The 72,089-nt window shown below is 41.6% G+C and overlaps 1 protein-coding gene and 1 pseudogene across 1 annotated transcript; one reads left to right on the top strand and one right to left on the bottom strand.

The window, feature by feature from the left end:
- Positions 1–16,500: 16,500 nt before the first annotated feature.
- Positions 16,501–18,184, bottom strand: Sox3 (SRY-box transcription factor 3). The gene has a single exon (XM_003464706.4). It carries the CDS (start codon positions 18,127–18,129, stop codon positions 16,645–16,647), a length of 1,485 nt encoding a protein of 494 aa, XP_003464754.2. The 5' UTR covers positions 18,130–18,184; the 3' UTR covers positions 16,501–16,644.
- Positions 18,185–23,752: 5,568 nt separating this feature from the next.
- LOC100714551 (Y-box-binding protein 1-like) lies at positions 23,753–58,130 on the top strand (annotated as a pseudogene).
- Positions 58,131–72,089: the final 13,959 nt, after the last annotated feature.

The raw sequence follows: 72,089 nt of genomic DNA on the forward strand, positions 1-72,089 counted from the left end.
TGTCCCTGGGGGCACTCAAGATGGCCATCCCTTTGGCTAGGGCATTGAAAAGGAGACTTAAATTTCACATGGATGAGATCCATAGTGCATGATACACCTAAACATATGGAAATAGTAGAATATTTCCTCCTCCTGGTTGAATAAAAAGATGGAAACTTTCTATGGTACACATCTTTTACTGGAAAGGTTATGGAGATGCACTGTGATATTTCCAGAGTCAAGGAAGCCAAGAAGGTAAAGTAATCTTTACTAAGGCAGACCCAATGTTCTTTGCTTTTTAGCAAATACAATCCCGTGCAATGCCTTCTTGGGGGTGGCTTACCTCCTAGTCTGCTGTGTTCTTTCATGGTCTAAGCCCTCCTACCTCCCAAATGAACTGTATATAAAGTGCTGACAAGCTTGAAGAAAGTGATCAAAAGTGGATTGAAACTCACTGTCGACAAGAATGTCCTTCTGCGTGGTTCAGTTAAGGAGCATCTGAGAGTTTAGACATCAGGAATTGCTCTGAGCAAACAAGCTATGGTCCCCTGGAAAACTGTCTTTCAATTTCACTTGTCTCTGAGAAATGTCCACCAAAAACTTGCTGCAATTCTATGACTTGTCCTGAAAACAAGTCACCCTTTAGACATGCTAATGCCAGCTTGTGCACCAGAGGAACCATTCTTTAGGTGAGAGTCATTCTTGCAGCTGATATATTATATCCTAATTTCTGAGGACTCCTTTTAAAATTTTTCTGTGTCTGTAAGACGTCTTTTCCTTGTTGTCTGATCTTATTTTTTTCCATACCAAAGGAATATGTTCTTCCATTGGGCATATATTTACAATAAAAATAAACCAAGGGAGAGGGAGAGGGAGAGGGAGAGGGAGAGAGAGAGAGAGAGAGAGAGAGAGAGAGAGAGAGAGAGAGAGACAGAGACAGAGAGAGAGACAGAGAGAGGGAGAGAGAGAGGGAGAGAGAGACAGAGAGAGACAGAGGGAGAGAGAGAGAGACAGACAGAGAAAGAGAGAGAGAGAGGGAGAGAGAGAGAGAGAGTCCCATAAAAATGGAAAATTGGGGTTCTTTGAGACAGAGGTGATGTGCAGCAGGCTGTTGCAAATTTGTGGGAAAATAGCCCCTCTACTGAGATTTAAGTTAGAGCTCTAAGACTTCTGCAGCCCTGTTTTTTGTTTACTTTTTTTCTCTCCCTTTTAAAATCCCTTTTAGTGATGAGTAGCTTGGTGTGGAACTGCATCTGGGACATGGTAGAAAGCAGGCTGAAAAGGAAAGCCAGTATTTCTTCATTCTGTAGCAATGCCACTTAATGAGCCAACCACTGTGGCTTTCAGACATTGTTAGACCTGCATGGCGTCTTACAGAACATCAATTTCTACCCTGTCATTTCACACCAAGGCCTAGAGGGGAGCTAAGCTAAGTTCACTAGGGCTAGTGAAGGGCAGACCTTAGGTTGCCTGGCGGCCCATTAAGTATTATTTCACTACACTGGGACTCCCTCCAGCAGAAGGAAATCAACAGATTTGCAGCGTGACAGCCCAATGGCTCCATCAAGACCTGGGGTCCGAATAATCACAGCCCCTGCTCATTGACTACTTCATGCATGTTATCTCATTTACTGGGTTACCACATGTAATAACAAGCCAGACGCCGGTTTTTAATTTTTAAATGAGAACAGCTTTTATGTCTCATCCCTCTCTTTTCATAGTGCCCAAATGTGTGTGGGTAGCTTAATAAGAATGCTCCAGGGCTCCTACCTTTTGTGGTGATAGAATTTAAACTACACCAGCCCCTGACTATGTATGAGAACTTACACCCTGGTCCCACCCCTTAAGCACTGTGTAGCTTCCACTCAGTCTCCTGCTCTTTCAAGTTGTTTTTGGACCAGCTTGGGAAGCATTCTCCACTCCCCACAGAAAAACAGCATTATTTAATAAGAAACATGTTTATACCATTTTGATGTGTGTTTGTCAGCATTACTCTTGACACTGAAGCCTAATTTGGGGTACACGCTATAACCGAACTCTGAGATAGGTGCTATGATAATCAGTATTTTAAAAGTGGGGAAACTGGTGAACAGAGAGGTCAAAGTAGTACACAGAAACTTACAAAAGGTTTACAAAATTTGGGAATAATAAACATAGTGCTAAGACTTCTATTTAAGCCGAAGAATATTAGATGAGTGTGGTGTACTATCAAAATATAAGCAAAGGATCTAAGATGAACCTCTGACTCCACGTTAAAATATTTGCCTAAAGTCACACTGCTGGTAAGTGGTGAAGCTGAGATTGACACCCAGGCACTGGGCCTCTGGATGTAGACTCTAAACAATTCAAATTGAGGCCTGACTGCCAAGCATGTGTTCTTTCCACTACAGTAGGAAAACGAGCTTGAATTAAATGAGGCTGCAGAAGTGGTACACACAGAATAACAGTAAGGGGCTGGGGATCTAGCTCAGGGGCACAGTGCTTGCCTGGCAAGTGTAAAGTCATGAGTTTGATCCCTGGGATCATTAAAAAAATAATAGCAGTACTATATGCCAGGTACTGTGCCATGTTTTTGTTCAAATTTTATTACAACTGTATACACTTAATACCATTATTATTCTTCTTTTGTGCATAAGGAAAATAGATGCACAGAGAAGTTAGGAACTATTTCAGTATCACACATCTAGTATAGAGGATATGGCTTGAGAAGTTCCACGGGTCGATGTGTTAAAGGTCATGGTCAAGAATTCATTTGGAATGTGAGTGCTTGAGGTTCTCCTAACTCTGTAATAATGAAGGCAGTGTTTTGTGTATATTGAGGGGTAACCACTTTACACATATCATCCCAGTTAAACTGAGAGGAATACTGTAAAGTCAGTGCCACCATGGTCCCCAATTAACAGAACAGGCACTTGAATCTCAGAAAGACTAATCAAATATGTTCAAGGAAAACCAACTAATATCTGGAGGAATCGCAGTTTGAAGTCTGTCACCGTATAGTGACTAAGCTCTAAACAGCTTACTTGCTGACTTTATTTGAACCCTAATCTTCTGCTCTCCGCTGATATGACACAGTATAGCAAGGGCAAGCCATATCTGTAGGGTTTAAAGCACAACCAGCTGCCCTGCCACAGCCCTCCCCCCATCAGCACCTCTTGAGCTATTGCAGCATACTCCTCCTCAGCACCTCCTGTCAGATTCCTCATTCTTGCTGATTTCAGAGACTGGACTGTCACTGCAATTGCCATTGCTGCTGTAGCTACTCAGGCAGCACATGCTGCAAGCCCGTTATCTCTGGGACAGCTCTTTTAGATATGTTAAGGATTTATTCAGCAGAAAAGAAAGAAGTAGGAAAGGAGAGCCTTCTACTTGCTCATACATTTTTCCTTGTGAATATCCTAGAGTTTGAAGATCTGCAAAAGGAAATCCACATACCCAGAAAGGAGAGTGCTAGATGAATGTATGGAAGGTGAAGAATAATACCAGAGGAAGCCAAAGACTGGTCTTCCAAGGCCATAAATTCCTGCAAACAAAATTCAGCGCTCCAACAAAAACTGAAAAGTAGATAATTTTTTTCAAATGTCTTTACCCAAGATTAGAATGCAACTTTCACCACCTCCTCATACAGGAAGTGCATGTTCACACCATCTGAAGACAGTGTTAGCACTCACATGAATCCAAAGAGAGGCAGAAAAGCATCAACTGCAGGTTTATTTCTGAACCTCCATTTTCCCAACCTTCGAAGAATCCTAGATCTCAGAGGACAACAGGGATCCTAGAAGCAGTGAAGGGAACTTCGTAACAATAGCAAGACCCCTGAATATGTGTGCAGACTTCTGGCTAGGCTATTGTTGTTCCTGCCCTATCACCAAATAGCAATGTGAGCTTGCTCACATGTTTTCCTTTATCTTCTCAGGCTCTTTGAGTTCTTCCTTATCTGAGCTTCAGTGGTCTATACCCTTCTTCCTATTTCCTTAGTACAGTTCTAATATTATTTAAACATATTAAGAAAACAACAAACCTGCATCAAGTTCTTCATAGTGTGTCCCTGGCACTGGGTGAGTTCCTCTAATACAGCTCTGTCTAAAGACCACAGGAAGCCTAAAGACATGGAGAGCCATGGCAGGTGTTTCAGAGCAGGTGTTGTGAAACTGGGCCTCAGAGCATGAGAAACAGAAAACACCAGGTAGTAAAAGGAGCTCACAGTCTTCACTTTCTCTGAATGTGTGGGAAAACGCTGGAGCAGGGGAAGATTGATGTTGTTGTAGGGGAGGTGTGTGTGCTAGTACGAAATGAAGCTAGGTGAACTGCAAAGCCAAGAGCAGATCATGGAGTGCCTTGAATGGCTTGTCAACAAATTTGGACTTTGTGTTATGGGAAGCAAATGTGGGCAAGAGAATTTTTAAGCAGTAAAGTCACATAATAAGATTTTTTTTTTTTTTTTTTTTTGGCAGAAACACTACTCAGTCTCAATATGGAGGATGACTGGAAGTGGGAAGACTCGATACCTGGAGGCCAGGTCACATGCTAGTGCATAGGTTACATTCCAGACAAAAGACAGACAAGGGCCCTCTGGTGGACAGACTCTAGGGCAGCCTCCAGGGAACTCCGATTCTTAATATTTATGCTCCCTTTGAGTGTGAGCTAAAAGCAAGTGTCTTACTTCTAATAGAACACACTAAAGGAACTAGTTTATCACTTCGAAGTTTACAGAAAGACTACAGCTTTTGAAGCCAGCTTCCATATAGTGAACTGCCTTATGGAGAAGCACAGATAACAAGTAACTCGTCTCTGGTGAAAAGCCAGCGTTGGTCCAGAGTCCTGCCCACCAGCCTCGTGCGATCGCTGGGGAGTAGATCTTCTGAGGCAGCCCAGCAACCTCATCAGTGACCATGGAAGTGGGTCCTATCCCAGCGGAGATGTGAGATGATTTTATACTTTGACTCTAGCCTCGTGAAAAGCCTTGAGGCACCTAAGCCAGATTCTGTGGAACCATATTCCTGATTGGTGAAATTGGAGGTAGTAAGGATCTGTTTTATGGTGCAAACATTTGAGGTATTCTATGCAGCAAGACTAGTAGATAAGTAGCACTGGGAATGAAGAATAGATGGATTCTAGAAATGTTAAGTTTGTTCAATGGTTGATGGATTGTGTTGGAAGTCTAGAAGCTTAACTAACTCTGCAGTTCTGCATCCTGGAGTGTTGAGGACATGCCCTTACCCTCTAGGATGTTGTTTATTGTGTCAATTTAAGAAGGTTAGAAATTTAACTAAAGTGACTCAGCTTGGGGCCTCAATTTGTAAACATTCTGAACCTATGCAAGTGGAAGATGGGGAGGGGATATGAGAGCTACACCCATCCTGGAGAGGGGGGAGCCTGCATACAGTATAAGGGAGGAGAACAGGCTTGCTTTCCCCTCTTTTGTCTTTCTGCTTTTGCTGTCACCTGCCATCTGGAATTATTGCCGCTTACCATGCCACACTGCCTTGGTGCCAGCTGATTATGGACTGAAACCTCCACAAATTGTTAGCTAAATCAACCTTTCCTTCCTTAATTTTGGGTGTCAGGTGTTTTATCTCAGCAATCAGAGAAAATAGCTGAGGCAGTTGAGTTGGGTAGTGTGTGTGTGAATGAGACTATGTGCAGGCCAACTTTAGTGTTATTTAACTGAAATGAAAAGGACAGTAAGAAGTGTTCCTTTAGGGAAGAATATGATGAGTTAATTTGTTGACTAAATGTTTCTGATCTGTGGTGACATCACAGTCAGTATATACTCAGGAGACAGTTTGAGGCTCAGGAGACACATATAGAACAGATATTTTGTAATACTAACATAGTCTATGGCCATACCACCCTGAACACGCCCAATCTCACCTGTAATACCAACATAAAGATGACTTACTTTGCAGGGACCAAGGTTTAAACCCCAGAAATCCTCAGGAGTTAAGAGACAATCTTGTTATTAAACAGATGTCATTCTGTGTGTGTGTGTGTGTGTGTGTGTGTGTGTGTGTGTGTGTGTGTGTTATGTATAAGTATCTTTTCCCAAGCAGCTATCTAGCACTGCAAAAATACTTTAGCTTTGCAGCCATATATGGGTTCCAGATTTACTCACTAAAGATTCCAAACGTTAGTGGGTCCCTTGTAGATTAACCTGAGCCCTCTCCAAATTACACAAGTTCTGTTGGAAGAATTCTGGGTAATTATGCTGTTGGTTTCCACTGCTTGTAATTACTGGCAATATCTGTAGATTTCACATGTTGTTTATACTCTGAGCCTAATTTATTCTTTTCAAAGAAATCATATACTGTGACATAGCAAGAGAGCTTGTTAGTGGGAGAAATATAGTAAGTACATGGAGAGTCTAGAAGATGTCAAGTTGACCCAGAGATCTTTTTCAGGGGTTGGTGGTGGTAAGCATGTTTCTAGCTAACCTGCAAAATGTAAACATAGCCTGCAGACAGACTGCAAGACAGCTCTATCAGCTTGCTGGAGGTGTTGACACCACTATCCAACCCAGGGTGTGAGCACAGAAGCTTGTTACCATTCCAATTTTGCTGAGCTGCTTGGGGCTTTTGACGTTACAGATACCCTATTCTGACACACAGAGACTTGTAGAGGAATCTTAAGTTAGAAGGCACCTTAGAAGTCTTTGCAGGACAAAGTGCACAGACTAAGTCTGAATATTTCAAGCTATGTACTTTCAAATAGAAGAATTTCAGTTGCACTGTTAATAAAGCAACAAATAGAATTACTTTCAGTTGAGCATAATAGTAGATGGAATTGGATTTTTATTGTTGTGGTTGTTGTTTTTGGTACTGAGAACCGAACTCACAACCTCGAGCTTGCCAGGCAGGCGCTGAGCTAAATCCCCATCCCGGAACTGGTTTTTATTAACCTATAAAATGCATTAAATTTGATGAAACAATAGTTTATTTGATGGAATAAACTAGGAGTCCGTAAAAAAAAGTTGTATATGTAAATGTGTTTATATACAGAACCATATACCGAACTAAAGTCCTCTATCCAAATTCACTGTTCTCACTTTGTGTGTTTCAGAAGCTGGTAGACTCTTTGTCTTATACAATGTATCTCTAGTATTGCCCTCTGCTCCCACAGTGACCGGCCGGGATGAAGAGACTCCTGCCTCCTGATGCATCCGCTTCTCATTCTGACCACCACTGCCTGCTGTCTCCAGTGTTGCTATCTTGCCTGATCTAAAATCAAACAGCCTTTTGGCTAATCTCTCTGCCTCTGGTCTTTCCCCTCTCTAATTTGTCCTTCACACTACAGTCAGCTTGATCCTTACAAAGCACTGATGAGAATCTTTTCATGCTTCTTACTGAGTACTGGATCAAGACAGCCCTTTAGCCCGATGTGCAACACAAATGAGTAGGACTTTTTTCTAACTTTCAGTCTCAGTATCCTGTGACATCTCTCCACGTAGCCATGTTATTTGACCACATTAAGTTCCTTCACTCTCAGATATATGATTATCTCTTTTGCATGCTCACCTATCAGGTTAGAATTTCTACCACCTGTCTTTTTATCCCTAGTACAGGTTTACATACACTCTAAGGCTCAACCTGAATAGTCTCATTTCTAGGAGGTCCCTTCTTTAGCTTGCTGGCAGCCCTGGCTCTCCTGTAGAAGGAGTCTTAGTCTGTGTTGTTTCAAAACAGAGATCCAAGAAGAAAACAAAAGAGCTCCTGCTGACCTTCTTTCTCCAAACTTACATTATAACCCTCTTGAATTCCTATTTTCCTCAGACCTTGCATATTTCCTGGACACATAGGTTGTTCTATAAATAAATCATAGGCCGGGGATAGAGCTCAGTGACACAGTGTCTGCCTGGCAAGTGCAAGGTCTTGAGTTCGATTTCCTGTACCAAAAGAAAAAAAAGATTTTCAACGTATGAATTTTGGGATTGGGGATTTACCTTAGCGTTTCAAGAGTTTGCCTGGTAAGCACAAGGTCGTGAGTTCGATCTCCAGTACCAAAATAAATAAATAAATAATAAATAAATACATCATGGACTTTAGCAAAGCTTTTTAATGTATTTCTAAAGTCCTTGGCCTGGGGATGCAGCTCAATAGTAGAGCACTTGCTTAGTGAATGTGAGGCCATTCTTGACTCAGTCCTCAGTATCTCTCTCTCTCTCTCTCTCTCTCTCTCTCTCTCTCTCACACACACACACACATCAGAATGTAGTACTGTCTTAAAATTTTTGACGATTTCATATTTAAATAAAGTTAAAGTGCATTAAATATTTTGCATAATGTTTACTAAGCATCATGGAATTTTTGTTTATTAGAGATTGCTAAGACCCACATGTAAAAACATATTTATTAGCAATTAGCAACATCTAAGAATAAAATATACGTGGCAATTTAAACTTCTGTTAAATTCTAGTGACATTTCCTTAGAGAGTAACCTATTTTAAAAAGAAATGAGCTTGTAACTACTTTTTTTTTTTTTTAAACAGGACCTTTTTTCTCTCGGTGATTTTTTTTAATGTAAATGTACTCATTTTTAGAATGAGTTTCGAGCTGAGCTGGCTGCCACAAAAACCCAATTGGAGATTTAATTCTAGGCTTTTAGTAACAAGAAAGATTATTCTGTTTTTCTTTGGGGAATGGCTTGCCCTTTTCCATGTATTCTCCAACTGAGAAGGAGTTCATGGTGAGGGAGGAAAAAAATTAAACTTTATTAAAGGCAGCTTGTGGGTAGTTGTTGAAAGCATTGAGCAGGCAGGCAAGATATCCAAGTTCTAGTTCATTGCCTCTGACATTAACAAGCTGCATGAGTTTACTTTGTCTGTGCCACTTTGGTCCTCAGTTTCCCTGTACACAATATAAGGGACATGGACTTGATGATTTCTGAGAAGAATGCTTTTGAGTTTAAAGTAGCAGCTGGTAAGTTAGCAGCCCCCAGCACGGGGCAGATTGCATCCTAAAACACCTCCTACTACAAGCCACCAGCGAACTAATACTTTTTTGATTGCTACTTTATTGAGATTTAATTCAGTGTCATAAAATTGCTCCCTGTAAAATATATACTTCAGTGGTATCTGGTATAGTCAGAGCCTTACAGCCATCTCCACAATCAATTAAAGAATATTTTTACCATTCCCAAAAGAACTCCTCTACATCTAAGTAATCACTCTCCATTTCCTTCAAGTCCTCTAGCTCTAGCTGCCGCTAGTCTATTTTCTGTCTCTGAAGATGTATCTCATCTAAATGGAAGCATGCAATATGTATTGTTTTTGGATTGACATTTTTCACTTAGCATATTTTCAGCTGTCTTCCATGTTGCAACGTGTATGCTTTTCTCATTATTTCTCCTTCTCCTCCTTCTTTCTCCTTACCTACTTGTATCAGTACAGACACATAGTATATATACATATACATACATATATATATATATATATATATATATAGTTATAATCCAATACTACTATAATGATTCTGTTGCTCAAATTGTTCTTTTATTTTATTTTGTAGTACAGGGGACTAAATCCCAGGGTGCATTATTTTACTACTAAACTAGACCTTCAGCCTTTTTTTATTTTGACACAGGGTCTTGCTAAGTTGCCCAGGCTGGTCTCAAACTTGCAATTCTCCTGCCTTCTCTGTTCACCTTCCTAGTAGCTGATATTATAGGTTTGCACCAACGTGTCCATTGCAATCACCTCAACTTCTTGCATCTTTGATCATTAGGAGCTAGCTGCTTTAATTTTCCCCCATGTTCCTCCCCATCTTTGTGGTATGACCTCTCTCTCTCTCTCTCTCTCTCTCTCTCTCTCTCTCTCTGTCTCTCTCTGTCTCTCTCTCTGTCTCTCTGTCTCTCTGTCTCTCTCTCATACACACACACACACACACACACACACACACACACACACTTTTTTTTTATATTCTTGGCCTCAGTCTGAGAACCAGCAGTTTTTTCCAAAGAGCCCTGGTTTCTTTTATTGAAGAATGATACCAGAAACTAAGATCTGGGTTGTGGGTATGTTCTTTGCTACTGAGATATCTTTGGTTCTGAGTCCTCTTAGTGGAAAAAGTAAGGGAATATATATGTGTGTATATTTAGCAATGTATACAATACTGCTTGTTATCTTTTTATTGCACAATAATAGTCCATTGCATGGATATTACCATATTTGTCTATTATTCAGTTAATACGCATTTAGATTGTTCTCCCTTTGGGGCTTTTATGAATAATGCTGCTAAATTGTTAGGGTACAAAAATTTTTGGGTGGACCTATATTTTCATTTTATGACTATGTGTGGGATTTTCAAGTCATATGTTAAGTGTATATTTAACGTTCAGAGGAACTACCAGACTGTTCTCTCCTCTCATCAGCCCTTCATAAGGATTCCATTTTCTCCACATCCTCACCAACGCTTGCTGTCTGTTTGTAAACTATTATTATAACCATCCTAGAATATGTGAAGTGGTATCCCAGCTTTGATCTGCTGTTCCTTAATGACTAATAGTGCTAAGCGTCTTTTCTTGTGGCTATTGTTCATTTGTATGTTTTTATGAGAAAAATACCTATTCAAGTCTTTTGCCTGTTTTTAATTGGGGTGTTTGGCTTTTTATTATTGAGTTTTAAGACTTTAGATTGGTCAGCTTTCCTGTTGCTAGGATACAATACCTGACAGGACTAACAGAAGAGGTTTAACTTAGCCCATGGCATCAAAGGATTCAGTGCATAGTCATCTGGCTCTAGAGCAGAAATCATGGTGAAAGAGTGTGGTGAATAAAAGCTGTTTAGTTTTCAGAGGCTGGGAAATACAGTAGGAGAACAGTCCGAGAGAGGGAAGAGCCAGGGACTCTGTGACCTACCCATTCATATCCCAAAGTGTGATTTACCGTTATAGGCAATCCTTAATTTAATCAAATTGACATATTATAATAAATGGTCACATAGTCTTTATATAGTCTAGACATAAACCTCTGATTGGATATATCATTTGTACATATTTTCTTCTGTTTTGTGGATTCTTATCATTTTCTTGATGGTGTCCTTTGAAACAAAAGCATCATGTACAATTGATCTATATTTCTTCTTTGTTTATGTTTTTGGTTCATGGTTTATTTGTGTGGGTGCATGTGTATGTGTGTGTGTGTGTGTGTGTGTGTGTATCTCATGGAGATCAAACCTAGTACCTCACTAGGCAAGGACTCTTCACATTAAACAACAGCCCCAGACTAGTTTATTCATTTTTAGTGGTCAAGTCTTATTTTGCCTTCCTTCTATGTCAAAAACTAGCCTCAGCAATAAGAAGCATCACTCATGACAGTCAGAAGTATGGAATCTGGCCAGCAAGTGCCAGTTCCTCTTTGAAATGTCAATGGAAGTTTTTGGGAAAGGTGACTGTTATAGCTCAGACAGAGCCTCCAAGGCATCATTTGATTGAATCCTGTCACCAAATTAGAGATACTATGGGGCCCACTTAACTTCTGACAGAATTACAGATTGGAGTAAGTTAAGTCCTCAAAGCCTCACAGATTGAGCTGAAATTGAAAATTCAGTCTTGATTTTCAAGGTCTTGCAAAGATCCCATCAAATTCAAGGCCCCAGAGCTCCTATTCCTTAGACATGCAGTTAGTATTACTCCACATATATTTTTTGAGAGCCTTCTCTGGAATAAGCACTGTGCTAAGTACTGGTGAATAAACTAGGTGCAAACTTGGCCCTTGTGGAACTTGCACTCTAGAAGACAGACAATAGGCAGACTCAGGCAAATGCATGTTAAGTGGTTGATAGGACCAGTACTTGGAAGAGGTACTCAGAGCTGTGAGAGTGTGTAACTAGGAGCTCTGTTCTATTCTGGAAAAAGGTATCCCGGGAGAAGTGATGCTTGAGCTGAGATATTCAGGTGGACACTGGACTATTTGGGGGAACAGCTTGAAAAAGAACTTCATAGGCAAAGGGAACAGCAAATTCAAAAGCCCTGAAACAGAAAAGAAAAACATATATGTTTGCAGATACGTTTTATTAGTTAGGAAATCTGAGTTTGTTGTATAGATTTAGGGAAAATACTGTTGATGCAAGAAATAAAATAGTAAACTACAAGGGTTTTAAAATTTGTTTAGATGCAAAATTATCACAAATTTATCACTGACTTATTTACTCACTGAAAATTTTTCAAAAGATCCGGGGTGGCTTTGGAGGAGCTGGGATACTTTTACCAAGAGTAGTCAATAGGAAAGTCCTAGAAAGTTATTTAAGAAAGGAAGAGGTAATGATGGGGTCTAGGTTTGAATATTCTAGGCAAAAAGGATGGGAAAATAGGGTGGGAGCATAGGGAAAGGTAAAGAGGCTGTAACAGTGAGCCAACAAGGCTTGACAGTGGCATGGAAGAGAGGGATGGCGTTGAGAAGACACACAGATACTGTGTATTATGATCCATTCAGCTCCCAGGTGCTCACCTAGTTTCTCCTCCTCTGGGATCCAATCCCTGGGTTTATTCTCTGCCCTCACCCAAGAGGGCAGCCTGGGTTGCTCAGGACCTTGCATTTCTATGCCTTGGGGTTCCTCAACAGCCTCTGCTCCCTGCAGCCCAAGCTGTTCAGCTTGGCTCCCAAGGAGGTCTTTTGCTCCAGTGAGTGGGTCTGAAGAATGACCGGCCTTCACTAATCTGCTCCTGCTCCTGCTTACTGAGGAGGGGACTTGGCAGGGGGTTGCTCTGGTGTGTTCCTCCTGCTTGTGTTAACCGCACAGGCCCCAGCAAGGAGAAAGGCTAAGGGATTACTGCTCCTGGGACTCCCTGCCCCCTCCTTACCCCAAAATAGCTGAAGGAAAAGCTGGATCTTTCTTCTTTCACAGGGAAATAAATTTCTGTATTCACGATCTAGAGAGAATAGCTTTTAAATTTGTCTTTTCTGGTGATAAAAGGAATACAATCCTAGTAGAGAAAACAGGAAGGTATGAGAAGGAAGCCTAGCCAGTTTTCATAATACTACTGTGCATTTTTTTGCACGTTTTCCCAGTCATGTATACTTACTTTTAAACAGTCAAGGTCGGCCACACTGAATATAGCTCTGAGTCTCTTTTCATTTTGTATTAAGCTTTTTGCAGTGTTGCTAAAACCTCTGCATAAACAATTTTAAATCTGAAAAGTAGTCCTTTTAAAAAGAAGCATATTTTACTTAACTTCTTGTTTGCTGGACTTTTGGGTTGGTGTAACTTTTAATCATCGTTAGAACAGCTCTGAGTAACATTTTTGTTTACAAATTTTCCCCTGTGCTTTGGAAGCTCGCCCCACCCATAGCTTTCTAGAAGGGAAATCAATGAGGGAAGTTGTAAAGAGGTCACAAAAGCAAATCTCTAGGAAGGATAATTTGCACCAAAAAGTAGCTGTGCTTCTGTTTGGGAAGATAAAAGATGAACTAGTCTTTCCCCCTTCATAAGGACCTAGTGGCCAAGTGGTGACGAGATGCCTGTATGTCAGGAGTTACTTCTTTTCTCTAGAAATCTTGCTGGATTAGAGGCTTGAGAGGCATCTGGGGCTGTGATTTCATTGGTCTGTCTTCCCTTTGTTGGTGGCAGTGCAGAGGGAATCCTCCCAAGCCTGGGAGCCTAGTTCTGCAGGGCTGCAGTCGAGCCAGCTAAGCAGCCTTGAGCACCTTCATTTCCCTTTCGGGGTCAGTTTTCTCATATGTAAAACAAGGAAGGGAGCAGGAGGAATTGGACTCTGACCAAATGTTGCTATTGTTGTTTAGGCCACAGGGCCCTTACTTCCAGTTAAACCTTTCCAGAAGCCCAAATCTGCAAAACAGGTTGAGGTGCATGGGCCCTGGGAGGGGGAGTGTTCCTGTTTGAACACTTTGGCCTATTGCAGGGAAGCTTCATTCCAGTTCAACTTACTTCTCTATCCCTGCTGCTGAAGTTAAAAAAACATTATCTCCCATCTGGATTTAAATCTTGCAAATGTGCTGATGGGATGAAATATTTTCTCTTCTCAAGGCAATTTGGAAATCAAAGTGCAGCACAAAACTATGGATGTTGAGAGAGGGAGTGCCTAGTTTGTGAGACACGCTGAAAGGGTGACCCTGGCACTTCTAAGAAGGCAGCAGCACAATGGCCTCTCTGAAGAAGCAGTGTCAGAGTTTATTCCCCCGTTGAAATTGTTTATCCTCCTTTGCCTGGAGTCAGTTCAGACCAAACTTAGTCCACAATTGTTAGCAATTGGAGCCCCTGAATCACTTAGGGACAGGTATTTTATTGAAGGTGAAACGCTGTAAAATACATGAATAGAGTGGTGGACGTGACAAGTGCCCTCCAGCTGCTGGGCTTTGCAGCGCTAGGGCCTGCAGAGCCCAGTGAGACTTCAGGACCAGGCCGCCTGCCCCTTTGCTCCAATCATGGTGGCAAGGGTTGAAGCCCAGACTGGCCAAGCCAGGAGGGGCTCGAGGTCTGCAGCGCTGAAATGAGGGGAGCACGGCAAGCTGCAGGCCCAGCCTGAGCACAGCAGGGCCAGGCCCCGGGAGGAGCCGTGGGTGGGGGGCAATGCGTCCACCTCAGTAAATCAACGCGGGCACCCTCCCATTCTGCGCTGGACAGTGGGGGATGGGGCGCAGGGGCTAGGGGGTGGCAGTACTAATATCTTCGGAGGAGGGGTGGTGCTGCCTTCTCTGGGAGACTCGACCTTTCTTGGAGAGGCGGGGTGGGTTTAGTCTCCAGGATCTGCAGTGATGTGTAAAAAGCGGGCACGACCCCCGAAGCCTCAGAAAGCCCCCGCCCCTCCCCCTCAGGCCCGCCCCAGCCTGCAGGTGAATGGCTAGCCTGCACAAAGGGAGCTGGCTGGAAATGTGGAATTTGGACCAATTTACGGGAGACCTTCTCCTAGGGACCCAACAGACCTTCAAGCAAAGAAACCTGTGGTCAGGAGTGGGTGAGCATAAAACAGTACACTAGGCCAGAGCTTATTGGAAAGGCCCAGTTTAGTTATTCTGGGATAGCGAGGTAACAGGATTAAAGGGATTAAGGAAATCACCTCAAACAGCTGAGGAGGGGGTAAAAAAACACTGGTTCTATTTGTTTTTTTCCTAGGCCCCAAATAGATACGCTGGGGCCGCGTGGTCGATCGGGCGCGAAAGGAAAGCCTCTTCGGGGGCACAGTGGAACTGCCAAGGGTCAGGGACCGCGGGAAAGCGGGGTGAACGGAGCAGAGAGCTGGCCAAGCCTCGGCAGCAGAGGGAACCTCTTGGAGAAAACAAGTGCACTTCGCTGACAAGTTAAAAACAAGAAGCCAAGGGAGGAGTCTCAGAACGCCCTCCAACCTAACCCGGACTTTTCCCAACCAAATCTTGCAACGCTGAGCGCTCATTGTGCCGCTTCTGCTGCGACCGTTGCACTGTATTCATTTCCTGCCGGGGACGCCCGTAGCCATTTATTTTAACAGGACCATTGAGACCTCCGAAGGGTTTTCGTTTTGTAAATATTTCAGGTGGGCTCAAGTGTCTTCCCGCCCCAGTGCACAAAGGTAAATGTGCTCGATTTCCGCGGCCCGCCGGGGTCGCATTGCCGCCTTTCGCGGCTGAACAGCCACCACTCCTTCCCGGGACGCGCACCGCGATCAACAAGTGCGTGACCGCGCACGGGCCGTGAGTCCCCGCCAGCGTGTGCCAGCTCTCAGGGGACGCTCTCCGAAGCCAGACCGTTTCACCGGTCCAGACCATTTCTCGCTGGACAGTTCTGGGAGCTGGCGTCTACCTCGGGTTGCCAGCAGTTTAAAACAGAAAACCATTTCATTTCAGATCACCCTCGCTTCCCCCACCCCCAAGCCCCACCTTTCTATCTTTCTCCGGATAGAGAAAGAACCTCGGTTATAAAACCGCGCGTTGTTCCCATCCCCAAACCACACCGAAAGTTTTGGACCCGCACAATTATCAGGACTCCATCTTGTTGGTTATAAAATTTATTGACCTCTCACTTTAAAGAGTAAAATCTTGAAAAACCTGAAACAAAACAACCCCTTCCCCACCACCCAAACGAAATCTGAACATATTAGCGTGACGAAATACCAAACAAATCACGGCAGAAAATCACCAACTCAACAGCCTAAGAAGCTGAACGGACAGAAGCTGTCCCGCGGCCAGGGGCGGCGAGGCGAGGCGGGAGACACGCGCACACCTGGCTATAAATTAACATTGGCTTTAGCTGCCGCGCCACTCGGCGCGGTCAGCCCCCCAAAACACCACGAGGAAAACAGATGCAACGCGACTGGGGGCGGGGGCGTCGCAGTTCTCAGGCCAGCGTCACCCGAGAGTCTATTTGTCCCATTCGCTTACTCCTCCATTAATAACAAACTAAGAGACAACATTTTCAAACGCAACCGGGGAACCGGGAGGAGGAGGAGGGAGCTGCTTTTTCTTTGCAAACGGCGCAGTGAGTCCAAGCCTACAAAGGGAGAGGGAGGGGCAGCGGCGAGGGGCAGGCAGTTCTAGAAAGTCCCATTTCCGCTGCTCCGGACTTCTTGGCTTTTTGTACAAAACCCGACAGTCACCGCAAAAGTTTTGTGTGTCCTCTCCATCTCCGGTCCAAGGCAACAACAGTCCCAGGCAAGCAAAAGCTAAACAACAAGGCGTCCCAACTTGGGGGTGCGGGGCGGGGTGGGGGCGGAGGCGGCGCGCGAGCGCGGGCCGCGGGGCTCAGATGTGGGTGAGCGGCACCGTTCCGTTGACCGCAGTCCCGGCGCCCTGGTAGTGCTGGTGCACGCCGTGCAGGCGGCTGCCGGGCAGCGGAGAGGCGGCGTCGGCCGCGTCGCCCCCGGGCGGCAGGTACATGCTGATCATGTCGCGCAGGTCGCCGAGGCACGCGCGCTGCGAGTGCGACGCGATGGCGGGTGGTGGCGAGCTGGGCTCCGACTTCACCACCGAGCCCATGGGGCCCAGGCTCATGGCGGCGGCCGCGGCCGCGGCTGCGGCGGCGGTGGCGGGCTGCTGCCCGTAGGCGGCGGCCGCGGCGGCGGCGGCGGAGGGCGCCATGCCCCCGTAGCCCGAGGCGGCGGCGGCGGCGGCCGCGGCGTTCATGTAGCTCTGAGCGCCGGGCGGCATCATGGGGCCGTACTGCAGGCCGGCCATGTCGTAGCGGTGCATCTGCGGCAGTGCGGGCGGCGGCGGCGGGCTGCTCATGCTCGGGGGCTGCGCGTAGCCCAGCTGCTCCTGCACCAGCGAGTACGCGCCGTTGGCCCAGCCGTTCACGTGCGTGTACGTGTCCAGGCGCTGGCCCACGCCCACTGGGCTGCTGGCGGCGGCGGCCGCGGCTGCTGCTGCGGCGGCGGCAGCTGCGCCGGGGGGTAGCAGGCCCCCGGGCAGCGAGTACTTGTCCTTCTTGAGCAGCGTCTTAGTCTTGCGGCGCGGCCGATACTTGTAGTCCGGGTACTCCTTCATGTGCACGGCGCGCAGCCGCTTGGCCTCGTCGATGAACGGCCGCTTCTCGGCGTCGGTCAGCAGTTTCCAGTCGGCGCCCAAACGTTTGCTGATCTCCGAGTTGTGCATCTTGGGGTTCTCCAAGGCCATCTTGCGCCGCTGCCCGCGGGACCAAACCATGAAGGCGTTCATGGGTCGCTTCACCCGGTCCTGATCGCTGCCCCCGCCGCCGCCGCCGCTGGTGCTGCTCGTGCCGCCGCCGCCGCCGCCGCCTGCGTTCGCGCCGCTGGCTGCGTTCGAGCCGCTCTTGCCTGAGGCGCCGGGGGCTGCCGGGCCCCCGGTGCCGGCTGCTGGGGTGGGCGGCCCCACCTGGTTCTTGAGCTCCGTCTCCAGCAAGCTGTACATCGCCGGGGCGGGAAGAAGGTGCGCCAGCGTGGCGGGAGGAGAAGGCGCTCCCGGGGCTGGAGCGGCCACGGTGAAAAGGCCCGGGGACTCCGTCGGAGGGGCGCTGGGGGGCCGGCAGGCCGGCTGGTCGGGCGAGAAGGGCAGGCTTGCCGGAGCGCTCTGCTCCGAGTCAGCGGGAACCCGCAGGCTGATCGCACCTGATGCGTTATCTCGAGCCGGTCGCATTCGCAGGCTGGCCGGGCGCTTGCCAGGCCCCTTTATATACCTGCTCGATCCCCGGGGGTTGGGGCTCGGTCCGCCCCTCGCCACCCGCAGGCCTCGTGATTGACAGGCTAGCAGTGATGAGTCCTGGCCAATCATCGCCGAGCCCCCGTTTGACCTAGCTGGAAAGAAAAAGTTCGGGGAGCCCTTTCGTTCATCCCCCTCACGCCCCTCTAGGCCCGAGTGACGCGATCAGAATTATCCAGAAGGCGGGAGTCCTGGAGACTCACTCAGACCACCAGTTAGGGTCTCAAAAAGTTAGAGAGAAGCAAACTCCAGGAGATGGGAGGGGGGAGCACGCCGGCAGCATTTGGGGGGAGGGGCAGTGGCCAAGAGGTTCAGAAAACTACTTCGCAACCCTGTCAAGGCCAACTGAAGCCCCATTCCTGGGCCCACGTGCAAAGTTACCACGGAGTCCCCCACGGAGTACTTCCCACTGCTTCTGCTGCCAGCGCTGGGAACATTGGGCACCTCCAACTACCCGAGCTGGCTGGGGGAACTCAAAGAGCAATGGAGGTGCCGCAGGCTGTGCCCCGGAGAATCCCTCCCTGGAACGTGCCGCGGGCTTCCCACATCCTCCGCCGCCGGGAGGATCACAGCGAGCTGGACAGAGCGGGAGTCACAGGGTGCTGCACGAGAGACGGGCTTCAGGACCGCGGAGCGGAACGGGCGGGCTGCGAGCCTCTCCCAGGGCTTGCAAGAGAGTGAGCAACCCGCTGCCCGCCGCCCGCCGCCCGAGCCTGGAGTCTGCGCCTGGCGGAAGCGCTCGCTTGCTCGCGGCGCGGTGCGCGGGGAGTAGGTGCGGGACCGAGGGAATGAACCGGCTTCCGCTCTCTCGCTCTCGGCCCCCGCTTAGCGGCCCCTTTTTGTCTCTGCTCTCTGGCCATTTCGGTTTTTCCAGTCCGATGCCCCTGAGGGGGAGGGTCGGGCCCCTTGGAAAATCCGTTTTCATGGCAACACGGAGCCTCTGTGAGTGAAAGAAAAGTTTCTTGGAGGGAGGACGGTGACCGGAGCCTAGCAGAGTCCCAGCCGTCCTGCGGCAGGACCGCCGCGCCCCCTGCGCGGGCCGCGCACCTGCCGGGACTGCCGGGTCCGCACGCAGCCGCGCCGCCTCCCCTGGGAGCGGCCGCTGCTAACGGATTCTGTGCTCCTTGTTTCTTGTGTCCCAGCCTTACTGGCTGGAGCTACGGAGACTTGGAGCAGAACATCGGGCCGCTTGTCGGGTTGTCTGTTGCAGATGAGAGACACCCAAATCCCGGCTTCGGGGCGGGGTGGGGTGGGGAGAGGGAACCCTGACAATCGCAGCCTCGGCCAGCTCAGATGTGTAGCACAGTATTTGAAACTCGCGGAGCCGCCCGAGGCTGCAAATGGGAATGAGATGTCTCCCGGACAGCCGTAGCAGAAACTGAAATAAGGTGTCACTCAGTTTGGGGACTCGCCTTCCCTCTTTACCCCGTGGAAACGTGGAGAACCAAAAGGAAACATGGATCCTACATGTCTGTGGGGGAGAGGGTGCGGGCTTCCAGCTTTTTAGCTTTACTGCAAGATCTAGCGATCTCCAGACGCCTGTACACCAGGCTCTTCCCTCTTTCTTTCTGGCACTAATTAAAAAATGAGCCGCCGAGGGCGCAGATCTGCCCAGTCCCCTCTCAGCAAGGCGGATGGCCCTCAGCTCGCATCACCTTCCAGAAGTTGGGTTCTGAAACCGACTCCCTAAGTTTGCTTTCTACGTGGGCTGACTTCTGCAGTCAAGGGTAGCGATCAGTTGAGTGGGTGTACGGAGTTAGGGTTTTAAAGTAAACAGTCTGCAAAGTTTCTGGTATGGGGAGGAACGTGAGTGTTGTGTTCCTACATGCACACAGGACGATCCTCACCTGCATCTGTGTTCTTGGCAACTTGGCTGACAAAGTGAATTTTGTTTTTCTGAGGCAAATCCACGGTCTCTTGAAGCCACCGTGCAATGGTTCCTGCCCTCCTGTCGCCTTCCCTCCGAGCCCTCTTTGCTTTTCTGGTCCCCCGAGGCTGTTGCTAAGAGCGTTTTTAGGAAACTACCCAACCGACGCGCGGCCTGGCGTCCAGTAGCCTGACAGATGTCAGGATTCTTTCCAAGTTTTAGGGCCCAAATAAGCCGTTGTTAGTGACGGCGCCTGCATCGCATCTTTTCCAAGGCGGAGCATGCTGGACTAGTAGTCCCTGCTCCTCCCCCAAATCGCTGATCCCGCCTGGCTGTCACTTGATTACACCCAGTCCAGGGCTTAGGCTTCCTTGAGCTCATTTTCACATTCATTCTCTTGCCCGATTCACAAAGGTCTTTTGACAGGACCGGGTACCCTCTCTGGCTCCTTCAGCTTCCCGTGGTGGCTGTCATTAAACCGATCTTCGCGACAGGTGACTCTGGGGGTAGTCTGCGCGACCCTAATTGCCAAGCTGAATTTCCTTCCACACTTCCGAAGAAACTTTTTGAGCCCCGGCTCCCCTTCAGTAGACGAGCAAGATTAGCCTGGTGGGCGTGGGGAGATGAAGAAGGATGGGAACAATCGGTTCTCTTGGCCCACCCAGCTGTGAAGAATCAGGCACTAGCTCAGCCCTGCGACTATCGCGGAACGTCTGGAAAAATGTCGCGGCAGGTCTTATAGTCCAAGTGGCCTTGGTTTTGGAGACGACTTCGGGGAGGGAGGCCGGACAGCTGGCGAGGCATGAACTGAAGTTGTCTTCGACGTGCACCCCGCACCCATCAAGGAAAGCAGAACGCTGAAAGACCCAGGACCGGTCTTTTGCAAACTCTTGGGGAGAAGAGGAAGCCCTCAGTACTACTCTCTCTCTCCGAGCTTGCAGGAACCCGTGGGCAGCACGCCGAACCCTGGATCTGAGCCTAGGAACACAGCCTATCGACCCCTCCCTATCCCTGTCTTCTGAGTTCCCAAGAGAGCTAAATCTCCCATCTGGGCCGGGTGTGGGGCTTCCAGGACGCAGGGCGCGACAATAGCGCCGTTTGTTGGCTTCAGTTGGAAACTTCACCCAGAGTCTCCCCCCTTTATCACCCTCGTGGGCTCCCAGGTCACCCCGACCCTAAAAGGAAAGCCAACCAGCTTGAATGCCAGGCAAAAGTGGTGCCTCGCTTTGACAGGCGAGTTATCCCCAAATTCCGGACATCTCGACGTTAAGGAGACTGGACCAGGTGACTGTGAATATACTGGGGACCAGTTCTGCCTTATGTTCACACTATAAAACTTGGCAGAAATCAATAGGCGTTCTAATGGCCTCATATCCGCAAAGTATGCTTTAGGCAGTTATGCCTTGGGACTACTGCCAGGGGCTTCCCTGTACTGTTTCTTTTTCAGGAGCAGCTACTGGGAGAATATTCTTTGGGTCCCCAACCGGGTTAGGACAATCTCCTAGCAGACAGTGCCTTCTGCATGCTGGGTGATTAGAGGCAGATTGTGTAGGTGCCCCCTGAGGGAGTGGAGAAAATGGGCAGTATTGGAGTTTGCCTAGGCCGGCTGAGATCAGCAAGGGTGGCCCCCCAGCAAGCTTAGAGTTCCCCTTTTATGTTTCTTAACTGCATTCTAGTCTAGTCGCTAGAGCCACCTTTCAGAAATCCAGAGTAATTATCTTGGAGATTCTCAGAGTCCCTCTGCTTTGAGGCAGACAAAACAAAGTTTCTGGTTCTAAAGGCAGTCATTCTTCTTTTTTCCTTGAGAGCATGCTTTGTCTATTTACTTGCTTACCCAAGACTGTGTATTTATTCCACATCCAGGGCCTTGAGCAACAAATCAGAGGCATGGGTCTATTGTAGAGCCATATTTTGGAAACTTGAAAAGTTCATTATTACTCCAACTGAGTGAAAGAGACAGAAACTTGCAGTGTGCTGCAGTATTGTTTAGAAACTCCATGCACTCTTCATCCAGTTAACCTGAAGCACCTTCCCCCAGTCAACCTGAAGCACCTTCCCCCAGATTCCAAAGGAAACCATTTTTCTTTCAGGTCTAAGGAGCTGAAGGCCCTCGGTTGGTCCTATAGGTCTATAAACAATAAAAAATAAATAAGTAAAAGAGCACTGTAGTAGGTTGAGGTAGGAAGATCATGAGTTCAAGCCCAGCCAGACAATTTTGAGACTTAGTCCTGTCTCAGACATTAAAAATTTAAAAGGGACTGGGGGGTGTAGGTTAGTGCAAAGTCCCTGCGTTCAGTCTTCAGTGAAGAAAGGGCGGTGGTGGGGAAAGGGACAGGGACGTGGCTAGGAGCTTGGAGAAGGCTATGGCACCACAGGAACATTCTGCAGATAGTGCAGCAGTGTTCCTTTATGCCATTGTGCAGCTCCTGTGGGAGAGGGGGAGGGGCATTTTAAAAAGTGAGTTTCTGAGTTCATCCACTTGGTTAGCTAAGCTGTGGTTTGCAGACACGCGGGTCTCCCTGGCCCACATCTTCGCACACAGTTGTAGACAGCTTCTGCCTACAAGGTATTAAGATACTAATCACTTTTTTCCGTTGGGGGGAGGGCGCGGCAACTGACAGTAATTAGACCACCTTGACCTAAAGGGAGTCCTCCTCAATGTCACCACCAGAACACAGCCTCCTCCCCATGGAAGGAAGGCTCTGCCCAGGAACTGGATCCCATTTCCAGAGGGCCTTCCCAGCCACCAGTGCTGCCCGCTTTACCTCCCCGCCCACGCTTCCATCCAACCCCATAACTTTCATCAAGCGCTCAGAACCCACAAACCTCGCTCCTGCGGGGAGCCGACCCCTCCGGAAGCAGCACCCTGGCCCTAGGCCTGCCCTCCTGCTCTCCCGGCCTCTTTTTGCATTGCCTCCCACACGGGCCAAGCGAGAGAACCTATAGGAAGTTGGGGTTCCGAAAAGCATATTAAAATCGTTATCAGTGTGTAAAGCTGAGTTGCTCCACGGCTTCATAATTTACACAAGTGAGCACAAGGCCATTAGGTCTGACAACCCCTCAGAGAAGGGTGTCTGGAAACTCAGTGTACCCTCACACACTTTCAGGGTGCCAGGCTGGACATCTGCCCAGGCCGCGGGCTGCGCAGGACGTTGCTTGGGGGTAACCAGCACAGCATCCTGCAGAAAATGCAAAATATGGAGTCAGCATCCAGCTCTTCGCTTTCCCTTCTTTCTTAAATTTTTTCTTTTTATTTATCTTTTTTATTTTCTAAGAAAATGAAGAGTTGGAATTCGATGCATAGAACTTCTACATCCTCTTACTTCTCTGTTGTCATTTATCTTTGTGACGCTAAACTGCCATGGTAACCTACTATGTACCAAGCCACGCGCACCAAGTACTGGACGGAGACCCTGCCCTTTCCCGCTCCGCATTACAAAGTAGAGGCGGCCTGGGAAAACCTCACAGGTAGTGGGACACGAGCACAGGAAATTTCCCCTGGCGCCCCCGGCGCCTGGTGGGCCACCCCGCGGGCAGCGCACGGTGCTCTCCGCGCGCCTGGCCCAATCGGAGTTGCTGCGTCCCTGGTTGCCGGGGGCCACGCTCATCCCTCCCACGCGCGCGCGCTTTCCCGCGGCCGCGCCGAGCCCCGCGACCGGAGGGGCTGCCGGATGGGCGCCCGCGTGCCTGGAGCCCTGGCTGTCGCGCGTCCCAGCGCCGCGAGCCGTGACCGTGCGCCCAAATGTCCGGGGCCGCTGTTGGCTGCGGAGAAGCAGCAAAAGACGCTCTAGGCAAGCAGCAGACTCGCGGCTCTTGCCAGACGCCGAGATGCTTATCCTCGTGTCCTCCAGGACGACAACCAGGACAGAGGTCTGTGGGAGGCCTGGCTGTGCTGGCCTATTGGCGTCTAGGCCGCCCGCCCTCAACTCAGTTCCCCTTCTTCGGAAAGCATCACCAGGTTAGGACCTAGAGGCTTTGCTAATGTGATGTGTGCCTAATTAACACGGGCTCCCCTTTTTATGTGCGCAGTTATTTTTCACATATTTCCTCCTCCAGCACATGTGAGCTTTCATGTGAAAAAGCAAAGGCGAAAACGTCCCTCTAACCCTTTCTAATGGGACAAAACTGCCCCTTTTGTGGAATGGTTTCTTTACAAAATCAACAACCAACCTTATTTTCTAATTCCAATGGCTATCCTTTTATGAGTTATATTATTAAAGAAATCCGACACTAATTGTACCGATTTAACTTGTTAATTAGTTGTAAATAAACTATTCATTAGTGATAAGATAAAATAAAACCCATGCGCCCAGATATCATTCCGCATTCACATATTGTGGTGTCTGCAGTATAGGCATACTAAATTAAGTTCCTAAAAGGTTTCTCCTCAGGATAAATAATTAAAATATATTCTACTTTAATTGACATTACAGAGGACATAAATGAACTTTTCCCTTTAGAAAGAAATAGCCATTTCTAAATAAAGCTTGCAGTCTGGAGAATGGAGGCGTCAGCCAAATGAATAGTCATTACTACCTTTTCAACGACGTGGGCCTTTTGATCAGAAAAGAAATTAGCTCTAAAAAACAGACAATGGAAGCCTGCCCTGCAATAGGAAGAAAATTAGACGGCCAAGGCTCTTCACAACACCTATTTCTATAAACCATAGAGCTCCTTGCTTTTCAATTACAGCTGTTCATTTCATATAAGGAAAGGGAAAAAAAACAGGCCTCTAATGTAAACTCGCTTTCGCCATAAAGCCTTGCTCCTGGCTCACAGCCAGGCTGCCTACTTACTATTGTTTTTAGTCCTCTCATCAATTAGCTAATACTATATATTTTAAATGACTCTGGGGTATTCACAGACTTCCTCCTCATCCCCAGGCAGACAAAACCCAAGCTGGACTCCCAATGAAAGGGTTACCGTTGAGCGCACCGACACTTAAATGTATAAAGTTTAATGTTTTTATTGCCTCTCAAAGAAAAAAAAAACATATTGAAAACCCTGCTTTTTTTTTCTTCTGTATTTCTTAGTCCATCATTGAAAGGCCCAGATGAGGTGATGACAGGGGAAGGGACATCAATGAGCAGCTTTGTATTGCTTCTAATTGTTCACAAAGCTCAACTCATCTCTAGATAATTTTTCTGTGCCCTTTACATTTTGGTATATGCATCTCTGTATTTTGAAAGTTGCTAACTCCATTGGTTTGGCATCATTAGACATAATTTCATTTGAAAATATTTTCTTCACCATTTTGGTAAACATTATCTTTCCTGCAAGGGGAAAAAAAATTCTGTTTGATTTGTGTGCTACAAAAAACAAGCTTTCAGCACACATAAAGTGATATTATGTGAAAAATATTCAGTAATAATGCCAGTGAGTTTTAGCAAGCCTTTTAATGGATGACTAAAAACATGAAATTGGAGTTATGGGCTGGAAAGGCTTACTCAGTTTGAAAGTAAAATACTTATCTATTTAATCTTTGTAAATCACTTTGTACATTCCTTGAATATCCAAACAATAGTGCAATCAGGTAGAACTGCTTTGGGTACTTAGTTTTTGTGACTGTGCTAAGACAATGACTTAGAACAATACAATTAAGGTAATTTATTAAATTACAATTAAGGTAATTTATTCTCAAAATAAAAAGATATTTTTACATAACTGTAAAATCATAATTTAAGTAAAACAGCACGGGAACCATGAACTGGTCCCTGAGGGGAATCATTCTCATTCGCCTTTAAGACAACTTTAAAGAGAGATAACTGGCCAACTTGGAAGGAAAGGACACACTAGAGCCAGTAGGATGGCTATTCAATGTATTTCTAAAGAACAAGCACAAAAACATTGCTCCCATAATGCTTCTTTTGCTCCTGTTATGGTTTGATCTTAAATGGCTAAAAAGTCATCTGTTAAGAGCTTGGTCCCCAGGATAGGGGTACTTGCAGGAGCTGGAACCTATAGGAGGTGGAGCCTAATTGGCAGAAAGGAGGATGGCCTAGTGACCATAGTTCAGGGAGACAGTAGGACTCTACTCCTCCTCTTTCTGTCTGCTTTCTGGTTGCCATGAAATAAACAGCTTTGCTCTGGTAATACTCCTTACCTGTCACACCACAGGCCCAAAGTGATGGGATTCAGTGACCATGGACTAAAACCTCTTAAACTATGAGTCAAAATAAGTCATTTCCCCTTTCAACTTGTTTTTCTCAGGTATTTTGTCATGACATTGGAAAGCTGACTGAGCTCAGGTCTTCAGTGTGTATTTCTTGTTGAAGATGTATGCTTCTATTTGATGACTTCTGCCATATTTTTCATATCAAAAAATTGGTCTGTTTGCTTCTTGGGTTTGAGCATTAGCTTCTTTGGTGCTTGTTCAAACAGATGTCAGAACACAGGTTCCTAAAAGTATTTTGACAAAGAGTATAAGACGTACTACACCCGATTTTCTTGGAAGCTGGAAGAAGGGAGTCTTCCTTGGCAATGAAATCCTTTTAGTCTCTCTGACTTTGGGCCTCTATAATAGAGAATGTGATATTATAGGTATGCAAAGGTAAGGGTGTTCTTCCTGTCTACTGTATATGATAGTGCCTGTTTTGAGGGAGAGAGGGAGCATTCCACAGGAGCTGAGGGAAAATTGGCACCTTCCCTCAGTGAGATTTCGTTGCAGGGGTTAGCAATGTGTGGTTTACAGTTATAGCCTGGAAGTTGTCCAAATGAAAAGCTCCTGAACTGAGGATATAGCTCAGAGGTATAAGCAACTGCCTGGCAAGTGCAAGGTCCTGAGTTTGATTCCCAGAATCAAGCAAACAAACAAACAAAAACTAAGAGCTTCTTAAGTATTTCACTAAGGCTCATATCATCTGTTGCAGAACTTGTGCTCATTTTGGAAGAAATCAAATGTGTGATATTGTGGGCAGCTGAATTGGGAGTTAGCAGAGACCTGAGCTTGAACTGCAGCTTTAGGAGGGGGCTGCATCTTCATAAAAGAAATAGAAAGTTGTTTTTCAGGGTATCAACCTGAAATAGAGACATAATGTATCCATTTATTGTGTGTGTTTGCATGGGGTGGTACTCCGGAATGAAACCAAAGATTTTTTTTTTTTTTTTTTTTTTTTTGGTGCTGGGGATTGAACTCATGACCTCATGTTTGCCAAGCAGGCACTTCCACTGCTGAGCTAAACCTCTGGCTAAACCCAAGCTTTTGTACTGAGCTATGTCCTCAGCCTTTTTTTTTTTTTGGAGAAAAGGTCTTAGTACATTGCCTAATTTGGGCTTGAACTTGTGACTCTTGTGCCTCAGCTTCCTGAGTAGCTGAGATTATAGGCATGGCCACCACGCCCAACTGTTTCTGCATTTTAAAATCAAGAAAATGAAAGGGTCCTAATGCTTTTGAAGAAATTTCCCAGAGCAGAATCCTTGTGCTGAAACTTTGGGTTGAACCCGTAGATAAGAGCAGAGGCACTAGGGTCACAGGGAGGTAGGCAAGGGTGTTAAGTAATTGACATTGTATTGAGGGTTTACTATAGGCTGGCACTCTTTCAAGACCTTGGGTTATGACAGTGATTAAACAAATTCCTAATACTCATTGAACTTACATTCTAGTGGGGAACAAGAACAATAAACATAAAGGAATGGACACATGTTGCACATCTGAAAAAAGTACTAGGAAGACAAAGCAGAATGTGGGCCTGGAGAGTCACACGAGTTAATGTTTTAGAGTGCTTAGGAAAGGCATAAATGTGAAGTGGGTAAGCACTCCAATGATGGCACCTATCATCATCATCATCATTAGGTGCCAGTGAATTTTTCCTCTCTGACCAAGCCATGAAACACTGAAGATGTGACAAAAAGGCCAAGGTGAATTTTCAGAGCAGGGCTGGATTACCAAGGCAGTTAGTGTAAGACACTTAAGGCCATGCAAGTGCAACCCTGGGACAAATAAGAATATCTTCTAATCAGTATAATGAAATTCATGGTGCTTTTAATTGTTAAGGGGACAGGACTTTAGGTTTGAATGTACTAAGACATTGCCTGGTCTTTTAGTCAGGAATATGGCTGGATATTTGCTGGGGGCTTATTTCAGATTTTTCAATAAGAGCTCTTCTGTGACACTGGCCTTGTGCATCTTCACATTTTGTGTCCTGTATGCTGGTCTTGCCTGCCCTAGTCTCAGCCGTGCTCTAAACAGGTGTTTAATTAGCTTACAGCAAATCTCTTTTTTAAAATTTTTTTTTTATTTTAAAGAGAGTAAGACAAAACAGGACATAACAAAGCAGATCAGAACAGAACAATGTAAGCAACACAGTATTTCTTCAGAAGACATCCTGTAATTAACAGTAACTACCACAATGTCTCTTTCTTTGAAATAGTTGAGTATAACTTCATATACAATAATATCAAACATAACAAAATAGTAAAAAAACATTCAAGAGAATGAAAGTATTACAGGGCATTCAGAACCAAATAACAGAAAACAAACAATGGCTACTACATTATCTCATTTTCCATAGAAAATTTATTTATACTTTCACAGGTAGTACAGTCCAATAAAGTTCAGAAAATCTCTAAAAGTTAAATTTTGGAGCCTAATCTATCTTTAACTATAATCCTGCATTTTCACTTCAGGAGACTGCAGTGTAGAAAAGCAAATATGGTCCCCTTGGGTTGGTTTGGGTAAATCTGAATTTGAATTTGAGTTGAAGCACTTACTATATGTTTTATTTGGGCATGTTTATCAATCTTGCTGAATTTACAGTTTTTTCATCAGAAGGAGGTAGGTAGTCAGGTCTTATTTACTGGAGTAGGATGGAGATTCAAGTCAGATGAAGGCACCTGGCTGTCTGCTTAGCATAGAGCAAACTCAGTTGACAATTGTCTTTGTTGTTCAAGCTGGACATGATGATGTTGACTATGTGGCAGTTAGGGTGGAGTGTCAATTTGGTTGGTTTTGGAATCTGCCCCAGGATTGATGGAGCACACTGCTAGTTGTGTTGCCTGTGTCACAGAGGCGCGGCTTTGGGGTGTAAGGCTGTGTCTCCCTGCTTTCTCTCTGGCACTCTTCTACTGCTCTGCATCCCGGCTACCATGAACTAAGCACTTTTGCTCCCCTCTATCTTTTTCCACCATGATGTTCCTGACTTGGGATGAAAACACTCATGGACTGAAAAATCTCTGAAACTGTGAGCAAGTTAAACCTGTCCTCTAACTTGTGGGTATTGGGTATTGTGTCTAAGAGTTGAGAGAGCTGACCAGTATTTTGCAATCCCAGCACTCCAAAGGCTGAGACATAAGAATCACTTTGAGTACAAGGCCAGCCTGAGCAACATAGTGAGACCTTGTTTTTTTAAACAAAATTGTCATGTTTTTCCAACTGAGCTTTCTTATGGTCCAAATAGGATTGAACATTTGTTTTTTAGTGTGGAGAAGATGGGACCATGTCTTAATTTCCTTATCCCTTACAGAGCTAACACAGATATTAAGAGAATGAATCACAGTGTTTGAGGAATCCTTTTTGATTGGGATTAAAAAGTGAACCGATCATTCCATGGTCCTAGTTCTACACTGCATTCCCTTCCATTTAGCATTCCCTTCCATTTGAGATTGTTCCTGTGACGGCTGTCCAGAGAGCACTTACTGAGATGATGTGCTTTTGTTTGTTAGAGGAGGTCCTCGTATTTAATTCTGACATAAAATATCTTTATAATAGAGACATGCCTGCAGTTAAAAATATACAGATATTACTGTGCAAATCTTATGTACTTTGGTTTTTTTTAAAATGTAAAGTTGAATTTTTTTCAAAGTTCAAGTCAGTTTGTTGCTTTGTTTTCTTAGCAGATTGCACAGGGAGTCCTGTTGAATTAGAAAGTAAGTCTTGTTCAAAGTCCATAGCTTTAATATTTTCTCTAAGGCTTCAAAAATAGGCACAATTGCCATGTGTGGTGGTGCTTGCCTGTAATCTTAGCACTTGGGAGGCTGAGGCAGGAAGATCTCTGCGAGTTTGAGACTAGCCTGGATTACGAAGTGAACTCAAGGCCAGCCCAAAGTGCATAGTGAGACTCTGTCTCAGAAAGACAAAGAATAGAGAAAACATACAACTGATCAAGTGAAATAAAAAAAAAGTAGTAGTAGGTACTGGCAGAAACTAAAGTCTTATCATTCCTCACAGTGACTTCTAAAAACACTTAGATTTTTACAAAATCATTTTAAATAAGAAAGAGAGACTTTAGTTCACATTAAGAACAATTACGTGGTTTTTCTCTGCCATTACATTTGTATGTATGTATGTATGTATGTATGTATTTATTTATTTATTGTACTAGGAATTGAACTCATGGCCTCATGTTTGCCTGGCAGGCACTTTAACCACTGAACTAAACCCCCAGCCCTGTGCCACTGCATTTTAAGAGAGATCTAGCATAAAACTTTTACTCCTTGTTAAAATTCTTGTTGAAAGTATAGATAAGACTTGGATGGATGAAAATGAAACACAGGGAAACGTTTATGAGCCCAAATCCAGAATGAAATTCTAACTCTGCTACTTAATTGAAGTTACTTTTCTGAGCTTCAATGTCATCTATAATGATGAGAATTGGGCCAGCTATGGTGGCACACACCTGTAATTTGGGACACTTTAGAGCCTTAGACAGAACAGGAAGTTCAAAGCCAGCCTGGGCAATTTATGAGACCTCCATCTAAAAATAAAAGTTTTGAGCTACATCTCCTGTTCAGTGGTAGAGCATTTGCCCAGCCTGTACATATAAGGCCCTGGGTTAGATCCTAAGGGATAAAAAAAAGATGAAAATTGATTATATACCTTAAGCATAAGAAATCAAATGACATTATGTAAATAAAGTATTGAACTTAGTGTGTGTTACATGCTCATAGGACTCAGTAACTGGTCATTGTCATCATCACCCAAACAATCTTATAAGTGCGACATAAATGGAGGCTGATTTATTTCTATTATAACAGATATGGAAATAGGGTAAAGAACATTAGGTGTCTTGTCTAAAGTGGTTGCTCTTGGTGGTGGTAAACTCAGTGCAGAAAGCACCCTTCCTGCCTCTCTGTCCAGTTATCTTTCCACCAAATTCTAGTTTAAACTTTGGCAATAAGTGCATGTATTAGCAGGTCGTATATTCTTTAGTGTTATTAAGAGTTTATTCTTTAGAGTTACTAAGAGTATACCATATTAGCTGATGACTCATGCCTGTAATCCCAGCATTGGGAGGCTGAGGCAGGAGGATTGTTGTGAGTTCGAGACCATCCTGGGCTACTAAGTCAGCTAGAGGCCAGCCTGAACTGCATGGGGAGATCTTGTCTCAAAAGGACCAAAAAAAAGAATGTACCATATTAAGAAATATATTATGCCTTTCCTGGTGGCACATGCCTGTAATCCTAGCACTTGGGAGGCTAAAGCAAGAGGATCAAGCATTGAAGACTAACCTGGGCTATGTAGTGAGACTTTGTCTCAAACCCCTCACCCCAGGTGTATCATTACTTCTTCCTGTGTTTAAGTTAAGCTGGATATCTTAGTGAACGCTGACAAATGGCACAGGGCGCACGATGAGAGACTGCATTTCCAGGTTGTTCATTCAGATGGAGACCCAAGCGCAACATCCTCAGGTGTTAAGATGTGCTGAGTCAGGTTGAGGAGTAAGTAGGTAAACAAATATAACAGTGTGGCCCTGGGCGTGGTGGGCCGTGCCTGTAATCCCAGCACTCAGGACACTGAGGCAGGAGAATCGTTGCAAATTCGAGTGACCAGCCTGAACTACAAAGTGAGCTCAAGGCCAGCCTGAACTGCACAGTGTGACCCTGTTTCAAAAAGACAAACAAGCAAACAAAGTCCCAAATACTCCAGTGTGAAGTGCTCAGTGTGCACTCATCTCTCATAGTGATGTTTGTTTGCTTTTATTCTTAGAGGTCCAGAGAGGTTTGTGTTTGGCTGATCAGCTCTGTCAGCTGGTGCTCACACTGAAGGTCATATCAAAGGAGTCTGATGACCTAGCATCCAACTCACTGGCAGTGCCCTCTCATTCTTCCCTTCTCTTGCGTTTTTACTACTAAGTAAACTCAAGGAAAGAAGAGTGGCCTTTGATGTTCTCACAAATGACCAGTCCTCTAGTTGTACTGATGAGACTCATTAACTCCTACTTTTGGCAACAAATACATTGGTTCAGCAGAACCAAGCTGAAACAGTGTAGTTCCTTTCCACAAGATAACATGTCTCAGTCTGCAACAGCAAGGCCCAGCAGGAGAGCTTCTGGGGTTGGAGGTGCAGAGATGCCAAAATGCACTGCATTCCAGGTGCACCAGCTACACACAGTCATTCTATGAGCTTTCTGGGAATTTTTGGAGGTAATAAATGTCCTGCTAATATTCTCCCCTCCCCCACCCTTTTGCTAGTGCCCAGGCCATCCTACTGATTTTATCCATAGTGGTAGGGGGGAAGAGGGTACAGATGGCTGTATGGCCTATGTTCCCCTTGCTGAACTGTGTGCCTTGGCGTGGACTTGTATTTGTATGGAGGAAAGAGATCACTTTCATTATTACAAAGGGATTCTTCATTCACGTGCTGTCCATCCAAGGAACAGGATGCACTCAAAGCAGCACCTTCTGCTACTTTGCACAGAGTCCTGTGGTCTAATTATTGGCACCAATGTTTTGGATCCCAGAATGAAAATAGTGGATACCCATATGCATTAGAGCTTTTCAACCTTGTGTCGCCCCCAGGGTCTCTCGGTAGACTCACAGAGTCTAAAGGATTGACACAGATTCTTTGCTGATAAGGGAAAGGATGCAAAAACATTAAAACTAGGAAGAGTTCTTATACTACTATGTGGCATCTAAAGCATGTTCCTCCTCTGCCTTTAAATTAATGCTCGTGTCAGGAGCAAGCCCTGATTGGCTTGAAGTTTCACTTAAGTATATCGTTTAAATTATATGAAACTTAGGACCACAGGTTTAGCTTAGCGGCATAAGCACCTGCCTAGCAAGCACGAAGTTGTGAGTTCGATCCTTGGTAATAATAATAATAATAAAGTATATGAATCTTAATTTTCAGAGCTGTAAACTGCAGCTCTTTGGGGGGAGTGCAGCCCTTAGTTTGAATGTCTAGTGCCCTACTGTAGAAAATCACACACATGTGACTGTTTCTGTATATTTTATTAAATAAATGCTTGTCAATTTGTTGTGTGCCTTTTGATCAACCTCCAGAGTCTTTGAATGCTTGTCTTTGCTAATTTTATCAGCTTGATAGATGTCTGTCCAGAAGAGAGACTTTCTCAATCTAGGTCCAAAGTCACTACATCTCTTTGAGGGGTTTTAAGCAGAGTGACATGGTCAGATTTGTGGATTAGAATGTTCATTCAGGCCACTGAGCATAGCTGTCAGTGTGGTTGTGAACACTGGGTAAAATAATGTATGTGAAGACCCTTGATATATAACAATGAATAGTCTGTGAGTCAATAGACATTCATTGTTTGATTGTTAATTTGGTTGTTTCTTATCAGCTCAAGTATGATCTAACAAAAATCAATTTCTAGCGAGGCATGGTGGTGCATGTCTATAATCTCAGCTGCTCTGGAGGCTGAGGCAAAAGAAATACAAGTTTAAGGTCAGTTTAGGCAGTTTAGTGAGATCCTGTCTCAATGAGAAGGGGTGGGTAGAGAGAGACAGAGAGAAGACAGAGACAGAGAGAGACAGAAATAGAGACAAAGACATAGAGACAGAGACAGAAACAGACAGAGACAGAGAGGACGCAGAGAAAGAGACACTGCCAGACAGAGCGACAGAGAAAGCTGGGTGTAGCTCAGTAGTAAAACAATTGCCTAGCAGGAGTGAGGCCCTGGCTTTAATTCCTAGTACCACAAAGGAAAAAAGAACCTGTTCTGACCCTGGATCTAATTGCAAAATGTGGATGAACTTTGCATTTTGTTCATTCATCCAGTCATTCATCATGATCTTTTTTCTTTTCAGTTCTCTGTACCCCTCAGTTTGGATAACTCGGTTTTCCTCCAGTCTATTTCACAGGGATTTAATATATTTCACCTGACATAATTTCCATATGATTTTGGAGATTCAATTCAATTTTTGAAAGATATGTAGCATTTTCTAGAAAGAGACATCTATAGTGGGTAGTCCCCAGGGAGAAATGAGAAAGGAAGCTCTGCCTTAACATCCTTTTGTGGTTGCTTTTTTCTCATTTTGGCAAGGTACCCCTGACTTTTGAGGGCCATAGGACATTTGACAAAGAAAGACATACTCCAGAGTCAGGTAGAGATTAAACGTATGATATAACATCAAGAAACTTCCATTCTGGTGGGAAAAGAATGAGTGATGCCCAGCCATTTATATCTATATTAAGTCAAGAAGCCAGGCTGCAGTTCATCTTGGAAAGTTTTCCTTTTCATCAGTTACTTTGCCCTGGGAAGTAGGAGAAGACAGATACTGCTCTCCAAGGATGCGTTCAATTACCTGAGATACATGAGTCCTCAGGGCATTGACAAAGGTGTGGGTGATCTGGGAGTAGAGATGAGAGAGGGCATCATTTTGTCTGGGCTCACCCAGAATGAATTCTTGCAGAAGTGGGGCCGTAGCTGTGCGCTCTACTTCATGAGCCTTGGAAGATAAGGATCCCAGGTGGAAAAGCAACTAGCATCATGGCACATGGGTAGGCTGGTACAAAGAGTTTTTCAGACATGGTGAGATCAGGTGCTGCTGGGTAAGGTGGGTTTCGGGGCTAAATTGTGGAGGACATCAAAGGCCAAGTCAAGGACCTTGGCTTTATTGTTTATACAATGAGGAGCCAGGAAAGCCTCCTACCAGTCCATAGAATCTGTACACAGTGTATGAATAATTTTCAAGCAGGAGTGTGATTGTTATAGTGATTTTTAAAACCAATCCTTCATTATAATGAGATTTTTTCAGTATTTCTGAGATTTAAGTCTCAAAAGAAAATGCTTCGGTTATTATGCACAAGCAGGGCAAGGTGTACAAACTGGGAGGTGCTGCACAAGAAAGCTGGAGATGGGGGTTGTGGTAGTGGCTGTGTGGCGTGCCAGCTGTGTCACCAGAGGCTAGTAGCTTGCGCCCTATGAGCCTCTCTGTGCACATGTGTTTAAGGGGGACGACCATTGCTTTCTCAAACAGTTACATTAATCAAGTGATTGGAAAGAAAAAAAAAAACTATAATATCATTTATAAGTGGAGGAGTGGTTTTTAAATTTTAATTTAATTTTTAAAATTAAGAACACAACTTCAAAATCACATTCTCAAGGAAAGACACCTAAGGGCATTTCAGCTTATGTAGCCTGAGGCCAGTGGGAGGTCAAGATGCGCGGTGGGGAATGGGAAGTCCTTCCCACTACCCATCCAAAGCCTCATCAAGGTTTTTAATTTTTGGTCCCCACCATCAGCCGCACTTTATCATTTTCCCCAGAGCAATCTGTGAGACTAGCCATTGATCTGTAGAACTTTCATTCATCCATATAGTCCATCAGTGTTTACTGAGTACCTACTATTTGGTTAACACTCTTGTATGTGCTTGGAATACATTAGGGGACAAAACAAAGATCCCTGCTCTCCTGGTGCTTATATTCCATTTGGTGGGGAGACAAGCAATACACAAGTAGCAATAAGATTGAAAATCTGTGCATGAGAAGGTAAGTGTTATGGGAAACATAGGGGAGAGGAAGGAGCTTGAGTCTGCTAGATATGGGAGCAGTTAATAACTTCAATGAAAACCACCAAGGTTATGTGAAGGGGCTCCACATATGGAAAAGCCTAAAGCAAATGTTAGAGATGATGACTTGTAGCCAGGCTTGAAAACTGCCAGACTTGTGTGCATGCTTTCCTAGGGTCACCCTGCTTTAAGGAACTTCTTTCACTCATTCATATAGTCAATCAATATTTATTGAGTGACTGCCTGGTTGAATGTATAAATAGCGACGACAATAACGATAGCTATTATTATGGAGTACCTATGAAAGTACTATTTATGTATGTGATCCTCTCTAATCCTTGTAACAACTAAGTAACATAGACATATGTCCCCAAGTGAGCAACATTCTAGAGTGTAGAGGAGTGTGAGTGTTGTTACGGAACCCTTCTTCATTCTGGGAGGCAAATATGGGAAGAAATGGCTTCATGACGATTACTGGTATCTTTTTGCTTAGCAGAGTCTGCTGCTTAGCAAATTCTGGCAGTGACCTTCTTTCTGTTGCCTTTGGTGCCACTGTTTTGCCTGAAGTGCCCAGTGGACTGTCAGTATTGCAGTTTTAAAGCTGTCTTGTCAACTACAGAGATAGGCACGTTGCTTGGTCGGTGGTGAGGTCACTAAACTTCTCAATTCAGTAAGGTAAAGCTGTGGCTGTGTGCGTCCTCATTACAGAGGAACAATTTTAAGGAAATTGTGAATAGCTGCTGAGGTTGGACGCATTGAGAAAGGAAGGCCCTAACTTGCAGACTGGTGGCAGGTGATAGCTGGCTATTTTGAAGAGAAAGGGAGTTGGAAAGGTAGAATTGTTAACGGGCAATAAAGATAGATGAAACGTCCTGGTCACACTGTCCGGCCAGGCTGGCCTCAGCTCTGTTAAAAGAAAGATGTACTTCACCTGCCCTCCCTTCCTCTTCCTCCTCATCGTTTCTCTCCTCCCTGATTCCTCCCTCTGTTTTCTTTCCATTCCTTCGGCCCGGCCCTTCCCTTCCCCCCACACTTCCTCCTTCCTTTTTTCTCCCTCTGGGCTTGCAGCTGAGTATCTGGCTCTCCCTGAAGTGGGTGTCTAGCCAGAAGCCGCGTTGCTTCCTGTTGAAGAAAAAAAAAAAAAAAAAAAAAAGTAGCCGAGTTAACTGAGCAACTTGCCCTTCCGGTTTCCACTGATACATCCAGCCCCTCTCTGCCTCCATCATTTTCTTTCTCTCTCTTTCGCATTGCTTTTCAGTTGAACTCAATTCAGTTCATACTATTTACCAAATGGTGTGATAATTTCCGGAAATAGGAAAATAATAGAGCTAGGGGAAATTCTTTCGTGTAGCCCATAGACGCTTTGGAAAGGTGACAGGGACCAGCTTTCCACACAAGAGTAGCTCTGATTGTTTCTTATCGTTGGAATTTTTTGTAGAAGCTTTGGGTTCTGGTGGAGGGGCAAGGAGATCCTATTGCAAAACAAAACAAAACATTTGTTTGGATACCAATGTTTAAATGTAAGACCTATGGTGTTAAGTGTTACAAAAACATTTTAAACAAAAGAAACACCCTGTCTTCTTGTGTGGCAAAAGTTGGTTTCACTGCTAAAGCTCAGGCAACTCAGTCTGCACTTTTCAAGGCGTTTTAGGTAGGCGAGGGAGCCCCTGCACACCTGTTTCTCACCAGCTCCTACTTGTCCCGCCCACCTCACCAAGGGCATACTCCCCCCATTAATTCCAAGGGGGGGGGGAGGCGGGGATTTGACACCCTGGGGGAGGTAACCTTTAGCTAACCTCCAACCCTTGAGCAAGGGAAGAGGAGTTGTACTGTTCCCTGGTGGGGCAGTGACTCTTTTTTGTGGAGGCAGAGCTGTTTCCATTGACTTCCCTGAGCTCCTAGGCCACTGTGTGACTGCCTCCACCTGCTTCTGGAGGATGTGAGTTTCTTCATGGTTGGTGTGGCCTGCCTGTGCCCTAGGTTCCTAGTGGCAGGCCCTGCCCACACCAGATACTTCTTTAAGAAAAGAAGTGGGAGGAGGGGGCAGAGAGTGTGAAGGGACGGTGTAGTGGAAAGTCTGGACCACAGAGGGTCACCTACTTCCCCGTACAATGCCCAGGAGGTCATCTGGACCTGAGGAGCTGAAGAATTCTGCAGGAAAGCTGTTCTCACTTCCTGGAATCCAGCTTTTTTTCTATTGCTAAGCCTGAGCTACCAAGGGGCAGCTTGTCTTTGAAAGGGTTTCCTCTGTAAAAAGGGGACTCTAATACAGAAGCTGAAGAGGAGTGACAGTATTTCTGTTTCTGGGAAGTTGTCACTTGACCCAAAGGGTTTGAGGTAGATGCTTTAGGTAAAGGTCAGAGCTCAGGTGGAGGACTATGTTCAAGGTCCCCACTCTTATGAGTTTCTTTATCACCCTCTGTCTTGTCCCCTGCCTCTATTTACCACCTGTAAGGCAGGTCATCTCCAATGATGGTATCTTCAAGGTGCCCACCTTCCTACTTTGTTAAGAGTGAAGACTCAGGTTTGAATCTGCATTTTCATGCTGGCAAGGGCAATTTTTTTCAATTTTAAGCAGTCTGGATTTCCTCACACAGATGAATTTTTTTCTAAGTCTGATTGATATTGATATTGTAGTTACTAACATGTTTAACATGTTGGATTGTTTTGCTTTGGCCTTAATGACTGTTTTCCCCCCACTGAAAGGAAACGTTAAACTTTTGCAGACTTTGAGTTTATGTAAAAATGCATACCCATCACCCAGAAAATATCTCCATTAACCTATGTTAATGTATGTTAAATTAGTCTATTGACATGTAAATTCTAGTTTACACATCCCAGATTTTACCTGCCACACTTAACACTGAAAGAGGTAGAGAAAAAAGCTCTCCAACAAGTCCAACTAGCAGTGGATCTGTTGGATGATTAAAGCACCTAGGCTTCTGCCCACTAGAAAGAGCTTTCTTAGCAAGGAAAAGCTCATTCAGTTTAGTTTCCAAAATGTATTTTGTAGTTTTATTAACTACGTTTATCATCTGAGCTTCCAGGTAGATATAAGGAAAATCACAAAGGATATAATTTTAGAAATGTAAGTGATAAGCTCATGTTAATATCGAATGTGAAGCATGCATGCTAGGATCCAAAAATAGTAAATTATCTCTGTTATTTTCATTTATTTTAATTTCATATGTTACCAAATTTGGGCAAGAAACTGGCTCAGAGGGACGTACATTTGAGTATCTGTTGAGTTGGTTCTGAATCCACTCTTTACTGTAGTTTTTGGTAGTAGAAACTACATTTCAGATATACTGTCAGTCTACCAGAAATTGACTTGTCTGGACAAGACAGTTTGTTTGCATTTGCTGTCCTCAAATTAAACTACTCTCCTCTGACTCTTCAACTTGTCTTGAATGTTTGGTTAAACACTGGGACAATTGTCATTATCACTCAACTTCTAAGTCACTAAACATCCTAATCCTTTACATTCCTTGCAGTCCAGGCCATTTTCCTTCGGATTTCACTGGAGCAGTTGGAGGGATGTGACAGATGCCAAGAGGGTTAGAGCCTTTACTTTGGCCTTGCAGTCTGGTGATTATTCTCTGCTAGAGAGGTGTGGGAGTTTGTGTAGAGATTTCTGACACACTAATGACTGAATGAAAAATAAGCTTAGGGTAATAAATTTTGAAGTAGATGGAACCTTATGGATGTAGTTACATCAGAACAATCCCAGTTGAGCCCCGTGTTTTAGACCTGCTTCCCCAAGCACACAAGCCAGGAAAACACTTCTGTCATCTTCAGTAGAGATCCCAGTTGTTGAAATTGGAAAAATTAATGTATTCTCTTGAGCCCAAACACCTGTTCATCCTGTGTCCCCTACCACGAATAATCAGTTCTTCTCATGATTATGATAGGCCTGTTGAGAAAATTGCCCATCTTCTTATTACAATTTTTATGCATACTCAAAGTGAATATTTAAACTGTGATTTGTCAAGAGCTGTGTCCAGTTGTTAGTTTTGTACAATGGTGTATGGGTAGGGAATATGCAAAAGCAGGTTTTAATATAAAAATAAAATACCCAAAATTTCTCTGTTTCATCCCAATAAAATATCAAGAGCTACATTTACAGTGATTCCCTCTTTTTTTTTCTTCCTAGCACTCCTGGTCACAAATATATGCTCAAAAGAAAGATAATTATCATAAGGCATCTATATGATTACACATTACTCGATTGTAAATCCTTGTCTTTGGCAGAATGACTTGATTGATTTTGGAATTTGAGCCTCTTTGTGATACACTGCTTAGAAGTGACCATTTGAGAAGGCAAAGGGGGACGTAGGCACACTCAGAAAAGAGTGCTGCATAAATAAGGGGAATCACACTGAATTGGCAAAGATTATTTTAATGGCTCAAACCCCTTCCTGTTACAATAATTACAGGAACATCTTTAAGCTCTTCTCTGAGGAACTTGTGAATTGAAATAGAAAATGTTTTAATGAATTTGAATTATTTAAAAATTTGTATTAGAAATTTCAGAAGGATTTTTGTATTTTCTTTCCCTGTTTATTAAGCGTGAGCACTCATTAATGTATTTTGCTTCTGCAGTATGCATGTTGTTCATATAATTACTTGTGGAATTGTGTCACATTGGAATGTGCTTCTTTAGGCTGAATCTTCTTTTAGGAAAACATGCATAAATCAGGTTTCAAAAATGCTACATTTCAGAGTAGCAACATTGTTTCCTTTTGTGAACTGTAAAAAAATTAGGTCTGGTTATAATTTCTGCTTGCAAATTCAATGTGCTGACTAATATCTGCTAGTTTGTATAACATAGCTGAATGAGGCATCCATTCCCGAAAGCCGTATTAGTTGTTGCAGTGGTAATGAAGACTTCTCTCTCTCAATCACCTGCCTGAAACAGAAGTCCTTTGGACAGACTGCGCTTGACCTCTCATTAAATCAGCTTGCGGAGGACTAACCAGCAGATGCTGCTGACATGAACCCAGATGTAATCTCTTTAACCTTGTCCTGTAAGGCGCACACAAGCCATGACTGGGGAATTCAAAGTAAATTAGGTTTTAAATGAAAGTCTATAATCTAAACTCAATTTGATTAAAACGATGCCTGATTGCTGTTTGTAATGAAAAATTCAGCTACAACTATTAGCAATGTTTTTTTTCTCTTTTGGAATTCATACACATGCCTGTTTTTTCATACTTCTATTTTATTGTTAGTTCAAGATGGTTTACCTTGAATTATTAACTTGTCTCCATATTCTTGAAATGAAGTGTCTTTTACAGGAGGAAGCTATGTAAGAAAATATTTGTTTAGTAAAATAATACACTGAAATGGCAAATACATGATTTCAGAAATCCATGGGAAGAAGGTTACTTTATAAGTCCATGTGTAGTAGTTCTCATGTTGGAGGTATTTTCGCTATACTTTAGTATCATTGTATTAGAATTCCTTTCCTAAATGTTAACTTTGTCTTGCAACTATTTTATTAAATCACTCTAATTGTTCTTAGTCAACAGTTTCTCACAGAAATTGAATTACCAGAATTCTCTAATTATGTTTTCACACTTACTGTTGTTAAGTATATAATTCAGTTTTCGGAGGATAACCTCAGAGAGTTGTAAACTTCAGCTGGATTTCGGGAGAGGAGGCATGCTTTTGGTTTGCTTTATTATTGTCTTCCAGTAAGGAGCTACCTACAGAAATTTTGCAACCCAATTCTTTAAGCTATGATTTTGCTTTATCTTTAACACCTCTATTCTCTCCTCAGTATTCTCAAGGGTTGGAAGGAGCTAATGTCTAGGTGACCCTTCCCCAGGGCTCCTCCCTCATTAGTGGCCACCCAGAGATTAGCTGCTTGGCTTCAGTGTGGCCCTGCCAAACAGGGTGCAGATGCAGGCTGACCTGTTTGGTATTAGGGGACATTAGGAACATTCCCAGGGGGAAAAGCCTGAGAGCAGGCTAGAGGTGTTTACAGCTTTGGGAACCTAGTACACTTCTGGCTGAGTGCTTCCAGCTACAAATTGCTCCTGATACTGATTTGTTAATTAACCCTGAGAACAAAAGTTCGCCCTTTGTTGTTCTAATCTAAAGCATACTCCTTGTGCAGTTGTTGAAGCATCTTAAAGAATTGACCTTTTTTTTGCCCCTGGTGCTGAGGATGGAACCCAGGTCCTCACACATGACAGCTGAGTACTCTACCACCTAGCTGTAGTCCTAGCCCCATCCTGGGGAATTGGAACACATACTGGGTTAAGAATCTGGAGACCAGAATTCTAATTCTGTGTCTTACTTTTAGATAGTCAGCTGGGTAGCCTTGGGTGAATTTTTCAATTTTGATTTTGTGGTACTAGCAATCAAATCCACGCATGCTTCACACATGCTTGCCAAGTGCTCTGCTGTGCAGCCCCCTCCCTCCGTTAGTTAACATATTTCCTTGTATACATGTATGCTACTGTGCAGATATATTGGTTATCTCCTATCCTCCTTGCTAAGATGTGGGGGGATGGAACCCAGGGCCTCATGCATGGTAGACAAATGCTTCCCCACTGAGCTAGACCCCTAGCTTTATTGCATCATCTTTTAAAAAGCTTACTAATTGAGGGCTGGGAATGTAGCTCAATGACAGAGTACTTGTCCAGAACCTGTGGGACTGTAGGTTCCATCTCCAACCCCATACAAAGCTCCAAATTGAAATTAAAGAACACATTCTTGAGATATATTTTACATTCAGGGAGATGCTCAGATGTTAAGTATACAGAGGATAAATAAGCGCCTGCCTTGCAAGCCTGAGGTCCTTAAGTTAGATCCCTGGTACCAATAACACACACACACACACACACACACACACACACACACACACACACAAACACACACACAGAGGATAAATGTTTAGGCACTCATGGTACCACCACCCAGATCAGAATGTGGCACATCTTGATTATCCTAGTGAATTCATCCTGCTCCCTCCAAGAGACTTTGGAAACTCTACAACTAATTGGAATTTGAGCTGGGCTTTTTTATGTAAATCTTGATTTCACTTAGCTGAATTTAACTGTTTGGGTACCATCTGCTCAGTAAGTGTTTGATGAATCTCTTGTCTTTTGAAGCCTACTGATTTTTCCTCAGTCTCTTTTCCTGAGCAGGTGGGGTAATTAAAGTCATGTTTCGCTCTTAGACTGTGAAGTCAGAGCTCAGAGGATCCCATAGGCACCTGTGAGGGCAATAGCAGCAGCATGGGCACAAGCTGCCCTGGTACCTTCTGCCACTACTCTACCCTTTGGCCTGACATCTGGAAGAAAAAGCAAGGGGAAATGTTTAGACACGTGATGCTGACCATGTGTAAGACTTGTAGCAGTGGACCAGCAGTACTTACTATTTGATGTGAAGCTTTTAGAGTTTTCTAGAGAACTTGCTGGGATCTACCTTCCCAGTCATTCTTCAAAGCAAGCATTTGTTTTTCCCTTTTTTACAGAGAAGGTACCATAGCTTGGAGTGAAATGACTTGCTCAGGATCACACAACCAGGAAGTAGAGGTGTCTGTTTTTGCCGTTTAATATAGCAGACAAACCTCCAGGGTCTTTGCACTGTGTTCCAAAACATCATCCTTACCATATATATTCCTAGTAGGAAAAAGTCTTGTAGGACTCCGTTCTACTGTTTTCTCCTTTGTATCTGACACGGCAAACTATTTTCTTGGTCCTTAAGCCAGTGGTAAATGGCAGTGGCGAATGTGGGCAGCTTATTCCATAGGGACATTATCCCAGATCTCCTGGGGGAGGAAGCTGTGTGAATTGGAAAAGGTATTCAATTGAAGTAATAGAGTCTAAAGTTCAGCTAACAGGATTGGTGTGCTGGTCCCCAGATACTACAATGCTCAGCTGAGGAGGTTGCTCACCTTGATCTTCTGCCCCCAAATTTTCCCCCTCTTTTGAGTGGTGGTGTTGAGGGAATTGTCTTTGTCTAGTAAGGCAGCCACATGGATGACCTAGATTAAGGATAATTGCATGTGGCTCATTTAATTTTTTATTTCTTGAAATGAAGTAAAATTGAAAATTCAACTTCTCAGTTGTTTAGGCACATTTTAAGTGTACAGTACCCACACGATCACCATGTTGATCAGCGTGGATGCAGACCACTTTCATCACTGCGGAAAGTTCTGTTGGACGTCTCCGTGTGCTGCGACTTCTCACTGAGCCATTGTGTGCGGAGAGGTATTTGCCTTGTACTCCCTTCCATACTGTCCTCCACTTTGCAAATGTTTTTTCTCCCCTTTTCAAATTTGCCTCTTTTTCTGAAGGTGGAGACAGATCTTTTCTTTGAGATGAAGCGCAATAGTCTATTCTATTTGTTGCTAAAATACAAGGAAGTTCCAGTTTTCAGGATCTTAAAATTAAAGCAAGGATAAAAGGTTTCTGTTTTAATTCTAAGTTTTCTTTAGCCTAACTTTCCCCACATTAATTGAACAAGAGAATTGTTTTTTTTTTCTCTCTCTCTTCTTCCTTTCCTCTCTCCTCCCCTGTCTTCTCCCTACCCCCATCCCCTGTTCTTTCTCTTTTATTGTGGTGCTGGGAATTGAGCCCAGGGTCTTGTGCATACTACACATGCCATTTACCACTGATTTATACCCTCAGTTCTGATCAAGATAATTTCATAGCACTTTGTGTACTTAAGTAATATGAGAATTATATCCTTTCTTCCTTTCCAAGTAGTTCTTACATATACTTTACAGCTTTTGGGGAGAAGGTTGTGGGGACCTTTAAAATTTGGGCTTAAGGAGAGATTTTTTTAAATCACAGGTGAAAAGCTGCACACCTTTTGGGTCATGTTAAAGTGACTTTAAGGTGCAGCTTGTGTTTGTTTGCAGTATCAATAGAGATTTTACAAAATATTTAAAATGGCTTATTAATACCAGGAATTAAATCCTTTCATTAATGGTGGGACATTTGAGACAATCACTAGTCATTGTGAAAGTAAAGAACAGTTCATTATTTTTCATATCTTAAAGATTGAACCCTTCACCATGATTAATAAAGGATACTTGTTATCTGCTTTGGTCACAAAAATTCAGGTACAAAAGAAACACTTTGGCAAATTAAAAGTAAAGTGGTAGCATGAACACTTGTATCTACATTGCTAATTAAAAGCCTTAACTTATTAGGTCTCAAGTAGGGAGGGAAAAAAAGAAACAAACAAGTATAATATGCCAGATTAATTTTATGGTCTGTTCTATTTAATCAAACCATACCTTTTAGTGAAAATGACAAATCTGAGTTGTCAGAATATGGTAGATAAGGAAGATAAAGGTCATATATTTTAATGTCATAGGAGGTCTTATTAAAGGGACCTTAATTACATTAGGTACCCATGAAACATTAATTAAATACTGTCTGAAATAATTAGGTCCAAGTTACTGATGGTTTAATTAAAGCCAGTTTCTTATTTTATAAGAAAACTAAAGATCTAGTATCTCTGTTAGCAGCATAATTGATAGTATGTCAAAAAAGGCAAAATAGTAACCTTGACCAGCCACAGAGAAAGGGTGATATGATTCTTTGTGCCTTGTGTGTATTGACTCTATTCTCCATGGTGGTCTGTGCCACTGCTTCCGATACTTTGTATGTGTGTGTTCTTGTAAACTCTCTGCTTCTGCATAAGAAAACATGTTTTGTGGGGAGGTGACTGTAACTCAGAAAAAATCTATCACTTAGAGCTTGAAAACTTTATGTTACATGTACTTAACTTGAGATGCTTTTACATGCAGCTTATCTCTTTAATTTTAAAGTGAAGAAAACAAAACAAAGCAATGAAAATGATACTGGATTTCAAAAACAAGACAGTAGGAAATCAGCGGTAGGTGCTATATTGCATGTTGTTGCTCAGACTACCAGATACAGGAATGCGAAGTTGATCAAACAATATAAGCCCTAAGTTGTTTCTTTACCTCAGTTGTTATTATTTCAGAAATTTCAGGTGTGTGGCATTTAATTTCTTTTGTGTCTATGACTCCTGGACTTGTTCTGGGTGGGCTGGAGGTCTGAGATTGCACCTTGCTTCTTCGTCTTGACATTTTTCCTATGTTCCTTGTAATCAGCTGGTTGCTGAGTCCTGGGTGCTTCCTGCTCGGTGGCCCCTCCCACAGTGCAGGAGATTGGACTGGGCACCTGGGTTATTCAGATCCCAGGTTGTTAGGGTAATGGATGAAGCAAGGTGGCTCACTGATGCTTCCCTAATGGTGGTGGGGCCTTGGGGCATGGTTTCTTTTCCTTCAGGCTGTGGCAAACTTTCCTCTTTACAGCTATGTCTTGCCTTTGGTCAACTCTACACATTTTATGTCAGAAATGCCAGACACTCCTTTTGATCATTCACAGTCATTTGTCCATAGGATATCATAGCATTAAAAAAGAGATTGCCCAAAACTCTTTTCTCATACTTATTTAATATCTCTATTCTTCAATACTAATTTTCCTGTTTGGTTGAATCTCTTTGCAATTAAAAGCATGAGCTTTGGAATCAGCCTATTGGGCTGCCACAGCAAGTGACTTTGGACAAATTATTTCTTTAAATTGGTTTCCCCATCCATAAAATATTAGATGTGATAATAGCTACTTAATAGAGTCATTATGAAGATAATACTTTAATGTGTATAAGCATTTAGCACAAGTGAAAAGTACACGAGGAGCCCTATGAAACTAATACAAATAATCTGTAGTCTCTAGGATCATCAGCATTTGAGGTCTCGATTGGATAAGTAGGTGAATCCAAGTAAATGTCAATTTCACGTAACTTAATAATGTACTAGAACTGAAGAGTATGTTATAAAAGTGAATGATGTATTCGGAGAGTTTATGAGCCCATAAAATTTGTTATAAAAATAATTTGTTATAAAAAATCTCTTTCTCTCTCTGTCTTCTCCCTCTCTCCCTCGCTGTCTCTCTGTCCTCTTTCTTTCTCTCAGATGCTTTAGAGGTGGGCGATTTGCGTAGAAGAAGGGAACAATTTATTATACTTTAGAACTGCCAGTTCTTTTTCTTTCAATGGACAAAGTAATCAGGATAATAGTCTTCACTTCTAAAGTGTCTCAATATGCATTCTTTTTACTGCTCTCAAAAGCCCTGTGAAGTAGGTACTTATTGCCCCATTTTACAGATGAGGAAACTGTAGTATAGAGAGACTTAGACACTTATGCCACCTAACACTGAGCCCTGCCCAGGATTTTGACTGCATGCACTTTGCTTTTGGTGGGTGCCAGTACCCTCCGTGAGCCCAGCACTGTGTGAGCCTGGGTGCCTTGTCAAGCCCCATGGTGTTTGGTCTGGCAATTAGAACAAGGATGGGCTTGTAGACTTGAGGACTGCATCTCTCCGGTTCTTGTGAGCTAAGAATAGATTTTACATTTTCAGTAGATTGTAAAGACAGACGAGCAGGAGGGAGACATGGGAGGAGAAAGAGCAATGATAGGAACTGAATGTGAGAGACAAAATCTTTTGAGTACTTGGCCCTTGATGGTGAAAGTGTGCTGTCCCTTGTTTAATGCGGGCTTTCATCAGCATCCGGTGCATTAGGCTCCCCTGGGAATCTTGCTGCCCTGCAGGCTGTGACACAGTGCCCTGAGATCCTGAGTCTCTCACACACCTCCCAGGGTATGCCAGTGCTGCTTGTCCTTGGAACGCATGTTGAATAGTGAGTGGGCTTATGCCTGTCACTAGCTCTGTTCCCCTACACATGCTATTAATGATAGCAGTATGCACTAATAATTACTTTTTGTTTGTTGCTCTTCAAAAGATTTAACAACTATTTTTTTTTTCTTTTGGAGCAGGGGTGTGAGGTATTGCGAATTAAGAAAAACCTTTGCACTGAGCAACATCCCAGCAATTTGTTTTAGTTTTTATGTTTGAGACACAGTCTAGTTAAGTTGCCCAAGCAGGACTCAAACTTGCAAACCTCCTGTCCTAGCCTCCCCAGTAGCTGGGATTATAGCTGTGTGCCACTGCACCCAGAGGATGGAAACTTCTTTTCTGTGTTCATGGCAGGTGAAATTTCAGCAATTTGCCTTCAAAACATTCTGTAACTTTTCCAAATGGTGCGACTGCTGCCTACTCCTCCACCTCCCTGTACATGCCAGGGCCTGGTGTGTAGTGATCCCTGATGTCCAAGAGCCTTTATTGCGGCCCATGCTGGTTGTTCTGGCAGAGTCCTTTGCTCTTGTCTCTCCAGCTGCAATTCTACTTCCGTGTTAAATGTCTTCTACAGAGACCTGCTTTTTGGCCTTTGTTGGGGAGGTCTCATATCTACTATGGGCTCCGGTTCCTTTCTCCAGATTTTCCAACCTTTTACTTTGGTTTTTCTTGGTTTTGTCCTCCTTGGCCCTTATGTGGCTTCTCTGGTAGGAGCTGTCTTCATTTCACTTAGTTCACATTCCTCGTATGGGGTGGTCCATTCTACTTGCAAAGAACTTTCATTTTGAAGCTCTGTGCCAAACTTAGGAATCTGGTTTCAAAAGTGGGGTGGTTTTCCCCTTCCAGAATATGGTCAGCTGCTTTGAACCTAATCTATGAGATTTAAGTGCTAACATTGAGGAACATAACTTAATCCATTTTTTTTTTTTTTTGTCTTTTTCCTTTTTATCGGTACCGGGTATTGAACTCACGACTGCCTGCTTGCAAGGCAGGTGCTTATGCCGCTGAGCTAAATCCCCAGCCCCAATCCATTTCTGTATCACACAAGGTCTCCTTACTAATAAGTAAATATTAATTACATAATGCCATGGTAATCATCTGCTAGGACAGTGGGTACTCAGCACACTGTCATCGTTAGAGAAGCAGTGTCACTCAATGTCACACTCATTTTAGTTCTGGGCTACCCTGAGGCACAATAGTCCTACTATGAAGAGTGACCTTCTCTGAAGGTTGTTTTGCCACACACACGTCCTCCTGGTGGCCTACAGTGTGTGGTGTGTCATGCTTTTCACTCCAGCAGCCCTGTCACTGTAAGCAGAATAGCCTCCATGGGTTCAGTGTTACTTCCTGCTACGATGTCTTTTATTATTGTGGCTCTCTAGGCCTACCTGCTCTGAACATTTCTCAGCTTATTCTGTTCTGTACACCTTGGAAAAATGTCACCTTTGACAGTACCACCCTCACACAAGCTCCATACTGATTAGAAGAGAATCATGGACTGGAGAGGTCACAAAGCATGTTGATGGCAGAGCAAGGCCCAAGAACTTACCTGTTCTTGTCATTCTATTCTTGTTACCTCACAAAAAGCACCTTATGTTTTAAGAGCATTGTCATGCTAGAAAAATGATGTGAAGACCTCAGTTCTTTAAGTCTATGGGACACACAACTATCCTAGTAAAGTGGAACAGCAGGACTCTCCATTTTCTTATTTTTAAACCTCTGCCTGGGTTGTGGCTTTCTGTCCTTGCAGCAATTCTACTAACTCCACAGGTAGTCCGATATTTATCTTTTTGGGGAAAAAGAAAGAAACAGCTTTATTTACCTTAGCACGTTTAACTTTTGAAATATTGGTAATAGTGCACATAAATGCAAAATGTAACACCTTCTTGCCATGAAACTCACAACCCTGATTAAAACCTCAGGAAGATGATAAACCTAAACTAGGAGAGAAGTAGATCGTGAAGGCAGCCAGGCTGCTATCCATCTATTTGCTCACTCATCTGTGTATTTCTGGTCAATTGAACTCTTTTTTTCTGTGGTCTTTGTCCCTTGACCTTTTTTTAACCCTTCAGTGAGGCCACAGGTATTGAGAGAGGAATATGAGCTATGCAAAGAACTTAAGGTTTCAGTCTAGTCTGTGGGTGCAGAAGATCTGTGAGCTTTAAGGAACAGTTTAGAAAATGTTTCTAAGCCGGCTGTGGTGGCACACGCCTGTAATCCTGACACTCGGGAAACTGCAGCAGAGGATTGCTCTGAGTTTGAGATTCACTTGGGTTACATAGTTCAAGGACAGCTTGAACTACGTAGTGAGACTTTGTCTAAACAATTCCCTCAAACCTTACAAAAACAGTAGCAACTAAAAGGAGACAAAAAAAGAAAATAAATAAAATGTTTCTAATAGTTCTTTTTTTCTTCTTCCAGAACCAGTTAGATTTGCTGTACTTACCATTTCTTTAGAACAGTTTCAGTTTATTTCCTACTATTGAGAAAAAAGCCAGGAGGCAGGGATATTCTCATTATTTTGTTCAAATGGAAACAGTCAAATTTAGATCTTCTATTTAACTTCTTGAGTGTTACCTTTTTTTGTATCAGGGTTTGAACTCATGACCTCGAACTTGCCAAGCAGGCACTTACACCACTGAGCTAGATCCTTGGCTCCTTCTTGACTTTTACTTATGGCTCAATAATGGCATTGTCATATATTGCTGTCATAGATCAGCTGATGATCATGCAAATAGTAGTTATGGTTTGATCCCCAGAAAGTAAAAACAGTTTTTCTTGTTGTGGCTTAAAGATACTGCCATTTATTTTCATATCTCCCCTTACTTAAGCTATAATAAATTCTAAAAGGATTAAATATTGACTGTTTCAGAAGGCACCTTTTGAAATAGGAAGTAGTTTCAGATGCTGAATGTATTTTGCTTGTTGGTGAGTTACTTTTGCATACCACGCCAAATCTGATATGCTCTTACCTTGCAGGATTGCTCCTTGGACAATTAGTTTGACTGTAATGACCTTTAATGGTCTTTACACTGTATCCATAGCAAAGTGCATACATGTAGATACTCTGCCAAGAGCTCTAGATTTGGAAAAAAGAGACCACAGTAAATGAATGAGCGAATTCCTGGAGTCTGACGGCCCCAAGGCCAACTTAATACATTGTAGGATGTCTTGTTCTTTGTCTCTTTCTAGCAATATTCCATTCAGATTTTAGGACGTTGGTTCATTCACAAAGGAGTACTTTATAAGAGGAAGACATCCTTTCTGTTACTTTTCCTCATCACCCTCTTTCTGACCAGTTTGCTCAACAGCTGACAGACTAGAAAACCCTGTTTCTTCTGGATCCTGCCTCTCCTCCTCTTTTTCTTTCCATTTTTCCCTTCCTTCCTTCCTTCCGTCTTCTATTTCCTTATTTTCTTCCCCTCCTTATTATTGACGTGATAAATGTTTTCATACAGTTAGTCTCTGCAGCTCTTCCTTTGTACTGTGCTTTTGAGTTCAGAGAAGACTGGGTCTGATTTTTTCTAAGACAGTGACCTGGGGCACAAGCTAAGTTAGCCATGACAATTGCCAAAGCAATATTAAATTTTCCCTAGGCATTGTCCTGTAGGGTTTTTAAATACTGAAAGACACAATCTCATGTGATATATCTTTATGTGGAATAGAAAGCAGTTTACCCGTCTCAGTACATTCTTGTTTGTTTGACATAGCAACATTTATATATATATATATATATATATATATATATATATATATATATATTTAAATGATAGATAATTTTTTATGTCTTTATTATGTACTCATTGAGCAAATATTAAATTTAACTAATCAACAAATGTATCACACGTTATCGGTTTACATACACTTCTGCATTTTGCAAGAAAATAATATATTACAATTAACTGTAGTCACTATGTGGTAAAATAGGCTTCTTGAATGTATTCCTTCTAACTGTAATTATATATCCTTTGACTAGTCAGGCATAGTGACACACACCTGTAATCCCAGTGCTGGCGAGGCGGAGGCAGGAAGATCACCAAGAGTTTGAGGCTAACCTGGGCTATAAAGTGAATGCTAAGCTAGTCTGAACTGCTGTTTTACTCTTTACTTGTATGATATCAACTTCTTAAATTTTCATATGAGTGACATCGTGGAGTACTTGTCTCTTGATTGTTGGCTTATTTCACTCAACACAGTGATCTCCAGTTTTATCCGTGATGCTGCAAATGATAGAATCTCATTTCTTTTTATGACTGAATCATATGCCAGGATATGTGTATACCACATTTTCTTTCTCCATTCATCAGTTGATAGATACCTAGCGTGATTCCATTTTGTGGTTAATGTAAATGATGCTGCCATGAACACAGAAGTCTAGATGTCTCTTTGACTTTGATTTTTTTCTTTTTGTCTTTTTGAGACAGGGTCTCGCTGTGCAGTTCAGGCTGGCCTTGAGCTCATTTTGTAGCCCAAGCTGGTCTTGAACTCACAATGATCCTCCTGTCTTAGCCTCCTAAGTGCTGGGATTACAGGTGTGAGCCACCAAGCCTGGTTTAATATCGTGTCTTAAAGCATGAGGTATTACCATGATGATGTCCGCACACCCATGTTTATAACAGCAGTTTATAATGGCTAAATCTTTTCTTGGGGGTAATAGGAATTGAATTCACGACCTTGTGCTTGCCAGGCAGGCACTGCATTTTCTTTGGATACATACTCAGGAATGGAACTGCTGGAACCTAGGGGTGTTGACTCTCCATACTCTCTGGTATAATGGCTATTACAAACGTATGCTTTTTTTTTTTTTTTTTTTTTTTTTTTGGATACTGGGGATTGAACTCATGACCTTGCGCTTGTCAGGCAGGTGTTTATGCCGCTGAGCTAAATCCCTAGGCCCTAAACTTATGCTCTTTTTTTCCTTTTTTGTTTTTATTGGTACCAGGGATCGAACTCATGACCACACACTTGCAGGGAAGGCGCTTATGCCGCTGAGCTAAATTTCCAGCCCCAACTTACGCTCTTATACAGTATATAAGGTAGTATTATTCTCCACATTCTTGTCAACACTTGTTATCATTGATCTTTTGGAAATAGCAGTTCTGACTTTGGAATGGGGTGGTATCTTGTGGTTTAAGTTTGTGTCTTCCTAATCTGTGATGCTGAGTATTTTTTCATATTCCTGGTTTCCATCTGTATGTCTTACTTTGAGAAATGTCTATTTAGGTCTTTTGCCAATTTTTAAAAAGTTGAGATGGTATATACATCCTTATGGCATATGTTATCCTGTGATATGTGGTATGATCAAAATATACAGTGAATATTAAATTGAAAAAACTATTAAAGTAAAAGGCACATTGCCATTAACTCCCCATCGAAATGCTCCTTCTTGCTCCAAACGTACTCCTCCTATCCTCATTTCTTGCCACTTTCTGGAACAGTTTTGGAAGTTCCCTTTCATGAGTGCCTTTACATGGTGTGATGAAAAAATTATGGTGAATGGTGCTGCCAGTGCCATCAAACAGAAAGACATCCTTGTGAACACACTACAGTGTGTTCCTGTTCATTTTATTCACAGATCTGGCGGTGTGTGACTTCTGGCTCTTCCTCAACATCAAAATTTCCGTGGGAGGAAAATATTTTGAATCCATTTGTGACATTGAGGCAGCTGCAACCATGCAACTAAAGACAGAACGAGGACTTCCAGAAATGCTTCAGAAAGTGGCGAGAATGATGATATAAATGTGTTCCAAGTGAGGGGGAGTATCTTAATTGGAGTCCATGGAAGTGGATCTTGTACTGCAATATATATATATTTTTTAAGAATGTAAGCATTCACCATATATTTCAATTGTGCCTGGTACATGCATACAGTATCTGATAATTAAATCAGGGTAATAAGTATTCCGTTTCCCACCTTATCCATTTTTTGTGTTGGGAATTTACTGCTTTTATTTTCTAATTATTTTGAAATATATCACAGGTTTTTATAAACAATAGTTACCCTGCTGTGCTCTAGAAAACCACAATAAATACCTTCTCTCTAATTGTGTTTTGGTGCCCCTTTTCTGATATTTTTCTGTCCCTCCTCCCCACTTCCCTTCTTAGTCTCTAGTGACGATGGTTTCATTTTGTTCTTCTATGAGACATTTTAGTTGCCACAAGTGAGTTTGAGCGTGTGGTATTTGTCTTTCTGTGTCTCACTCATTTCAGTTAATGTGATTTCTAGTTCTGTGTTGCTGCAAATGACAGAATTTCTTCTTTTTTCAGTAGCGGGGCTTGAACGCAGGTCCTTTCCAGTGAGCTACATCCTCAGTTTCCCTTTTTAAAATTTTTTTGAGATAGGATCTTCTTAGATAACAGAGTGGCCAGGTTGCGTGCAAACTTGTGATCTTCCTGCCTTAGCATCCTAGAGTAGTGGGATTATTATTCAGTCATTATTTTTTATGACTGAATATTATTTCACCATGTGTATGTGCCACAATGTCCTTATCCATTCATTCTTTGATACATATCTTAGTTTATTCCGTAGTTTAGCTATTGTGAATAGTGGTGACATAAACATGTGAATGTAAATATCTCTTTATTATAATGATTTCATCGCCTATGGATGTATAAACAGTAGGGTTGCTGGATTATATGGTAGTTCTATTTTAGCTTTTTAAGGAGTCTCTGTACTGTTTTCCATAATGACTACTAATTTATATTCCCCCTTGCAGTATGAGAGTCCTCCTTTTCTCTTTAATTTTGCCAGCATTTATTTTATTTATTTATTTATTCTTGTCTTTTTTGAGACACAGTCTCACTATGCAGCTCAGGCTGGCCTTGATCTCACTTGGAACCCAAAATGGTGTTGAACTCTCAAAAACTCTCCTGTCTCAGCCTCCCAAGTGCTGGAATTACATGTGTACACCACCACGCTCAATTTTGCTAGCATTTATTATTTTGTTTTCTTGATATTATTTCTAACTAGTGAGAGGACACTTTCTAGTTTTAAATTTTATTTATTGATTTATTTATTTTTGTGTGGTGCTGGGATTTGAATCCAAGGCCCTCATGTATCATAGATAAATGTTTAACCACTGAGCTGTGCCTCTCATTGTCATTTTGATTTGCTTTTCCTTATTAGTGACATTGGACTTTTATTAATATATTCATTGGCAAATTGTATGTCTTCTCTTAAAAAGCATCTATTCAGATCTTTAGTTCATTTTTAGAAGTAGATTATTTGGATATTTGTCTTCAGTTTTTTAAAGTTCCTTAAAATCTTCACCTATACCAATGTTTTGCAGTATCCTCTGTTTTCTTGTAACAATTTCATATTTTTAGGTTTTAGTTTTAGATCTCTAGACCAAAATGTTGATTTTTGGTATGGTGTGAGAAAAAAATCTACTTCTATTATTCAGCATATTACAGTATACCAGATTTTGCCATACTATTTATTGAATGCTATTATTTTTACAGTGTATATTTTTAGCATCTTTGTCAAAAATATTAGTTTGCTTAAGATGAGCATACTGGCACACAAATATGAATTCTTCTGATCCATGAACATGGGACTTCTTTCAATTTTTGTGTGTGTGCACTATAATTACTTGCATCAGTGTTTGATAATTTTCTAGTAATATCTTTCACCCTTTTGGTTAACTTCATTCCTAAATATTTTATTTTTCAGAATGGGATTACTTTGTTGATGTCTTTTTTCAGCAAGTTTATTATTAGTATATCAAGATGATTCTATGTTTTGCATATTCGTTTTGTATTCTGAATTTTGTTAAATGATTTTTCTGCATCTGTTGAAATATATATATATATATGTAATGGAATAATATATATATATATATATATATATATATATATATATATATTTGTTTTTTTATTCTGTTAACAGGATGCATTGCATTTATTGATTTGCACATGTTGGGCCATATGTTGGGCCATGGTGAATGATCTATTTAATGTGCTCTTGAATTTGGATTGCTGGTATTTGTTGAAGATTTTTGCATCTGTATCTATCAGGGATTTTTATTTTTGACTTTCTTCTTTTCTTATGTCCTTGTCTGGTTTTGATATCAAGGTAATGATGACATGTGGAATGAATTTGGAAATATTACCTCCTCTTCAATTTTTTGGAAATGTTTGAGAAGGACTAGTATTAGTTCTTGAAGTAGTGATTGCCTTAAGCAGTGAAGCCATCAAATACTGGGCCTTTCTGTTTTATTACTGCCTCTGTCTTGTTACTCATTCTTGCTATGTTCCTATATATTTTTTTTTTATTTCTTAATGGTTCAGTATTGGTAGGTTGCAGGAGCTCTACTCTTGGGTGAATATATTTCTTAGTTGTCATATTTTCTTTCTGAATCTATCTCATTACATAATGATCTTTATCTTTTTATAGAGTTTGATTTAAAATCTTTTAGCTATTGTATTTTTTAAGCATAGTTCCTTCTATTCTCTTTTGATTTCAATATGCATGGAGTATTTTCTCTGTCCCTTTCAGTCTCTGTGTGCTTACAGGTGATGTGACTCTCTAATAGGTGGCATATATTTCGGTATCGTTTTTAACCTGTTCAGGTGTTTTCTAATTGGAGAATTTAATCCTTTATATTCAATATAATTATTGATGTGCAGGAGCATGTTATTGTCATATTTTTCATTGTTTTCTAAGTGTTTTGTGGATTTTTTTCTTCGAATCTTTGCAGTTACACGATTTTTTTCTAGTAATATTTTGGTTTTTCTTTTTAATTTTTTCGTGTATTTCTTTTAATGTTATATTTGTGGTTATATTATTTGAAGCTGATAAAATTTAACTTTGATAAAAACCCCACCGTTATATGTTTAACTCTGCTTTTGAAATTAAAACACAAAATTGGTAGTTTGATCCGTAGCGGGAGCAGAGAGCACATTGCGGAACCCAGAGAGCCCTGAGCAGCTCCAGTGAGGCTGCTGGCCTGGTTACCTTCACAGCCCTGGAGGAGCCGTGGCCGCTGCAGGTGGCCCGGGTCACCGTCACTGCCATCCTGAGCCGCACGCCGAGACCCAGCAGCCACCCGCCGCCATCATCCTCACTGCAGCTGCTGCCAAGCTCTGCACAGGCGGCCTGGGTGGCCCCTCATCGGGTGGCACCGCCTGGAGGGGCCAACAAGGTCGTCGCCGTGAAGGATTTAGGAACAGTAAAATGGTTATGTTCTGACCTGTGCTCTTTTGTTGTTATATTCTCTTTTATCTCAATCTCCTTTTTTATTTTTATATTTTTAATTAGGCAAAAAATAAATTTAAAAAGCAGGATATATTATAGTAACCCATTTTGATTTCCTATTAACTTGATTTGAACCCCTGTATTGCTCTCACTGTCTTCTTTTGCCTGATTTTACTCTATTCTGTTTTGCTTGATAGTGTCAAGTTTGAGGGTATAGGCTACTACTTTGAAGACTAAACTAAGATTTACTATGATGCCCATTCTGGTTTGACTATTACCTTCTTTTGAAGTCCTGTAATGTCTCCAATGTTTTGGTTTTATTGGTTTTGTTCAATTTTATTATACCTGATGATATAGGAAATTCTTTTTAAGATAGCAAGAGGCATAATGGTAACCATTGTTGATCACCTTGCATTCTGTTTTTACATCATGTACTATGTCCATCCTTTTGATTTGACCGACTCTGTTTTGTTATGTCACATTTGGTTTTATTCTCTTGAAAAAAAAGTAATTAGAACTGTGGGAGCAATAAAGCCAAAAATGTGTAATTGTCATTGTAAAATGAGAAGAAAAGAAGGTGCTCTAAAGGATATAACTACATGTATATTTAAGTGTGTAAGATAGATGACCATATTACTCAGTTTTTGTTGGATCATTGAACAGAACTGTTTGCAGTCTCACTGTTTGAATGTCCATTTTGTATGTTTTAATTTTGTAACTTGAACAACTATTTCTAAGATGACTATGTAATCTATTAACTAGTGATTTCTTACTGTTTATTTTTTTCTTGAAATTCTGTATTACTTGTAAGCTTTTTCTTTTTTTTTCTCTTTTTCTCCTTAAATGAAATTAAAAAAAATATTAAAAAAAAAGAAACAGATATGGTTCATCAACAGGAATGACAGCAAGGGAAATGTGTTTCTAGGGCAGACTGCCGGAAAGAAGAATCACCCCAGGAAGTGGCTTCGCAGCGCAGGAGGCGGGGACTGTGGAGTTCCGCGTTGAAAGCGTGTGTCGGTAGCAAGTGTCCCGGCCCAGTAGAGCTCTGGTTCAAGGCCGCAGATACACAGCAGCCCGTAGCCATTATAGATGTGGCCACGTCGCTGGGGTCCTCCATGCAATTGCCAGCAGAATTCCCAGAACAGTGAGAATGGGGAAGGACGAGGGGTCGGGGAGCCCGCGAGGGAGGCCAGGCCCAGCACCGCCCGCCCTAGGGCAGGCCAAGGTTCCTGCCTTACTCCCTGCGGAAACCCTACCCTATGGCCTCCTCCACCACACTATTCCGGCCCTCCTGTGCAGGAAGCCCCGGAGGCTGCTGACGGCCAGGGTGCTGGAGACGGAGAACAAGGTGGACAAGTGAGATAGAGTGTGCTTCGAGGCTACAGACCACCATTCCGCAGGGGCCCGCCTCGCCCCAGACAGCCTAGTGAGGACGGCGATGAAGAGGACAAGGAAAAGCAAGGAGAAAAGATCCACACTCAGCAGCCACCTCACCGTCGGTACCGTGGCAACATCCATTACAGATGTAGATGCCCAGAAAACCCCAAACCACAAGATGGCAACAAGCCAAAAGCGGCCGATCCACCTGCTGAGGATTCACCCACTCCCCAGGCCGAGCAGGGCAGAGCTAAGTAAATGCTAAGCATGTGCTTTACCTCTGAGTTTTAGTCTTACCATTGCCTTTGAATTTTTCATGTCATAAATTACATATTTGGGTTTTTTTTTTAAGTTTTAAATTTTTTTTAGTGGTCCTGGGGATCAGACCTGGGACTTTTTAGGTAAGTGCTATACCACTGAGCTACCTTCCCAGTCCTACATATTTTTAGATTATTGGCGAAGTGTTATTCTTATTTTAATAGTTTTGTCTTCTGACATTCGAATTACAGCTCTGATTGATATGCTATCATTATAGTATTGAAGTATTACAAATTCGCCTTATCAAATGATAAATACTATAAGGTATTTAAACTTACTTGTATGACTTATTTCACTCAAAATTAATTTTCTTGTTGCACCTATTTTCCTACAGTGTCTCAAATTTGCCCTTACTTATAGCTGAGTAGTATTCCATGAGGTGTAGATACCACGTTTTCTTTATCCAGTTGTCTGCTGATAGGTATGCAGGATGCTTTGAAGATTTAGCTACTATGAACTCTGCTACTATAAATATTGGTATGCATGTATCCCTAGGGTAGGATGTTTTTAGCTTTTTGAGCAAGATACCTAGAACAGGGATAGCTGGGTCATATGGAGTTTCTAATTATTCTTTGGAGCATTTACATAGTGACTATGCTGGTTTACATTCCCAAAAATCATGCTGGAGGGTTTGTTTTTCACCACAACCGCACCAGCATTTGTTATTATTTTATTTCTTCATGATTGCCATTCTTTCTGGAGTGAGATGGGATCTTAGCATGGTTTTAATTTGCGTTTCTCTAATAGCCAGGGATGTTGAACATTTTTAATATATTTGTTGGCTGTTGCATTTCTTGCTCTAAGAAGTGTCTGCTCATTTCAGGTACCCATTTCTTGACTGGGTCTTTTATTTTAGGTGGTCTAATTGTTTTGAATTCTTTCTATATGCTAGATATTAGTCCTCTGTTTGAAGAATAGCTGGCAAAGTTTTTACGTTTTTTAAGTTGCCCCTTTATTAATTATCACCTTTCTGTGCAGAATCTTTAATTTGGTGTAATCTGATTTGTTGATTCTTACTTTTATTTTGTATGCAATTGTGGTTCTGTTTAGGAAATCTTTTCCTACACTTGTGACTTCAACTATTTTAAATATTTTGTCTTTAACTAGGTTCATAGTGTTTTGTTTAATGCTTATATATTGCATCTATTTTGATTTTAGTTTGGTACATGGTCAGAGATACGAGTCTAGTTTCAATCTTTTGCAAACAGATGCCCTGTTTTACTAGCATCACTTGATGAATAGGCAGTCTTTCCTCCAACATGAGCAATTTGGTCTTTTATCAAGGAAGAAATAGCTGAATGTGTCTCGGATTATGTCTGTATCATTTTTTTTTTTTGCTACCAGGAATTGAATTTACAACCTCGTGCTTGCCAGGCAGGCACTGTGCCTCTGAACTACAAGCCTGGCTCTAGTATCCTCTGTTCTGTTCTTTGGATTCACATGTCTGCTTTTGTTCCAAAACCTTGTCATTTTTATTATTCTTGCTTTGTAATGTAGGGTTTTTTGTAAGATGTCTCCTGCTTTACCTTTGTTGTCCAAGATTGTTTTTGCTAGTCTGAGTCTCTTCTGGTTCCATATGAATTGTACTCTTTTCTCCATATCTGTAGAGTATGCTGTTGGTATATTGATAGGGATTATATTGAATATGTATCACAGTTTTTGGTTTATGGCCATTGTGGCACATATTTACATTTTCTGATCTCCTTTTCAATCTCCTTTTTCAGAGTACTGTAGTTTTCTTTGTAGCGAGTTTTTTTTTTTTTTTTTAAACTTCATTTCCTTGGTTAGGTTAATACCTAGGTATTTCATTTTTTTGACAATGCTATGAATGGTACTGTTTTCATAAGTTCCTTCTTGTTGAATTCAATATTGATGTACACAAATGCTATTGATTTTTGTTTACTGATTTTGTATCCTGCTACATTGCTGAAGTTCATTATTAATTCTAAGAATTTTTTTTTATGGAATTCTTTGAGTCTTCTGTATATAGTGTCATTTCATTTGCAAATAATGATAATTTGAGTTCTTTTTCTATGTGTGTCCCTTTTATTTCCTTCTCTTTCCTGAATGCTCTGGCTCATATTTAAAGTGCTACGTTGAAAAGTAATGTTGAGTTGGGCGTCCTGACACACTCTGTAATCCTAGCACTTGGGAGGCTGAGGCAGGAGAATTGTTTGCAAGTTTGAGATCAACCTGGACTACAAAGTTTGAGAGCAGCCTGGGCTACAAAGCGAGCCCAAGGCCAGCCTGAACTTCATAGCGAGACCTTGTCTCAATAAGACAAAAAAGAAAAGAAAAGAAAAGAAGAGAAAAGAAAAGAAATGATGTCTGTTCCTGATTTTAGACTGAAGGGTTTTAGCCTCCCCCCCATTTTGTATTGGCTTTTGGTTTGTGTAAAAATAGCTTTTATCAAATTTATGTGTTGTGTTTCTGTACCTATATTTTCAGAGTTGTTATCATGAAGGGATGTTGAGTTTTGTTGAAAGTCTCTTCTGCATCTGTTGATATGATCATTTAATTTTTGACTTTGCTTCCGATTATGTGACATGTATTTACTGATTTGTGTATGTTGAAGCATTTTTGCCTCTCTGGGATGAAACCAGCATGGTCATAATGTATGATCTTTCTGATGATGAGATGCATTCTATTCACTAATATATTGTTGAGGATTTTTGAATCTGTGTTCTTGTAGGACATTGACTGTAGTTTTCCTTTTTTAGTTGGGTCATCATCTGGTTTTGGAATCAGAATGATAACAGCTTTTGTAAATTAATTTGGAAGTACTCTGACTCTTTCAATTTGTTTGAAGAACTTGAGGACTATAGGTTATATAACATCCTTAATTGTTTTATTGAATTCTGCAGTGAATCCATCAGGTCCTGAGCTTTTTTTTTTATTGGTATATTCTATCTCAATTTCATTGCTTTTATTGGGGTTTTCTGTAACTATGTCTTTTTGAATTAGCTTTGGTGATTTGTATGAGTCTAGTATTTTGTGATTTCTTCAAAATTTTCCAATGTATTGGAATACTTTTTTAGAGTGGTTACTTTTTACTGCACTTTGATGGTATCTGTTGAGATTTTGTCTTTTTCATTTAGAATTACATTGATGTAAGTCTTTTCTCTCTTTCTCTTGGTAAATTTCACTAAGATTTTATGTACTTATTCTTTCAAAGAACTAGCTTTTCATTTCATTGATTCTTTGTATTTTTTTAGTATTGATTTCATTTCTAATCTTTATGATTTCCCTTTTTAATTGTGATTTGGGTCTGGATTATTATTTTTCTTTCTCAAGTATTTTAAAGTTCCTCATAAGATTATTTATGTTAACTTACTCTGTTTTCTTAATGTAAGTATTGATTAGAATGAATTTCTCTCTTAGGACCACTTTTACATTATGCCAGAGAGTCCAGTGAGTTGTATTAGCATTGTCAACAACTTTAAGAAATTTTTAATTTCTTCCTTGATTTATTTTGTGATCTACTGCTTATTTATGAATGTGTTACTAATTTTCCATGTCCTTCTAATTTCTCAGTGCTTTTTTCTAGCACCAATTTCTAATTTATTACATAGTGGTCAGATAGTATATATGGGGGTAGTTTAGAGATTTTCATATTTATTTAGGTAGACTTTGTGGACCAGTATGTCATCCATTTTGGAGAAAGTACTGTGTGATACAGAAAATAATGTATATTCTCTTGTAGTAGGCAGGAATACTCTGTAGATGTCTATTATGTTCAGATGTTTAAGGGTGTAGTTAAATAGTATTTCTTTATTGAGTTTTGTTTAATTGGTCTGTCTCTTTGAAAAATTATGGTGTTAACATTCCCCATTATGATTGTGTATTTACTGGATCTTTTATATTTAGCAGTATTTTTATGATGATAGGTACTTCAGTATTCAGTGCATAAATATTTATAAGCATTATTTATTTGTGTTGAATTGTTCCCTTAATTAGTATGTAATGATCTTTTATGTCTCTTCTTAGCAATTTAAGCTTGACATTTACACTGTGTGAGATTTAAATCGCTATCTCTAGTTCTTTCTGGGGTAATGGTATATTGCGGTCCTGGCCTAAAACCACTGATTTCCTGCTCAGGGGTATGATGACAGACTAAGACACAGGTAAAATATACTTTTTAGCTACAGGAGACACCAGGATGGTCAAGTCCAGTAAGGACTAAGATCATGAGGTACAGTGTGCTTGGCATTTATTAGGTACACAGATTTTGTGCTGGTGAGCTTCAGGAAGTGGTGAGGGTGAACTGCTGGCATGGTTATGGTTCAAGAATTAAGAAACAATGAATTTTTGAAAAAGTTCACAGCAACAGATCATGGTTAACTAGTAACCTGATTATCCGCTGTGACTACTGGGCTAAAAGGAATTTGGATGAGTCAAGTCAGCTGGATGTTACCTTCCTTTGAGGAGCCAGAACTTCACAGACCGTTTGCTAGTCTCAATTCTGTCCATCGACTTAAAGGTTAATCTATCTTGGGGGCCTGGGAATTAGCTCAGTGACATAAGCACATGCCTGACAAGTGCAAAGTCGTGAGTTTGATCCCCAGTACCACCAAAAAAATTTTAAAATTAATCTATCCAAAAGCTGACTGTGGATCTTGCCACAAGTCACATAGGCTGCGATGGGCTCTTAATTTATTTTTTGTGCCAGTTTATTAACATCAGTTATTGTCTACTCTGTGCCACATCAAGCTGGTTCTCAGCACTGGTGCATGAAATAATGTTTTCCATTCTTTGATTTTTTTTTTTTTTTAGTCTGTAAATATCTTTTTGGATTAGATGAATTTCTTGAATGTAACAGACTATTGGATTATGTTTTAAAAAATCTAGTCTGCAAATCTGTCTTAATTGGAGAGTTGAGGTGATTAACATTGAGAGATATTTCTGAAATGTGTTGATTATTTACTACCGTTACACTCTTTCTCTGTTGGCAACACCACAGTTTTTCTTTTCCTATGTTTTCTTGTTTACAGTTGACCTTGTGTGTTGTTGTCATAACATCTGTGTTCCTGCTTTTATTGGTTTTATCATTTTTGTTTAGGATATTTTTGAGTATTTTCTGGAGTGCTGGTTTCCTAGTGATATATCTCTTGAAGTTGTCTTTTTCATGAAATCTTCATATTTCTCCATCTATTTTGAAGGAAAGCTTGGCCATTTTGTTAATCTGGGTTGGGCGTTATTTGCTGTTAGAGCTTGAAATACTTTACTGCAAGCTCTTCAGGCTTTTAAGGTCTGTGTTGCGAATTTGCTGTGATTGTAACAGGCTTAAAATTATATATGATTTTTTGGTTTATCTCTGACTCCTTTTAAAATTCTCTTATTACTATCTCAAAATTTACTAAATTTATGTCTTGGTGAGCTTCCTTTTTCATCGCAGCTGTTTGGTGTTCTGGTAGTCTTGTTTATTTGTATATTACCTCTCTCTCATATTTGGGAAATTTTCTGCTATTATTCCTGTAAACATATTAACAATTCCATCTGTGTTATCATCTAGCTTTTTGTTAACTCCACTTAACCTTAGGCTGTCTTTTTAGTGTCGTCTGGGAGCTACTGGATGATCTTTTCTTGTTCTCTTACTTTTTGTGGCTCCTCTGAGTACTTCTTTATAATTTAACATGTTTTCCCTTGCTTTCAGACACTCTATTTTCACATAGGACATTTCTGCAATTTATGAATTCTATACAATTTTTTTTATTTCAGATGTTTTTGCCTGATATCTTTTCAAGGATTTTAAATCTTAGTTGAATTTGTTATTCACTACTTGAATTGGTTTTCTTCCAATTTTTTCTGTATTTCTCCTGAATCCATTTTCGGTAGTTTAAGTGGCATTTCTGTGCACTTTTGGTCCATTTCTTCTTAGAACTCATCTAGTTCATTTATGTTTTGTGTACTTTTTTCCAAGAGTTCTTCTACCTGATACTTGCTTTCTTCTCCACTTGTGCCCCATTGCTCTGCATTAAGATAGTTGGGAGACATAGAGAGTCTTTTGTTGCCTTGCTTTCTCATGTTCCTGTGTGTGTATATGTCTGTTCTTTTATTAGCTAGGAACCCTAGCAAATCCAGATATTGGCAGAGAGAGAACACCAGTTATTCTCTATTTTGTTACTTTGGCTATAGTAGTAAATTCATGGAATTGATAGCATCGAATGTCAGTCAGACATTGGCAAGCCTTAGGAACCACTCATGAACATCTCTTAAACAGAACTAAGAAGGCTGTGATTTTAGTAAAGATAGTTATACCAACCATATATTGGCCTGTAGTATTTCAGACCATTAATTTCTCCTGAATTTAGGTAGCAGTGCCAAAGTTCAAAGATATCACTAGACTTAAATCTTTCCTTCAGGATCACCACCTCTAATGTTTTCACTCTGCAAACCTGGCCTCTTTCAATAGAATACAGGTCCTTTGAACTTCCTGGACTGATCCCAGGCCTTCCCTATTTAGTCTTCCTCCTTTTCAAGTCCATCTCCCAGTGATGTCTTTCACCATGTCTCTGTGGTAGAGTAATACTTCAGTGTTGAGGTGAAACTCCTTTTGAGTCTCTTTTTCAGTCAAGTCAGTCTGTTGTTTCCTCTGTTTCCAAGTGCTGAGAAGAGCCCAGGAGTGGGGATGTCATTGACTGAGGGCAGGAATCTCAGTTGGTTGGTCACAGAGTCCTTTCTGGCTTGGTACATGGACCCTCCTATGACTATATTTTCACATAAACGGTGTTCATTAAATTCTACTGTTGATATTTTTGTTGCATTTTTCATTTCATTCATTGTATTTTTCAATTTAAGCATTTCTGTTTGATTTTTTAAATTAGTGTATGTTATCCACACATAATTATCACATTCATCCTGGGGAATTTGTGCTTGTACATAAAGTATCTTAATTCTTTTTTTCCCCATTTGTCTTAGCTACTTTTATCTTGTTGCTGAGACAAAATACCCAACACCCGAAGTTAAAGAAGGAAAGATTTATTTAGTTCGCAGTGTGTGGAGGTTTCAGTCCATAATCAGGTGGCTCCTAGGCAGGGTGGCATGGCATAGGGTAACAGTTTATGGTGGTGGAAGACAGCAAAAATCAGCAAGTGAGGAAGAGAGAAACAAGCCTCTTTCTGCTCCTTTTATTTTATCTAGACTTCTGGGATTAGAGTTGTGACAGTGAATTGGTACAACAATCAGCAGCCTTAATCCCAGCATCCTTAATCCAGACATTGTACTATGAATCAATTACACACTCTAAGTAAGGTTGTCTCTAAAAAGTGTGCTCCCCATATCTGTATGAGGCCTTATGGGGACATCCAAACACAAATCATAATGCTATACCTCTCCTTCTCCCTTCATTCTTTCTTCTTTTCATTTGTAAAGCTTTGTTTCCATTTTTCCTTCAATTCTACTTTTTAAAACCTTTTCCTTCTTTTCCTTCTCCTCTCCCTTGTTACTCTTCCTAGTTTTAAAAATTATTTCAATTTCTGCTAAATTTCTCTGATAAATTTCTGAATTGTTTTTCTGTATTATCTTGATGTTATTGAACTTCCTTAAAATAAATATTTATGACTCTTTTATCAGTCTGTTAATACATTTTCATATCTTTAGGGTCAGTCATTTTTACCTTAATATTTTGTGCATTAAATGCCATAAAAAGGGTGAACTTCACACTTTCATAGGCAAATAGATGCAACTTGAGACCATACTAATAAGTGAAATAAATCAGACTGTCATGGATAAACATCATATTGTATTCCTGGTGTTATAAACTGAAAGTGTAAATAAGGTCCAAAATGTATAATAGGTATTGTGAAATGGAAAAACAAAACAAACAGAACTAGAGTAGGGGAAAAGGGAAAGGAAGGAAGGAAAATAAAAAAAAAATCAGATAGTTAATACTATTAGTTTCTCCTAGTTCATTGAAAAGAAAGGTTTGTGATAATATCATTTGGAGAATTTTTTAAGCTTATATATTGTGCCCTGTGTAACTAATTAGAAGATAACAATGCACAGTGTATTAACTATTTTATTTTCCTATTATTTTGTTATGAAATTTTGTTTTACTTTATTTTCCATAAAATAAAAAAAGTGATGCCAAATCTCCTTGATTATCCTTATTCCTAGTGGTTGTGTGTTATTTATGCATTGAATCAATCAGTGTTTATTGCAGTTCGGCATTGCCTGGAAGCATCCTTTAATAGTAAGAGTATCCAGAGATTCTGGACATACTGTCCATTGTGATTCCTAAACCTGTGACCATTTTAGCCATTTCTATACTAGGACATACCTTTAACTCCCAGATACCATGTGATGCAGTCCAGGCTGAAAGTCTATGGCTTCCAAGGCTGACTCAGAATCAAACTAGAATCCCATGGCTGCTGAGGCTGACACAGGATTATGAGTGTCCAGAGCCAGCAGCCTTGAGGCCATTGAGGTTTATTCAAAATCTGAGGTCACTACAGTTGACTAGCAGTTGCGTGGTCTAGATCTAGGGGCTGCAGGTTTCAGTCTAGTGCTGTAGTGGTTCTGGAGGCTTAGTCCATGGGTACCAACCTAGACCCAAGAGTCCTAAATTTCTGCCCACTATTGGGTTTTGTCATGCTGGGCTTGGAATTGTGGTCCAAAGCAAAGTGCTACACTCACGTTGTTCTCTTTTCTCCCATGTGAATGTTGTGTCTCAAAGCTGTATTGTTGGGGATTGTGTGATAAATGACATTGATAAAGTGAAATTGTCCTTCTGTCCTACTCAATGAATTTTAAAAAATATGCTTAACTGGCTACTGTTATCTCTCACTTGGTTTCCTTAACTCTTTTGAAATTAATGTTTCAGTGGTGGTGTAATCACTGGATAATTTTATTCCTCTATTTAAAAATTTTACCATTTTCTTTATTCTCTAAATTTCTAATCCTAGAAATTTTAAATACAATTTGTCTGGAGTCAGTGGCCTGGCTCATACTGTAATGCTGGAGAAGAGAACAGAGGTCCTTTCTGATATCAGGAACCCTGTATAAATGTAAGAAGCTGTACACCAATAGCTCCTTACAGTCTTCTGAAGAAGAAATGACAGCATTAGGAAAGAAAACTGATTGTAAATTAGCTTGCAGTACTTTGACCCTTGATATATAATGAGTAATTTAATTAGTTGACATTGCATATTGCTAAAAAGTGGCCCCTCTGAATAGGCTGCCTCGTGGGTATAAAGGTCCATGGATCTGGCTAGGGCACCCAGAGACTCTGAGTCAGAATGACAAGGTACAGTGGAGTGACCCTACACTGACTTCAGTGGCCCCACAAGGCTGTTGCACTTACTTTTCCCCTAAAAGCACTTACCTGCCATCCTGCCTACTTTGCCATACAGATCTTTCCTAAGAAGAGAGTGGCCAATGAATTATGGAGTAGGAATGTAATAACAAAGGTAGAAATGTGTCCTGTTATCAGTCACACACATTCAAGCCCAGCCTGGGGCAGCACAGTAGAGGGGACTGTAAGCTCTGGGATCTTCTCATTCAACCAAGATTGCTCCATACAAAAGTTGACAATGCCTGCCTGAGAGCCATTGTTGATATTCAACATTTTTTAAAATAGCCGAACAGACTAGACAATAAGGCATGATAGAAAACTTGGACAGGAGGCTGACTTGGACTCTGGCTTAAGAAAGAAGCATGCTATTAAAAGTAGGCAACAAACACACATTTCTGGATGTTTAATTTATTTAAAAATAAGAATCAACTTTTGCGTTCATTTATTTCTGTCCTCTGAAGCAACAAAGACAGGCAGAACTCAATTTCAGGTGCTCCTTAGGCTATCCCTCTAGGCTTCCTTTTTCTCATTGAAATTCTTATACATAGTAACTCTATGATCTTCTCTTACCATTTGATGAGGCAGGGAGAGGGTAAGAAGGCGACTTAAATGGCCCTTCATAAAAAGCTTGCAGCAATGAAAGGTGTCTCAGAGTCTTCATAAGTCATTCATTCACTCATTTATTTGTTCAGCAAGCATTTACTGAGTGTCCATAATGTGTCGTGGGGATACAGTGAGGAGCGAGACCAGTGTGGTCCCTGTAAAAGTCACCTGCCTGCCCAGTTGACCAACATTCCTGTTTTTAATACTGGGAATATGACGTCTTGCAAGAACCATGAATCCTGGGAAAACTGGGATGAGTCGTCACCGTATCTATTTCTTGATAAGTAACATTCCCCGGATGTCTGAGAAAGGTAATTGGTAAAATGTGGTACTCTGAGTCCCAGTTACAGACTTGGTCTTTGATAGCTGTAAAATATTGATCTGGATGCTTTACTGAGTATTACTCAGTTTTGTTGTTTATAAGTGGGAAAGATAGAAACTACCTCAATGAGTTATCTTAAGAGTATATGATGTTTGATGTTTGAGTCTTTAGGAACTGACTGGTAGCAACTTTCCAGTCAGTAGCAAAAGAAGAAGTATCTATAGATGTCCCAGTGGCTCTGGAAATATGAGAGACCAGTCTATGCTAAGTTGAATCAGGGTAAAACCTGCCAGGAACCTGACTGTAATATTTTTTATTGGTGCTTAATAAGGAAAAGTATCAGGTCCATAATTCTCAGTTAGAGGAAAGGAGTGACCCCCAGGGAGAGGCCTGACTGGAAGCTTTACCACTTTATCTGCTCACAGCTGCAAAAAACACAGGTATCTTATCTTCAAAATAGAGATTCGTCCTAAATATTAAAACATCAAGGTGAAAGAAGGATATATATATATATATATATATATATATATATATATATTCCTGCATTTAAACCGCATTTTTAGGGGTTAGTTTTCACCTTCCTTCTTTAGGAGTCTCAATCAGATTCTTTTTTTTTCTTTACCAAGCTCTGTGTTCACAACCATATTTTGTAATAGTCAACGTTCTAGGAGCATCTATTAGGCACCCAGCACGTATCAGTCATTTTGTTAGGCCCTGGGATGCAGATAAGAAGCAGGCCTGGTGCCTGTCAAACAGTTGCCAGTCCAGTTGAACACACACACACACACACACAGAGAGATGGTTTTTAAAGAAGCTTGTTGGCTTTTTGATTTCTCCCTTTATTTAGCCACCCTTTTGCCACCTTTGTACTTCAATCCTCAGATTTTTTTTTTAAGTAGCCATACAGTCTTTGTTTTCCCCATCTTTAAATATCTCCTGTCCTTTTTCTTATTTAATTAACTCCACCTTTCCCCCTCTCCAGTGCATAACCTCTTGCCAGGTAAAACTGTCATCACAGGCCCCACTGATAATAGCTTTCCATGCATTATTTGGTAAACTAACATAGCTCTTGAGATTATACTTCATTAGTTCATGCTAGTAGTTTAGGTTGGTAATAATGCAATTTCCCTGTCTTGTCAGGAGAGAAGACTCAGTCCTCCTTCCTGATCTACTGAGGGAAGGGGCATTTCCTAGCCCTGTTGAATTATTACTGACAAATGACCTTGCTTCTCCTCTGTAAGCTAAAGAACAAGTCACTACATAGTGATGACAGACTATGGTGGCAAGAACCTTAGCCTTTCATTAGGAGTAAATAAGCTTCATTTCAGTTTATTTGTTGACTTCTGCTGTGCATGGGCCCCATGCTAGACAAGATACATTGGGATGACAAAGGGAGGCAGAAGGAAGACCCTGAACATCTGGCCAGAGGATTGTGGTTTAATGTGTTATAATGACTTGGGACTAAGACAGCGTAGCTCTTGTGCCCTTCATTAATTTAACACACTTGCTAAGTATACCCATCCAGTGCCAAGGACTTTTCCTTTGTTGGTCATTTAATATAAATATATATGAGATTGAATATATAGTCTTCAGGCAGCTTATGATATTGAGTCACAAAACGTATACACAAAAAAAGCAACACACAGTAGGATGTAATGGAGCCACAGGTGGGTGAGGAGGCGCATCGTAAGTGTCAGGAAGGGGGAAGGCATCAGGGAAGGTTTCGGTGGCAGAAGCAGGCATGGAGTATCTCTGCAGAGCTCTGAGTAGCCTTAATGATATTACTCTGCTACAAAGTGTCTCTAACGAGAAATGATCAGTGAATTACGATAGCAGTGAAGTGAGGCAATGGCAATTATGATAATATGTAAAAAAGGGAGCTGATTATATGGTTCGCCATGGGAGTATTTGTAAAACATTTGTTCATATTGTTGTGAATACCCTTATTTTTGTACTGGAGGCCAATAAATATAGTTGTTTTTATTAGTTTTTTTCAGTATTTTAAAGAGAAAAAGAACAAAATTTCGAAACAAGGTTATAGAATAACAAAGATTAATACACTGAGTATTGTTACCTTTAGTTACTCAGTACAAGATAGAGGCATTTAATTGTCCAAGTAATGTTAGCACAAACCCTCCTTTTCAGTGAACTAAGAAAAAATAGTAGTATAACTATCTAGACTATATATATATATATATATATATATATATATATATATATTCCTTTCCTTCATTTCTCTTTTCCCCATCCTAGTTTTAGTTTCTTCCCATTTCTGAAAATCTATTGTACATTTTGTTTACTCTTCCAGCTTCTCACCCTAGGGAGACAATACAATGTTTACACATGTGAGTCTGGTTTATTTCACTTACGAGTATGGTCTCCAGTTGCATCCATTTGCCTAAAAAAATCTGCAGTTTATCCTTCTTTATGGCTGAGTAGTCCATTGTATAAAAAGATCACGTCTTTTTTTTTTTATCCATTCAGTTGATGGGCATTTTGGTTGTTTCCAAGATCTAACTATTACAAACTGTGCTGCTATAAACATTGGTGCACATATATTGCTGTGATATGATGTTTTTGATTCTTTGGGAAAAGACCAAGAAAACGAACAGCTGGATCAAATGGTAACTCCAATCTGATTTTTTGAGGGATTTTTAGACTGATTTCCATGGTGACTGCACCAGTCTACACTCCATCCAACAGTGCAGCAGGGTCCCTTTTTCCCTACAGCCCTTCTGGCATTTGTTATTGGTTGATTTCTTGGTAATAGCCATTCTTTCAGGGATGAGATGGAACCTCAGTATTTTTTTAATTTGCATCTCTTGAATGACCAGTGATATTGAACATTTTTCCATATATTATTTGCCATTTGTATTTCTTCATCTGAGAACTGGTTTTACATCTTATTCATAAAGTCTTTGCCAACACATATGTCTTCAAGAGTTTTATCTATTCTATCTTCCAGCAGATTTAATATTTCTGTTTTACTGTCTAGATTTTTGATCCATTTCAAAGTTAGTTTAGTGCATGGTGAAAAATCCGTGTTCAGTTTAGTCTTTGCATGGGCAGAGCCAGTTTTTCCATCACCCATTTGTTAAAGAGGCTATCTTTCTTCCAGTGAATGTGTTTGGCACCTTAGTCAATGATAAGGTGGATTAGTATGTGTGGAGTTGTTTCTGCATCTTATAATCTGATCTTTAGGTCTGTTTTTCTTTTTTTGTTTTTGCACCAGTATCATACTGTTTTTATCACAGTAGCTTTACAGTGTACTTTCAAGGCAGGGATTGTGATGCCCCCGCCTTATCTTTGTTGCCCAGAATTGCCTTTGCTATTCTAGGTCTCTTCTGATTTCAAATGAATTTTAGAACTGTTTTCTCTAATTCTGTGAGATATGCTGTTGGAATTTTCAATAGAATTCATTAAATCTATATAATGATTTTGGGAGTATGGCCATTTTCACTATATTGGTTTTTCCTAGGCAAGAGCAAGGGATATCTGTCTTTTCATTTTCTGATATCCTCTTCAGTTTCCTTTTTTAGAGTACTGTAGTCTTCAGTGTGGAAATATTTTAGGTACTTTATTAGATTGGTTCCCATTGTAAAGGTGTTGTTTTCCTACTTTCTCTCTCAGTGAGTTTGCTATTCATGTACAGGAAGGCTATTGGTTATTGTGTTGACTTTTT

This window comes from Cavia porcellus, unplaced genomic scaffold (genome assembly GCF_034190915.1).
Source record: "Cavia porcellus strain 051 isolate PalLab524CR breed Dunkin Hartley unplaced genomic scaffold, mCavPor4.1 scaffold_3, whole genome shotgun sequence".
NCBI classification, from domain to species: Eukaryota; Metazoa; Chordata; class Mammalia; order Rodentia; family Caviidae; genus Cavia; species Cavia porcellus.

Excerpts from the sequence above, each read along its gene's own strand:
- Sox3 (XM_003464706.4), bottom strand. The coding sequence starts at position 18,129 with ATGATTGGCCAGGACTCATCACTGCTAGCCTGTCAATCACGAGGCCTG.